The sequence below is a fragment of the Mustela erminea genome, chromosome X (genome assembly GCF_009829155.1).
Source record: "Mustela erminea isolate mMusErm1 chromosome X, mMusErm1.Pri, whole genome shotgun sequence".
NCBI classification, from domain to species: Eukaryota; Metazoa; Chordata; class Mammalia; order Carnivora; family Mustelidae; genus Mustela; species Mustela erminea.
Genome location: NC_045635.1, coordinates 97,049,612 through 97,121,700, shown reverse-complemented (window position 1 = coordinate 97,121,700; position 72,089 = coordinate 97,049,612). Strand labels below are relative to the sequence as shown.

The window sequence follows — 72,089 nt, the reverse complement described above, 5'->3', positions numbered from 1 at the left end:
GTATTCCCTTGTATCATCTCGTGTGTTCTCCCTCTCCACCCAGCCCATCTGGCGGGTTTCTGCAGACAGTACCCTGCACAGTTACTGTGAATGGAGCATGGCCTGTTGGGGAAGAAAATCAATAATCAGTTTCTTTTGCTCTTTCTATTGGAGGCAGGCATGCTCTGCTCCATTGAAGTAACCATCTCGTAGATTACATTGTAACTTTCATTACCTTAAGCTTTTTATAAGACTTAACCTATAATGCCTTGGTTTTCCTCCTTCAGTTCTGTCCTCATTCCCATTGCTCCTTTTTGTCTCTCTTGTATGCTCTCAGGCAATATCTCTTCACTATTTTAGGCACTTTCTTTATTTCTTTCGGTCTAGAAATGCTAAACCATGTGTTAACAGTTTACCACAAACCTCTTTTTCCTCCTTTTCAGTAATAACTACAAGAGAGTCTTCCCCACCCTGCTTGCACACACCAAGTTTTGTTGGTTTTTATGTGTATGGGTAGTAAAGTCTTAATGACCCAAAGTACATTCTGCCAGTGAAGTCTTATATCATGTTTTCAATGGTAATTCTCTTAGTTTAGGACAAGAATGGATGTCGAACCAACTTGGTTTATGAACTTCCAGCTCTCTGTCAGTCTGTGTCTACGGACTTCGATCAGGGGCTGGATTTAAAGAGATAGCGCCACCCTGAACATTTCAGCAGCAGGAAGAAATTGAATGACTGGGAAACTAGGAGATGGTCTTGATTATGTCTCAGTGGGAAGCTTTCTGTTTCACAGCTCAATGTTTCGATCCCAGACTGAACAGATGCTCTCTCACTTGACTTTCAAAAGAAGGAAATCTGTGCTTAATGGGTATGATTTTTCCTTTGAAGATGATGAAGTTCTAGAACTAGACAGTGGTGATACTTGTACAACACTATGAATGTACTAAATACTGTTGAATTGCACACTTTGAAATGGTGAATTTCATGCTCTGTGTATTTTGAGACAATAAAAAAAAAGGAAAAAATCTAGAGAAAAAAGAACAGGACCAAAATTACAAAGAAGATCAAGTCCCCCTTGGTAACCCCCAACTGCCCTTTTCCTACTCATCTGCAAATCTCTAGCCCTCCTTTCCCTAACTGTAGGATGATTTGTGCTCTGTCTGTCTATACAGAGACACTTTTTTCTGTTTCTTTCAGGTCTGCCCTTCTGACTCAGTGCTGTGTTGTCCAGGTCACATCTACATTGTCTCCTCAACCTTGCCAATAATCATATAAATTCTCAATCCATTTATAGTGTAAGAACATACCCACCCTTTGGATGCCAGTGTTTCTACTGAAATGGCTCTGTCTTTTCCAGAAAGTAAGTGATCAGTGTGGAACACACTAGTGGAAACCAGGAAGATTGTGACATAGCGTGTTATTGTTAAAGAAGCATAGGGTTTGGAATCAAAGGAATCCACCCTACGACTTAGTATATGCCATAGTGAAAGTGAATTATCATGAGCCTCAATTTTTATCTATAAAAATGAGAGAACACCTGTCTCAGAGGGGAGTTGTAACCTCTAAAGATGAATAAGTTTAAAATGATGTTACGTACAAGACACAGTCGATAAATATGAGCTCCATCTCCTGTGTCATCTAGCTCTGTCACTAATTAAATGTAGAGTCATCACCAAGTTCTTGAACCTTCTTAGCTTCCATTTCCTCTGAGTAAAATGAGGGAGAAGAACAATGGCTTAACAGTAAGACAGAAGATGGCTAGATCTTGAACAACACCAAAAAGCTACACCTTTCTAAAATTCCTCTGGGTTATTTTCATTTTAAGCCATGCAGGACTCAGTTGCATGCAGACCCCTATCCTTATCATTCAATGAAGAACAGGTCCATTAGGTAATTATGTTCTATTTTACAGAAATCCAACTGGCAATTTCCAAAACACACAGAATCAAATGTTATGATCTTGAATTATAAAAGCAAATCTACTGAGCACGTGTTTGTCTTACGGAGTAAACACTCAGAAAGATGGAGCTTCTTTTTATTTTTTATAGATTTTTAAAAAGATTTACGTATTTATTTGAGAGGGAAGAGAGCATGTGAGCATGTGTGAGTTGAGAGGGGCAGAGGAAGAGACTCTCAAGCAGACTCCCCACTAGCGCAGAGCTCAACTCCATGACCCCTAAGATCATGACTGAGTCAACTAGGAGTCAGACATTTAATCACCTGAGCCATGCAGGTGCCCCAGAAAGATAGAGCTTCTAAAATGTTTTGAATTTTTCTTGTTCAAGCCAGCCTAAATAGCCTCATCTTGGGGAGTCTTTCATCAAACTAGTTTACTCAACTTTTTTGTCCCACTAGGCTAACAGAAAATGCAGAATTTCATCATTAGATATTTTGAAGTTCTTGGAATAAAAATATATGCAAGTTAACAACAAATGTCTTTTATGCAAATATTTTTGTCCCAGTAATATATCCTGGTTGATTCTAAGTTACTTAAAAATTCCTTCTTTTGTCTACTTAACCACTCATGTGCAAAAATTGAACCAACAAAAAGTGTATGATTTGTCAAACATTGTGTTTCTCTGCCCTTGTGGATTTTGTGGTCTCATAGAGCACATTAATGTTAACACACCATACAAATTAATATAAAATCACACTCTAAGATATGCCACAAGTAAGGGTCCATGGAGTTATGAAACAGTATAATAAGAAGGTCAACCTAAAGCCATGGGTGTCAGGAAAGGGTTATTATTAGGTTATCTTTTCATAATGTCACACAGAAGCCTTCTCTTAACTTTTATATTCTAAGTTGGATAATGCTACCGCTGTTCATTCAGTCACCCATACTTGAATTTCACAATCATCATTGATCTTGCCTTCTTCCTAGACTTAGGCCACCTTCAATCAATCACTATAGCCTATCCTTCTGGACAATATCCCACACCTCTTAGCTTGTGTTTCCATTTCTAATATTGTTCCCCATAATTATTAGCTATTGCCCCTCTGTTGGACTATGAGCATAGTGGTCGTTTTAGTGGGCCTGCTTCTCCCTTTTCACTCTTCCAGTCCTTTCTAATCACTGAGGTCTGAGCAATCTTTATTAAATCGCTTCAGCGCCTACCCTAGCAGTCTGTCCCTAGCTCAGTGATTTTGATGTGTGGAGTGGTTAAAGCCACTGTCTCAACCCAGATTTTCACCCCTGTTTCCCTCTGCTTCCCTACACATACACAAAACTACAGCAATTTCTTACATACCCTCCGCATTTTCTATTTCTTCTAGACTCTACTGTTCCCTCTGCTTAGAGTGGCCTTTCCTCCTCACTTGTCTGCCAATGACAGTCAGTTTTTTAAATTTATTTATTTATTTATTTATTTGAAAGAGAGATTGAGAGAGGAAGAGCACAAGCACAGGCAGGATGAACAGATGGGGAGAGAGACCATACTCCATGCTGAGCAGGGAGCCCAATGTGGGACTCAATCCCAGGTCCCTGGGATCATGACCTGAGCTGAAGGCAGATGCTTAATCAACTGAACCACCCAGGTGCCCCTATAATCCTTGTTTTTGAAGGTTTCATTCCAGAGCCACTTCCTCTGCTGGGCTTTGGGACTTCTCCCAAGTTGGTATTGATTTCCCACTCTTCTTGAGAACTCCAGGAACGTTTTGTTTATAGCACTTATGTGTTCTATTAGAATGTCTTGTCTCCCTTTGTAGACCATAATCACATAAAGACTTTTTCTTAGATAATTTATATCCACTGTAATGGTTAGTTTAGTTCTTTGGGCAAAGTAGGTGGTATAAGATATCTTTGTTGAGAAAATGAAACAAGAGTAAAATTGCCTGCAACTGTACTGCTATCGGAACAACTCCCCCTTAACTATAAATGTTCTTGAAGTCTCCATTGGCCATCTCTGCTTTCCGTAAATATGAGCTTAGCTACATATATTAGATATACAGATATGCAAATCTACAAGGCTTCAATATACACTCTTTTTATGAATAGAAAATCTATACAATTTCTGTCATTCACTCACTTTTACTTTGCAGTCTGACTTTTAATCCACCCATTTTCCAATAGCAAAGGAGATGAAATGCTTTCTCCAGAGGCAATGCTGTTGATGCCCTGCTGTGAATCAATGAGAAAACAGCCTTGGAGCAGGAACTTTGCGGCATTTCTTCAAGTAGACTTTCCATAGGTCACTTCTAATGTTTGTGTATCTTTAACTCGTTTTCATCCAGTGAATTCATTTACATAGTGGACTAAAATTCAAAAAAGAAAAAAAAATGGTTCCGCTTTACAATTCATGGCATGATGCTTAAAACTTCAAAAATAGTTTGATTTATACAAAGACATAGGTCTCATTGGTTGGATGATGTCCAGTACCTTTTGACAAATAGGACCCAAAGCCAGTGAGTTTCCAAGAATAAAGGTAAAATGTCTCCCAAATTTATACAGAGATCACGGACTATATCTATATTACGATAGGTTTATCATGTCCTAGAAGTGATCAGGCATTTCATGTTTTGTAGGATGGATATGAACTAACATACAAATCTGCTCATCATTCTAGAGTTTGTAAGAAGTTTAACTAGCCTAGCTGAAGTTCTTTTTTTGAACTGAGAAAGATTTAAATAAAAATGAAAACTAGTCCTTATAACATTGAAGCTCTCTGTATTGAAGTTCTCTGCTTTTTGTTTTTTCTACGGATTACCAATAGTCTTTGTTATGAAGGATACATCCCTTTAGGAATTGCAAAATAGGTTGCATGTTTCCTCTGGAACCCTCCTTCTGGGGTGCCTTGGTGGCTCAGTTGGTTAAGCAACTGCCTTCAGTTCAGTTCATGATCCTGGAGTCCTGGGATCGAGTCTCGCCTCGGGCTGCCTGGTCAGTAGGGAATCTGCTTCTCCCTCTGACTCTCTCCCCACTTATGCTCTCTCTCTCTTACTCTCATTCTCTCTCAAATAAATAAATAAAATCTTTAAAAAAGAAAAAAAAAAAAGGTCTGTGGAACCCTCCTTCTGTCTCCCCTCCTTGGTGTCTTTCTCTTACTGCTGTTATATAAGGTCCTTCACTGTGATAATATTTTCCTTTCCAGCCCAGACTTAAACCACTTTCCCACATCAAAAATTATCCCATTTCTTAAGAAGTCACACAGATAAGTGCTTCTCAGCCTTTACTGTGCACGTGGGACTGGGTTGGAGCTCTTGATTCTACATTTCTAACCAGCTTCTTGGTTAGCAGATCCTCACATCTGCTAGTTTGGGGACAGCACTTTGAATAGCAGGGTTTTAGGTGGCAGAAAAATATTTTAATCAACTTCATTTTGATCATCTAATAATGGCTTCAAAAGCTTTACTCTGTTCAGAAAAGTGTACATTGTTAAATAAACTTTCAATAACTCATATGCAAATATGATATGGAATTTCAGAATACTACAGTAATATCCACGGGAGAAATATTAAGGGGACAATTGTCACTGAATGTCTCAAATCATGCAACAGAGTAGATGGATGCTTTGCTTACAAAAACAGCAGGGGGGACTCGGGCAGCAGATATTAATCACCCACTTTATGGATGAGGAAACTGAATTCTAGCAATATTAACTAACTGGTCTGAGGTCACGAAGATGGTAATTGAAACAGGTTTTGAATACTGATTTTTCTGACTAGAAAAATCTATGATCTTTCTAAAATGTAATTGCACCTACCTGATAACTAAAGAAATTTATCAGAGTCATAGGCTGATAAATCCTTCAAAGGATTTTAAGATTCTAAAAATTTAAGTATCAGGTAGATGCAACTGGATTCTGAGGGGAGAGAAAACAACACTTGTTAATTCATTTTCTAATGATACACACACATGCACACATGCATAATATTACTAAAAGCCAAAAGTAAAACTTAATATTCAAATAAATCTCTGAACTTTATATGCGGTGAAGTTGATTCAAAAAAGGTAAGAATGAACATTCAAAAGTCATAGCTGAATTTAAGTAAATAACTTGCTAAAATGTAGTTTTGTTACTATTTTTTAGAGTTGTATGAATTTTTGTTCAACCTTTTATTTCACCACATTTTCTTATCAGTTTGTAGACTTTCATTACTTATTTATTTAAAGCTTGACTCTTCTCTGAGTGTAATTTTAATATACTCTCTACTGAATTCTTACAATATAATTTGGAATAAAATTCAAGGAACAATAATGGCAGTAGGATTCTAAGTCCAATGTACAACAGGCTGATCTCAAAATAGAGTCCAGAATAATGGTTCCCATTATCAGCTTTAGGAATGAAAGAGACCAAGAAATAAATAAGATGTAATGGGAAGAAAAAAAAAAAGTCAAGTTCATTTTATTTATTTCCCTGTATTCAGTCAGCCACGGCCATTTCTTATAGCTGAATAAATAAAGCAAAACATAAGAGCTAGTATCTTAAAACATGTATAGAATGCAGTAATAATCATAGGCAGCAATATTCTTTCAATTGAAATGACTGCAATTTTGTCGACATAGTTTTTCTCCGAAGTCAAATGTACCCATATTTTAAACCATTTTTCACATCCAGTCTGTTCTTCAATAGTTACAGGGCTCCATTAACAGGGAGACGAGAGGACAACATTCCTTTCAAACTTATTATATGACTTGGGTCAAGGGTTCCACCGAATCCTCATTGGGTTCAACTTATTATCTCCTCTCCAGGCCAGGTTCTCATGCAAAAATACTGAACTATGTCCAATGTGTAGAACTTCACATGTCTCAAGCAGGATCTGTTATTTTGCTGAGACGATGCTTTCTAAACCATTGAAATGGTGGACTCACCCGCATCCTGGCCCCTGAAGATTGCGTGGAACAGTTTCATTTCCACCTCAGATATACTTTGCTATCTTTTTTTGATGAGCTCATCATCCATAATGCATCTCTTTTCTCTTCTGGTCGTGAATTACCCTGCCCATCGTGGCCGGTTTCTCATTGCATTTGCTCACTCCTTCGATTTCTCTAACTTGCAAGTGTCCTTGGTAATGCCCTACCAGTAATTTTAGATCACCCGGCCACTGAGTGGAAATGAACAATCTCAGCAATTACCAGGCATCATTTTAACTACGTGAGGTCCACACAGGGATAGTCAACAACCTAAACTCAAGAAATGATACAAAGCAAATCATAGGTTATTTCAATCAAAGATACACATGCTATGTGACGTTTGTTCATTATACCAACATGATGTGAGGAGTGTCGTCAAATGTGTCCTATACTAGTCTGAAAATAAGATCCTTAAAGGCCATAAAGTTTAGTTGCAGTCTTTGTAGTTAAGCATACAATTGTATGTTCTTTTTAAAAAATTTTTTAAGGATTTTATTTATTTATTTGACAGATAGAGACCACAAGTAGGCAGAGAGGCAAGCAGAGAGAGAGAGAGGAGGAAGCAGGTTCCCCGCTGAGCAGAAATCCTGATGTGGGGCTCAACCCTAGGACCCTGGGATCATGACCCAAGCCGAAGGCAGAGTCTTTAACCCACTGAGCCACCCAGGCACCCCCAATTGTATGTTCTTATGTTTGAGATTGAGTCAGAAAGTGCTCTTTTTCCATGCGAGAATGGTAAAATGAATACATCTCCTCATAAATGATCATGAAGGCAGGTAGAAAAGCCTACCAAACATACTCTCATACTGTTGAATGGAATCAGTGTTATTTGAAATATATTAGAACAGCGGCCTATTAAACTCTAAAAAGGAATGTATATAGTAGCTTCATCCAATGTGGCAAACTGACCTAACACCAAACTGGGCTCGAAGGACATATAAATACTGAATAAAATATAGCTATTCTTTAAAACATTTTTATTTATCTATTTGAGAGACAGAGAGAGAGAACAAGCAGAGGGAGGGTCAAAGGGAGAGGGAGAAGCCAGCTCCCCACTGAGTAGGGAGCCCAACAGAGGGCTCAAAACCAGGACCATGAGATCATGACCCAAGCCAAAGGCAGACACAACTAACTGAGCTACCCAGGCACCCCATAGCTATTTTAATAATCATGAAGCTTGAAAGAAAAATTCCCAGCAGACAGAAGTCTAAAAAGAACTCAAGTTCTCAGCTCCTCCCTGTTCAACAGACAGCCCCATTTTCGGATGCATTGTCAGCCATGGACCCGAGACACCATGGTGAAAGTCAGAGTAAACAGATTTGACTGTATTGGGCTTTTAACTCTGGCAAAATGTATATTGTCACCATCAATGACCCCTTCGTTGACCTCAACTACGTGGTCTACATATTCCAGTATGATTCCACCCATAGAAAATTCAATGGCATACTCAAAGCTGAGAATGGGAAACTTGTCATCAATGGAAAGCCCATGTCCATCTTCCAGGAGCGAGATCTCACCAACATCAAATGGAGTGATGTTGGTACTGAGTATGTTGTAGAATCCAGTAGGGTCTTTACCACCATGGAGAAGACTGGGGCTCCTTTGAATTGTGGGGCCAAGATGGTCATCATCTCTGCCCTTTTTGCCTATGCCCCCATGTTTATGAGGGATGGGAACCATGAGAAGTATGACAACTCCCTGGAAGATTGTCAGCAATGCCTCCTGCACCAACTGCTTGGCCCCTCTGACCAAGGTCATCCATAACAACTTTAGGATCATGGTCCACGGTCCACGTCTTCACTGTCATACAGAAGACCATGAATGGCCCCACTCGGAAGCTGTAGCATGATATCTGAGTGGCTGCCCATGACATCATCCCTGCTTCCACAGGTGCCACAAAGGCTGCAGGAAAGGTCATCGCTGAGCTGAATGCAAAGCTCACTGGCATGTCCTTGCATGTTCCCACCCCTAATGTGTCATTCATGGATCTGACCTGTTGCCTGGAGAAAGCTACCAAATAGGATTACATCAAGAAGGTGGTGAAGAAGCAGGCATCAGAGGGCCCCCTCATGGGCATCCTGGGCCATACTGAAGACCAGGTTGTCTCCTGCAACTTTAACAGTGACACCCATTCCCATTCTTCCACCTTTGATGCTGGGGCTGGCTTTGCCTTCCATGACCACTTTTTCGAGCTCATTTCCTGGCATGACAATGAATTTGGCTACAGCAACCAGATGGTCGACCTTTGGTCTACATGGCCTCCAAGGAGTAAGTACCACATGGACCAACCAGCTGTAGCAAGAGCAAGAGGAAGAGACAGGCCCTTGGCTGCTGGGGAGTCCTTGCTTCAACTCATCACCCAACACACACTGAGACTCTCCCAACCTTTATACAGTTTGCATCCCTGACTCCCTGAAGAAGGGGAGGGACTTGGGGAGCCTCTACCTTGTCATGTACCATCAACAAACATACTGTGTCCAGCCAAAAAAAAAAAAAAAGAAAAAAACACAAAGGACTCAAAACCAGGGGGATATAGATTAGCTAGTTATTATGGTGATGTAAGGGCTCTCTGAACGACATATCTAACAAGGATTCCACAAGTAGAAGGTAAGAAGTGGGGAAAAACCAGCAGTGAAAAGAGGGGAGAATTTAAGAAAGATATGAATACTCAGGTCGAAATGGATCCAATGGAGATGAATCAAACTAAAGTGACCTGTAGAAAAAAGGTAAGGAAACTGTAGAATAGCAAATGCAAAGGAAAAGATTACAAATAACCCAAAGAAGGATATTTTCCCCCAATAAAATGGCAATCATGTGGACCATAGATTTCGTTATCAACAACACACGCCAGGAGGCAGTGGACATCTATGATTCGACAGCTGAGGGAAAATAACTGCCCACCTAAGGCTGCTAAATATTCAAGAGTGAATATGAAAAAAGACATTTTCAGACAGCCACTGAATGAATTTACCACTCACAAATGCTTACTGAAAGCGTGTCCAAAGATTATTCTAAAATGAAAAAGAGGCTGACTCTTGAAAGAAGTAATGGAAATGCAAAAGGACAGTGGTGAACAAGAAGTGAGCACATATGTGAGGAAAGCTTATGAGGCATCACTTGTAAAACGTATACTACGAGGACTACTTTGGGCAAGTTTAAAAACAAGCTAGGACCTCCACTTCTGGGAAGACAGAGGTGGATTTTCCCTATCCCTCCTGCTAAGTACAACTAAAAATGCTAGACATTATATATAAAACAAACATATAAAGACTCTGAAAGGTGGAAAAGAAAGCAAGTCAGTTGTGGACTTTTGCAACCAAAGAATGGCACACTGCTGAGTTCTCAGATAGAAGGATAGATACTTGATAAAAAGACATAGAAATAGATACATCTCTATCCCATGAATATCAACAGGAGCAGACAAAAAAGCTTTAGCGAGACTTATTGTCTCTAGCCAAAGAACCAGGAAGGGGGGAGCTTAATAAGACAAAAACCTTTTAGACAACAACCAGTCTACTGCATTCAAACACCGCAGAAGAAATTGTAACCTGACTCCCACCCATGAAAGCAAAGGTGGAAGGGGGAAACTAGACACCCACTCTCACGAAGCTCTAACAAGGTTCTCCAACACCACTGATTAGATGGTTCAGAGAAAGCCATATTAAAAGCAGGGACTTTTATCCCAACAGCCTGTTAATCAATCCCACCCACCATGGTGTCAGAGGGTATGATGTGGGGAGCCTGAGCTTACACTCCACCCACTGTCCATGAGGCATTATGCTCCCTCCCTGCTGGAGTTGTCTAAGAGGAGGTCTAGTGGAGAGTCAGGACATTTACCATTTTGTAGAAGAAAGGAAGTGAACCCACCCTGTGGTGTCAGTGGGAACCACATGGCTGGAATTCCAATCCTATCCAACAGAAATGAGTGCACCCCACTCCAATGCCGGTGTTGGTGGAAACCAAGCTGGGAACCTTTACTTATACTCCCTTATGGTAATAAGGCAGCACTTACTCCTCCTCAAAGTAGTGTCAGAAAAAAGAGAAAGTCAGCAAAAGGCCCTTGGCTGATGGGAGTCTTCAGGAAAAAAAACAATGAAGATTTCAATAAGAAAATTAAAAATGAAGATTTCAGTAAGATCCAGGGCCTCATAAGATAATATGAAAATGCCCAGCTTTCAATAGAAAATCAATCATCACACTATGCACTAGAATGATCTCAAACAGAATGAGAAAAGACAATCAGTAAACACTAACATCGAGATGAAAGAGATGAAAGAGATGTTAGAATTATCTGAAGGAAAAAAATGGCACCCCCTTAAATATATACCCAGCAAAAGTACCCTTCAAGAATAAAGACATTCTCAGATGAAAGACAAACTAAGAGAATTCCTTGCCAAGAAACATGCTCTGAAAGAATGGCAAAAAGAAGCTCTTTAAACAAAAGGGAAATGATAAAAGAGAGAAGAACCCTGAAGCATCAAGAGAGAAGAAAGAACATGGCAAGCAAAAAGCTGGGTAAATACAATAGCCTTTTCTCTATCTGAGTTTTCTAAATTATATTTACTGGTTTTTTAAAAAGAAGTATAACACTGGTATCATTTTAAATGTAAACAGGAGAAATATTTAGGACAATTATGTTATAAAAGGGGAAGGGAAATGAGACACGAAAAAAGAACTATTCTAAAATTAAAAGTTTCCCTTAAAAAGTCGCTACACCATAAAAATATTTATGCTCAAGGATTAATTTCATTCAGACCATGTTCTCTGAATACAATGTGGTCATAGAACAATAGGAAAGAGACAATAAATATCTAAAATGATTATAGAGATTAGGGGTGCCTGGATGGCTCAGTGAGGCAAACATCCAATTCTTTTTTTCTCTTTTTCTTTTTTTTATTATTTGTTTAAATTTCTTTTCAGCGTAACAGTATTCATTGTTTTTGCACCACACCCAGTGCTCCATGCAATCTGTGCCCTCTCTAATACCCACCACCTGGTTCCCCCAACCTCCCACCCCCCGCCCCTTCAAACCAATTTCCCTCAACTCCCTTCTCCTCTCCATCTCCCCATGTCCTCTATGTTATTTGTTATGCTCCACAAATAAGTGAAACCATAAGATAATTGACTCTCTCTGCTTGACTTATTTCACTCAGCATAATCTCTTCCAGTCCTGTCCATGTTGCTACAAAAGTTGGGTATTCATCCTTTCTGATAGAGGCATAATACTCCATAGTGTATATGGACCACATCTTCCTTATCCATTCGTCCGTTGAAGGGCATCTTGGTTCTTTCCACAGTTTGGCGACCGTGGCCTTTGCTGCTATAAACATTGGGGTACAGATGGCCCTTCTTTTCACTACACCTGTATCTTTGGGGTAAATACCCAGGAGTGCAATTGCAGGGTCATAGGGAAGCTCTATTTTTAATTTCTTGAGGAATCTTCACACTGGTTTCCAAAGTGGCTGCACCAACTTGCATTCCCACCAACAGTGTAAGAGGGTTCCCCTTTCTCCACATCCTCTCCAACACATGTTGTTTCCTGTCTTGCTAATTTTGGACATTCTAACTGGTGTAAGGTGGTATCTTAATGTGGTTTTAATTTGAATCTCCCTGATGGCTAGTGATGAAGGCATCCAACTCTTGATTTCAGCTCAGATCACAGTCTTGGAGTCCTGGGATCAAATCCTGTGTCATGTTCTGTGCTCAGCAGGGAGTCTGCTTGAGGATTTTCTCCCTCGCACTCTGCCCCTCCCCTCACTCACACACTCTCTCTAAAATAAATACATCAATCTTTAAAAAATAAAACAATTATGGAGATTATAAAAATAAATATGAACCATGATGAAATCACAAAATAATATTTAAAAATCAGATTTGTAAAAATAAAAAAACAAATAGAATTTACTTTTTTCTAAATGAATGATTCAAACAAATCATAAAGGAAATGGTTATATAGTTGTAATTGAATAATCACAAAAATACTACATATAGGAATTTACTATACAGTTATAGTAATTAAAACAATGTGATATTGGCAAAATGAAGCAATTAGGCTAGTGAAATGGAACAAAGCCAAATGTATATGCACATATTTATATGTATATGAAAATCTAGCATATAACAGAGATGATATTTAGTTAGGAGAGCAAAAGTTTTTCAGTACATGGCATTGGATCAATTGTGTATATACGTATATGAAGAAAAATAAAATGGGATCCCTACATCACATAATAATAAAAACCAATTCCAGGTGGATTTAAAGACCTAATGTGAAAAAAAAAAAAACCTTCCAAACAAAATACAGGAGACTATCTTCATGATTTGGAAATGTCAATGGCTTTCTAACACAGGAACCCAAAGCTAAAACTACAAAGTAGCAGATCAAAGTTTGAGTTTGTAATAATTTAAATTATTTTGTATGACAAAAGACAAGGTTAAACTAGAAGATATGACTGGGAGAAGACATTTCTAATACATATAAACCAAGAATGCACTGGGCATCAAGAATCCATAAAGAACTCCTATAGATTAGTTTTTTTTAAGCAGTTAAAAGGTGGTCAAAGAATATGGGCAAGAAATTCGCAGGGGAGAAATATGAATAGTTAATAAACATACAAAAGATGCTCAATCTCAATAATGATCAAAGAAATACAAATTTAAATAAATATCTTTCATACCCAACAAACTGATGAAGCTTTAAATGTGATAGTGTAAATTTAAGCAAGGATATAGAAAAACGATTCTTTCAGATGCTGTGCAGTTGGAATGTAGTTATTACAACAATCTTGGAAAGAACTTTATTTATTTACTGGAATTCTACTCAACAGTAAAATAAATGAATAAGGCCAATATGGATATATCTCAAAATAAAATGAATGATAAAACAAGTTACAAAAGAATTCATATATAATAGTAAAATGCTTATAAACTTGAAAATTAAATACCCAGGTATTGAGACAGCAAAAATGAATTTATTTGGAAATAATGTAGGAATTGCTATCCTGGACATGCAAATTAAGGCAAACCATAGTCAAGTTCAAAGAACTAAGGAGTAGAGCATGCTTTTATAGAGAAAGGATGAAGTTGAGAAGGGTTATTTTGAACAAAATCTCACTAGAGAAAATGGAAAGTTCAGGGTAGTGGTGGTTTCTCATTTGCTAGGTTGTTAAGCAAGGAGAAAAATCACTTCCTGCTGGGTATAAAAAGAAAGCTGGGAGGAGTGGTACATGAGTGGGAAACCTTCCTTCATGGTTTCCCAACTCCATTTTGAATTAGGTTTCCTATATTAATTTTCACAACAGTAATATACTGTAAATGGTTTATGGAAACATTTTGCTGTATTAACATAAAATGAGACATGGAGGAAACTAACTTTAAAATGGTTATTTTAAAAATTTTTTTAAAATGGTGGTTATTGGGCGCCTGGGTTGCTCAGTGGGTTAAGCCACTGCCTTCGGCTCAGGTCATGATCTCAGGGTCCTGGGATCGAGTCCCACATCGGGCTCTCTGCTCAGCAGGGAGCCTGCTTCCTCCTCTCTCTCTCTCTGCCTGCCTCTCTGCCTACTTGTGATCTCTCTCTGTCAAATAAATAAATAAAATCTTTTAAAAAAATAAAATAAAATAAAATAAAATGGTGGTTATTCCAGGAAAGGAAGGCATATTGGGATAGGCTCAGGGTAGAAAGTGGGCCTCAGCTGTATCTATAAGTTTTATTCTTTAAAAACATCTCAAGCAGATATGGCAAAAATCTTAATATCAGTGAACGTGGATGGTGGATTCTTAGCATCCAGATTATTAGAAAGAACAGAAAACCTCTCCTAATACCACTACCCAGAGGTTACCATGGTTAAGCTTGTAACACATTTCTTAAGAGTTTCTGTGCATCTGCCTTGTGTTCTTATTCTCGTGTGTGTGTGTCTGTGTGTGTGTGTGTAGTAAATTGGGATCATGGAGTTGTACCTCCTAATTTCTTCATTTAACATCATATAGTAAGCATTTGAGCATTTGATATATAGCTATTTCGCTACCTTCCAGTTTTCCCCTACTTATATAAACAAGAAATGGCTGTTTCTGATGTGTGTCTCTGGCCCCATCATGGAATATATTGTTTCTTAGGATAGTTTTCTGATGTGGAATTCCTTGAATATTAATACTTTAAGGCTTTTGATACCTATTTTCTATATTGTCTTTGAGAATATTTGGCCTAATTTAATTCCTATAAGTAAAATCAGTATCCATGCTCATCACAGAGAATTAGTATCTTAAAAATATTGCTCAAACATATATATATATATATATATATATATATTTCATTTTAATTTTCATTTCTTTGATTGCTAATCAGGTTGGGGGTTTTTTGGTTAATTGTTTCTCTTCTTTTTTTTGTCTTTATCATTTTTTTATTAGAATGTTCATCTTTGTTTCAAGTTTTCTAATCTCTTTCCATTGTCTATATACTCCCGTTCTAACACCACATTGGGGTTAAATTGTTTCTTTTCTACATTTTTATATAAGCAAGCATCCTTTCTTTACTTTTGTTGTTCAAAAATTTCTTGGATGTCTCATGTTTTAAAACTTCCAGATGAGTGTTAAAATCATTTTCTCAAGTTTCAAAAATCCCATTGGGATTTTGCTCTGAATTACAATAAACTTACATCTGAATTTTGGAAAACTTGGCGTGTTTATATTGTTTAGTCTCCCTATCCAGGAACATGTTATTCTTCTACGTTTATGTAAATCTTGTATCTCTCCCAGTAAAGTTTTGTCATTTTCTTCAGCCAATTTTTAGTTGGTTGTTTCTGGGTATTTTGTATATTATGTTACCATTTTAAGTGGTCTTGTTTACCTTTATATTTTCTAACTAGTTATTATCAATATGTAAGAAAGCTATTTAGTCTGTTCATTTCCTTTGTATTCGGGCATTTGACTAAACTCTCCCATCAGTTCTAAGATTTTTAATGCAGAACCTCTTAGATTTTCTATGCAGAATTTTCTTGCTGCATTGGCTGGAATTTCTCTGTCATAATTGTAAGGATGAAGAATGCTTGTCTTAATTTTGATTATAATGTCTCCAGCATCTCACTATTTCAGATGATGTTGGTTATTGTTTTCATCTCAATTGAACCTTATTCTTTCATGCATAGGCTTTTAATAAATTAATGTTTAGCTTCATTAATCCAGACATGGGTGTTGAAATGTAGCAAATGCCTCTTTTGGCCATATATTGAGATAGTCCAGTAACTCAGTTTTCTTTTGACTTCTGGGTATGATATAGTAAGAGATTTCCTAATGTTGTCAGGCTGACATTCGGGAATAAACTATAATTGGTGATAATATTTTCTTTTCAATACTGGCCATATTTTATTGGTTTAATGTTTTATGTTAGTTTTTTTTTAATTTTAAGAGAATCAGTCATTAATTTCTATGTGGTATCTTTGGTAAGATTTTGTATCAGGGTCAGTTTAGCCTCAAAAAATATGTTCAGGAGCCTTCCTTCTTTCACCACGTGTGATTAAAAAAAAATTACTGGCTAATTATATATTCCATGAAAATCTGAAAAAAGAAGACCATAAATAATCAGTCTGGGAATTTGAATAGAGATTCTCAATAGAATAAAATCTGCAAGGAGGATTTTCGTCTCTTGCTCTCTACTATATTTCTACTATCTAGAACAATTTCTTACATGGAGTAGGTATTCAATAAATATTTGTTGAATAAAACTAATGGATAATATCACCAGACATCTGTTGTATAGTTCAGGTTTCTTTCTTTCTGAATTATTCAGTATTTTGCTCAATAAAGCTCTTTTAGTGTATCACTTAACACACACATGCACACACAACCCCCCCCCCCCAAAAATACTGGTTTATTTCAGACAACCAAAGTATAGGTGCTACTAGAAAGATCATGTATTGTACTTTAATTCCCCACTGATACTAAAAACAATTATCAACATTTTCTAAAGTTTTCCAATATTACAAGTTTTAACAAGGTTGTAAATTATATTTCAAGAAAATTTTCAAGCTAGCATTTTAAAGTTTCAGTGACAGACATAATGAATTGTTAGCTCCAATTTGAGCTCTCTTAATAAAAAAGCTAAAAGCAATTTCTTTTCCAAGTCCCTTAATACTTTCCAGGACACACTACAGATATAAAGGTCACTTAAAATAAGTTCTAAACATCACTTAAAGTAAAACCATGTCACTGAAAATAAAATATCAAATTTAAGCATGATAGCTCAGATTATATAATCATTTTCTTTTGCCTATATTACAACACCAGCGGTGATATGGGGGTAGAGGTAAAAAATGTCTCAGGTTGGGATTGATCATAATTGATCAATTGATCACAATTGATCATAATATATGGTTTTTAATCCCTTTCTTTTCAAACAAAGAGAACAAATGTGGTTTGATTTGATAATGTTAACATTAACTTAAAATTAATATGATTAATTTTAAAGAACATAACCTCATCAAAATACTATGGTAATTTTTATGTAGTGATTTCTGGATTATGGTGTCACATAGATCAATGATCTGTGGTATATTTCACAAATACAACTTACCACTTATTTATTTGACCCTGGGTAATATAATACAATTCCAAATGAAAGGAAACTATGGTTGAACAGTATAGAGCAACCAAAAAATGAAATAAACCTACAATGCCCTCTGTTGATGAAATGTGTGACTACAGAACGCATGATCAAAAAAGAAAAATTCAACATATGTTTCTTAATTCATTTTTGTATCAGTTTAAAGTAGTTTCTCTAAAATGTGTCTTAATTTCATAAAATGAATGTTCCGTTTTTATAGCAGTCAGCACAGAAGTATATAAATTAATAGGGGAAAATATCAAAATAAAAATGTTTAATGCAGTAGTTCTAGTCACATGGCCTTGAACAGTTATTGTCTAGTCTGACCTCTTTCCAGGAGAACAATAATAGGGAGGGAAGAACCATTTTAGAGATTTTCAGGTAGGGCAGAGTGGAAGAGGTAGATGGGCAGTCTTCTGAACAAGGCCGATGGCTACTCTCCCCCCTCATTTTACCTAGTCTTCAAATATCAGCTAAGTCCTTACAACTGCTGGAGTTCACCTGTGGCTTATGGGTGCAAGGATGGCTTGGTACCCGGGAACAAGATCTAAGGCCCCTCTTCCAGAAGGTGTTGAAGAGATAGGCATCCTCTGATAACTTCTCTCTCTCTGCTTTTTAGTAACATAATCATACATTTTGGTTGGGCATATTGGTACCCAGCATAAACACTCTATTTCTTAGCCTCCTTTGCACCTAGATTTGGCCATGTTTCTACATTCTGGCCAGAAAAATGAAAGGGGTAGTAACATATGTGACTTCCAGGAAATGTCTTGAAAAGAGAGGACACATGTCCTTCTTCACCTTTTCCACCAACCTGGTAAGCAAGGACAGTTGGCAATCATCTTGGACCATAAGGCAGAACATGTATGTTGCCATAAAGAAGAACATATATGTTGAAGATGACAAATCAACAGACTATATCACATTTGTGTTCCCAATACATTTATGAATCTCCTCTCCTCATGTTGGACTCCCTGTCTCTTAATCAACTATTTTTTTGTGTTAAGTTATTATTTTGCATCTTAGCTACCCCTGAATCTAAACCTAAATGAAAAAAAAAAATGGAGTATTGGGTAAAAACTTTCAGAGACTATGACACCATCAAGGATTATGACAAGTTGCTTTATAGTGATTATTCGCACAGCATTTACCACATTACTCAAATAGATTTGCATTAAATTTCCATTGAGTGTGTTAAAAAAGATACATTGTATAAACTTAAGGTAAATTTTATTGTTATAGAATGAAAAATATTATATTTTCTGGATACCAATTCCTTACTTCTGTGCTTATGTTGACTCTTTTGTTATGGAGAATTTCCTTGATGATTCACGTTGAAGATAGGGTGTCCTTTTACGTGCAAAGGATTATTCTGAGGAAACTCGGATTTCATTCTACACTCATTCTAATCTTCCTTCAAAATCAAATAGAAATGGGCTCACATCTTCCAGACACCAGGAACTACTATACTTTGAGCTTTAGATGGATGACATTGTTACAGAGGTGGTTAAATATGGTAGCATAACCCAAGAGAAGCTCCTAAGCAGTGGCAGGACCTCGATAGCACAACCAAAAGGGGTAAACATTTCAATTACAACAAGGTCTTAATATCATTTGATATCTTCTCTGTCAATTTCACAACTAGAGAGATGATTATAGGTTGCTTGTCAACGGACCTGAGCGTGAACACTAAAAGATTCAATGTGTATGGTAAACTGCCACCAAGATATCTCCATTTATTCATCTTTTAAAAAAAGATTTCATGCATTTATTTGACAGACAGAGATCACAAGTAGGCAGAGAGGCAGGCAGAGAGAGGAGGAAGCAGGCTCCGTGCTGAACAGAGAGCCTGATGTGGGGTTCGATCCCAGGACCCTGGGATCATGACCTGAGCCGAAGGCAGAGGCTTTAACCCACTGAGCCAACCAGGCACCCCTATTCATCTTTTCAACACGGGAACAGAAAATTAATACCATAGGCTATCTAACTTGTGATTCTTCTCTACTTGGGGATAAACATATTAAGGAAGTATGATGAGAGGACACAAAATCGAGAGGCCTGGTTCCGAGTTAACTAATTCTGAGAACTGGGGTTTTTTTTAAGAATTTTTTTCATTTGAGAGCGAGAAAGAGTGAGCTAGAGAGAGTATGAGTAGAGGAAGGGGCAGAAGGAGAGGAAAGCAGACTCCTGTGCTGAGAAGGGGCCCAACACGGGGCTCCATGCTGGAGCTCGATCCCAGAACCCCAGCATCACAACCTGAGCCCAAGGCAGATGCTTAACCAACCGAGCCACCCAGGCGCCCCTAATTCTGAGAACTTAAGCAAAGCAATTAAATCACACCAGCTTCCTCTGCCCTAAAATGGTAATTACATTTGTCACACCTATCACACAGGATTATTGGGAGGGATTAAATGAAATCATGTAAATAAAGATACTTTGGAAATCAAAGAAATGATCAACAATGATAAGAACGTTACCTTTCTATCCAGATTATTAGAGAGCAAACTCTTTCCATGAATAAACTGACCATGTAACAAAATACACTTACTAACTTCCATCACCATAGAAAGCACTGTTAGTGCTCCCACTGTAATGTAAAAATCACATTTATTCAAATAGCCTGGGAAACACTCCCCAAGTTGCCCACAAATATTTCATAATAATATCCAAATGGCTGAGGAATCTGGTATTTTCAAGTTTAATATTGTATGATGTATATATGTCAGAACTTGGGGAAAATTGTAGTAAAATTTATACATGATGTCCTCAGTATCCTTTTTTTTCCCCTTGATTCTATCCTACTCCCTACCCTCTCACTATTACAACTCTATTAAACCTATTTTTTCATTTTATCCCCTTCCACAAGCAGAACCCCAGCAAATAACTAAGGTAACCCTGGTATTTAAAAAATTGATGTCATGTACATCTTGGCATAAATTAAAATCTCACGGACTCCTCAGTGGCTCAGTCAGTTAAGCATCTGCCTTCTGCTCATGTCATGATCCCACGGTCATGGGATCGAGTCCCACACCGTGCATCGAGCCTGCTTCTCCCTCTCCCCCTTGTTCATGTCTTCTCTCTCAATCTCTGAAATAAATAAATAATATCTTTTTAAAAATAAATAAAATAAAAAATAAAGTCTCGGGAGGGAGAAGAATTAAGTTTTATCTCTAAAACGTGGAGTAAACTAAAGCTTTCATGATCTCCTCCCCTAAGAATTTCAGCTCATTAGTAGGGGAATAATCTTCTTCAGTGTAAAAACTGAAGTGGCAAAGGACCAGCCCATAGACTTTAAAAACACATTCTGTAAGCATATGAGATAAGCCTGATTCTGATGGGAAATCAAGGGCAAAACCTACTTTTTCTGTCATATCCCAACAATAGATGGGCCTCTGTAATTCCTGTCTGAACCATGTAATTTACAAAAGAACGCTTATAAAACTACCAGCTTAGCTTGTTAAGGACAATCCAATTAGAAGCAGGATATTGCTGGGGCACCTGGGTGGCTCAGTGGGTTAAGCCACTGCCTTCGGCTCAGGTCATGATCCCAGGGTCCTGGGATCGAGTCCCACATCGGGCTCTCTGCTCAGCGGGGAGCCTGCTTCCCTCTCTCACTCTCTGCCTGCCTCTCTGCCTACTTGTGATCTCTCTCTGTCAAATAAATAAATAAAATCTTAAAAAAAAAAAAAAGAAGCAGGATATTGCTGCTTGTTTCCTAGCTTTCCCTTATTCTGGGTAATTTGAGATGCCCACCCCCACAACACACACACACACACACACACACACACACACCTGTAACCTCTCACCTCTCAACCATCCTCCTCAACCCCACTTACACAGGTTCCCTCCTAAAGAGCTTAATTTCTCCTGTTGCACCAAGAAGCAGTTATCCAGTTCTTGAAACTCTGTCTGAACCCTGGATTTCCATCAATGCCTGTGTCTAATGCCTACCATCACATTTCATAGCAAACATAACTTTTCTGAGATATTTTAAAAATTAATAGTATAATGGGACACCTGGGTGGCTGATTTGGTGGGTGTCTGCCTTCAGCTCAGGCCGGGATCCAGCCCCACTTGGCTCCCCACTCAGTGGGGAGTCTGCTTCGTCCTCTGCCCCTCCCCCCTGCTCGTGCTCTAGCTCTCTCTCTCACTCCATCTCTGTCAAGTAAATAGTCTTTTAAAAAAAAATTAATAGTATGACTAAAACATCAGTAATCGTTCACATTTTGTAAAATTCAGCAAATCAATAATATTTCACATTCCCCAAAGTTTCTGAAAGTCATAATACTTAAGCAATAAGCAAAAGGATGAGACTTCATTGATTTATAAAGGAATAGGTACTTGGGAAAGCATGTGTTCTACACAGTGTCTTCAAGTTGAACTCTTGTTTTTAGAGGCCCAGAGAAGTAATAGTCATTAGTAGAGGGAAAGACCCGGAAGGCACCTTTCTCTCCTGCATATATAAATAGGAAAAAACACTTACAGGAAAATGCAAATTTTTCCTTTTATCTACAGCCATTCGCAAAGACAACAGATTTGTCAGAAACATCACTTCATAGCACAAACCAAGATTTTGGGGGAGAATTAGAGTGGATTTTTATTTGTGCTAACATAAAAGTAAAATCCTTACAAAGGGAGAGCAGAAGTAAAGAAATATAAATATATGATCATTAAAGTAAATAAATTTTCAGCAGAGACCATTGAAACAGTATTTTATAATTGAATAAATGCATTCTTGACCATAACCAAGATTACAAATTTTGAAACATTTGTAGCTAATATTTTGAAAGCACAACAATAAGCAACAATAATTATTAAGAACTTTTTCCCTGAAATAAAGAACTTTTTTAAAAAATGGTTTAATTATGGCCAGAAACACAGACAGTTTACAAAATATTTCAATAATAAAAAGTAACCTATTTTCTGTATACACATTAAGCTGGTCTTTGAAAAGAAAGAAACTCAAAATCTGATTTTATTTTCTGTGTATTTTAATGTAATTATTTTCCAGTAAAGGATTCATAAACCACCTTTATTTCTAATTCTAACATAGATTTATATGAATGTGTTCATACGTATATAAATATATAGTTATATAATAATGTGAATTTGTCCATCTTGTTTTTTTTAAATATAATTAACTTTATAGGCATATTAAATAAGACAATGTGTAGGGTATGTTATGATCTTAATAAGGCTAATAATTTTTCTGATAAATTACAATATAAATCATACACATTATCTCATATGTATTCATTTCTAACTACTGTACCTAGTCTAAACTCAACCATTTATCTCTACCAGAACCAACCATTAAAACATCCTTCTTTACAGAGAAAACTAGAAGCCAGGAAGTCAAGAACTGCCTGGCCCTTTTTTTCACCATCATACATTTCATATTACTTACAAAATTATCAAGTTACAATAAACATATATATTAAAACTATCCAAAGACTTTATTTATCCTATCAGCTATTAGCTATTATAGAAATAAGGGACAAGAGTAAATGAAAAATTCTGCGTAGGGACCAATGTGTTATATACTTTTCTTACCTAGAAATTGTCCAAATACCCAAAGAATATTTATTAATTAGCTCAATTCAATATGAATTTAAGGACATAAAGTTAACTAAGGACATGGAATGTAGAATCGAAGCCAACACATTAAGACTTTATGATTTTAACATTATAAAAATTCACAAGACTGAGATTTTTAATATACTTATTATTGCAAATTCATTTAGTTCACAAAATTTTACATTTTAGTAATTTAAAACTGTGAGAACAATAATGACTATTTGACTTATAAAAGTAAGAAATTTAAATGTTTTAAACCTCCATAAATTAAAGTCTTAAACTATCAAGAATATCATATCTCTATTATTTTTTTAAGATATTTATTTATTTATTTATTTATTTATTTATTTGACAGACAGAGATGACAAGTGGCCAGAGAGGCAGGGGAAGCAGGCTCCCTACTGAGCAGAGAGCCTGATCTGGGGCTCGATCCCAGGACCCTGAGACCATGACCTGAGCTGAAGGCAGAGGCTTTAATCCACTGAGCCACCCAGGCACCCCATATTTTATTATTTTTACATGATAGTGAAATCAGGGAGACAACAAAAAAATTGTCATTAAACTAAAGTTAAGTCAGTGTGATTTGTCCAAATTGTCTTCTTATTTAGAATATTACATGAATTATTTTCTGATACAATTCATAAAACTCTTTACTCTTGAAATCATCCCCAAAACAACTGAGTGTCTCATTTTTCTGCTTATTTCATTACCTAGCAACTTATGCCAATAGAAAATTTGGCATCTAATGAAGAGGAGATAACAAAATTAAAGGTTAATAATATGTGTAACATTCATTCCATAATTTATTTTTGTTTTTCTGTTAATTTTTCACAAGTGGAGAGACTCCATACTTTTTTTTTAAAAGAATTATTTATTTATTTATTTACTGACAGAGAGAGACAGTGGGTAGGGGAAGAGGGAGCGAATCTTTCAAGCAGACACCTTGCTGAGCACAGAGCCTGATGTGGGACTTGATCTCATGACCTAGGAGATCATGATCTGAGCTAAAACCAAGAGTTGGACTCCCAAACAATAGAGCCACTCATGTGCCCCAGGACTCTATAGTCCCAATTATTTATACCAGTTGTCATATTTTATTTATTTATTTATTTATTTATTTATTTATTTTTCCAGTTGCTGTATTTTATTTTTATTTTTTCAAGATTTTATTTATGTATTTGAGAGAGAGTGAGAGAGAGAGCACAGAGGGAGAGGGAGAAGCAGATTCTCCACCAAGCGGGGAGCCTGGGTTCAATCCAAGGACCCTGAGATCATAACCTGAGCTGAAGGCAGATGATTAACCCACTGAGCCACACACATACCCTTCCAGTTGTAGTGTTTTAAAAATCAGTTGTTAATGGGTGATATCAACGAGATGATGGAACAAGAAAGCCCCAGGGCACAGACCCTTTTTACCCCATGGAGATATCAAACAACTACCGATTGACTTAAATAACTTTATAGGAACTCTGTATACCAATGAAAGATCTATAGCAACCATGTGATTGCCCAATCAAGAAAAAACACATGAAAACTAGTGGGAAATTTTGCAGCCTTCTGCTCACTCTTGTCTTCCTCCCATGGGGGCATGCTTGAAAAATAGCAGCCCAATTCCTGGTTCCATCCATCCGGCAGAAGCAGAGGGAAACTTGTTTACAAGGATTTGGTGTGTCCTTGGGCTGTTGGAGTGACTGGTTTATGTCTTCCATGACTCGAAGTTCAGTTGAGGAACAGCAGAAACTTTTGGATCTCAGTCTGGAAGTCATGCGAGACAACAGAGAGTATCTTGGCATGCAAACATTACAGAGGGGTGCAGACCTGTGGATGTCTGTGAGCCAGAGAGTCTAAGTAGAGGAATACAATAGAAATTCTAAAGTCCCAAGATGCTCAAATGAGACTTTGGGGAAACTGAGACATTTAAAAGCAGCTGGGGAAAAAAATTAGAAATTTAAAAAGTACACACAGAGACTCACAAAAAAACACATCCCCATAGAAGCCCCAGGCTGATCCCAAGGCTCAGGGTCCCTCTAAATAGTGAAGGTCTTCCATGTCAGTCTTTAAAGACTAGAAGAGGTGGGCATTTTCCTAACTGCCCGATTTTCAGCAAGGTATCAAAAAGCATACAAAAAAAAAAAAAAAAAACAAGAAAATGTGGCCCATTCAAAGGAATACAATAAATCTCCAGTAGTCATTTCTAAAGAACATATGCATCAGACTTACTACACAAACATTTTAAAAGGTCTATCTTAAGTATGCTCAAAGTGCTAAAGGGAAGCATGGACAAAAACTACAGAAATTCAGGTAAAAGATATATAAACAAAATGAGAATATCAACAAAGATAGAAATAATAAAGTATCAGAGTCTGGAGCTGTAAAATACAATCACCGAACTGAAAAATGTACTAGAAAGATATTCAAAAGAAGACTCAAACAGGGAGAAAAAAAGGTCAGTGAATTAAAGACATTAGAAATAATTGAGTCTGAGGAGTAAAAAGAAAGAAGGACTGATGAAAAGTGAACAGAGACTAAAGGATTCATGATACAGTGGAGTGAAACAATGCACACATTAGGGAAATCCCAGAAGAGGAGGGATAGAGAACGGCGAAGACACATTATTTGAAGAAATAATGACATAAAATTTCTCAAATTTAAGGTAATATGTGAATATACAAACGCAAGAATCTTAACAATTCCACTTAAGGTTAACCCAAATAGTCCAACACTAATTAAACCTTTGAAAACCAAAGAAAAAAATAGTTAAAAAAGCAATAAAATTTTTTTAAAAGAAAAAAAAATAGTTAAAATAGCAAGAGAAAAGTGACTCATCATGTACAAGGAATCCCCAGTAAGAATATGGGTGGATTTCTCAGAAGAGACCTTGCAGGCCAGGAGGCAGTAATATGATGTATGTAAAGTGCAGAAAGAAATAAACTGCCGTGTAAGAATTCTACATCCAGTAAATACATCTGTCAATAATAAGGGAGAAACTAAAAAATTTCCAGAAAAAATCAGAAGGAGTTCATTATGAATAGAAATGCTACAGAGGGGCACCTGGGTGGCTCAGTCAGTTAAGTGTCCAACTCTTGACTCTTAATTTCCACTCAGGTCATGCTCTCAGGGTCATGGGATGGAGCCCTATGTCAGGCTCCACACTCAGTGTGGAGTCTGCTTGAGATTGTCTCTCTCCCTCTCTCTTTATTTTTTATTTTTTTTCTCTCCCTCTCTCTTTAAAAATAATATTAATAAGTAATGCTAAAAGAAATACTAAGAAGAATCCTTAAAATTGAAATAAAAGTCACTATATAGGGGCACTTGGGTGGCTCAGATGGTTAAGCATCTGTCTTCAGCTCAGGTCATGATCCCAGAGTCCCAGGATCAAGCTCCCTGCTCAGCAGAGAGTCTGCTTCTCCCTTTCTCTCTCCCTCTGCCTCTCCCTCCTGCTTGTGCTCGCATTCTCTCTCCCTCTCCCTCTCTCTTTCTCTCTCTCTCAGACAAATACATAAAATCTTAAGAAAAAGGATGCTAGATAGTAACTCGAAGTCATATGAAAATATAAAGCCTTCTAGTAAAAGCAAATGCCTGGGCAAATGTAAAAAAACAACAAAAAATACTGTATTATAGTGATTTTGGTTTGTAACTCCACTTAACTATTTTCTACAGGATTTAGAAAGACAAAATCATAAAAATAATCATAAATCTATGTAAGTGGGTATCCAATATATAAAAGATGTAATTTGTGACATCGATGCCATAAAGTGGAAGCAGGAAGCAGAGTTGTAAAAGAGTAAAGTTTATGTATGCAATTGAAGTTAATTTTGTGTCAATTAAGACAGATAATCATAACGTTAGGAGGTTATATGGAACCTCCATGGTAACCATAATAAAATATATATTGACTATACACGAAAGGAAATAGGAAGATAATCAAAATGCATTACTACAAAAAGCTGAACTCAAGATAAAGGAGGTAAGCAGTAATGGAGAAAAGGAGGGACAAAATTGATAAAATATGTAGAGAAAACAACAACAAAAAATAAAGTGATAAAAGTAAATGCTTCCCCACCAGTAATTACTTCACATCCAAACAGATGAAACACCCCATCAAAAAACATATATTGGCAGAATGGATTAAAAGCAGAATCAAAGTGTATTGTGTCTAAAACGGAGTACTTTTAGGTATAACATGCAGAGATTGATAGTAAAAAGATGAAAAAAGATATTTCATGCAGTAATCAAAAGGGAATATAAAGTTAAGTTGTTGATTCTTTAAAAAGATTACTATTTATTCATTTGAATGAGCTAGCACAGCAAGCAAGAACACAAGTTGGCAGGGAGGGCCAGAGGGAGAAGCAGGCTCCCCACTGATCACGGAGCCCAATGCGGGGCTCAGTCCCTGGACCCTGGGACCATGATCTGAGCCAAAGGCAGACGCTTAGCCAACTGAGCCACCCAGGTGCCCCTAAGTTGTTGATTTAAGTCCTTTTTCTAAAAAAAGAAAGCATTTAAACCTATCAATTTCCTGCCCTGCACTGATTTTGCTGCATTCCATAAGTATTAGTATATTGTATATTCATTTGCATTTGCATCAAGATAGTTTCTAATTTCCTTTCTAATTTCTTCTTTGACCCATTGGTTGTTTAATAGTGTGCTGTTTAATTGCCACAGATTTGTGAATTGACCAGTTTTCCTTCTGCTGTTGATTTCCAGTTTCATCCGTTGTGATTGGAAAAAAGTACTTTGTATGATTCAATATTTTTACATTTATTAAGACTTGTTTTGAGCGCCTGGGTGGCACAGTTGGTTAGGCGTCTGCCTTCAGCTCAGGTCATGCTCCTGTGATCCTGGGATCAAGTCCCACATTGGGCTCCCTGCTCTGAGGAAACCCTGCTTCTCCCTCTGCCTCTGCCTCTCTCTCTGTCTCTCATGAATAAATAAATAAAATCTTAAAAAAAAAGACTTATTTTGTGGCCTTTTGGTCTATCCTGAAGAATGTTTTCATGTGAACTTGAGAGAAACATGCATTCAGCTATTTTTAGAAAAATAACAGAACTATAAGAAAAGGTAGAAGCAACATAGTGTCCATCAATGGATAAATGAGTAAACAAAATGTAGCATATATATACTGAAATATGTTTTTTTAATTTTATTTATTTATTGACAGAAAAAGAGGTAACAAGAGAGGGAACACAAGCAGGGGGAGTGGGAGAGGGAGAGGCAGGCTTCCCACTTAGCAGGCAGTCCAACATGGGGCTGGATCCCAGGACCCTGGGATCATGACCAGAGCCAAAATCAGGTGCTTAATGACTGAGCCACCCAGGTGCCCTATACTGTAGAGTATTATCTGGCCTGAAAAAGGAATAAAATTCTGACACACGGTACAGTATGGATGAAACTTGAAGACATTATGTTAAGTGAAATAAGCCAGTCACAACATGACAAATATTGTGTCATTCTACTTCTATGAGGTAACTATTCTATCCAAATCTGTAAAAACAGAAAGAAAAATGGTAGTTTCTAGGGGCTGAGTGGAGGGAAGAATTGGCATTTAGTGTTTAAGCATATAGGTTTTCAGTTGGGAAAGATGAAAAAGTTTTGGACATGGGTGGTGGTGATGGGTTGCACAACCATGTGAATGTACTTACAGCCATAGAAGTGTGTCCTTAAAATTGTTTAAAATGTTAAATTCTATGTTTTGTATATTATACTACAATAAAAAATAAATGAAAACCTCAGTGGTTAGAAGAGTACTTTAATGTGCTTGATGAGAATATTTTTAAAGGTTTTTGAAGTGTTTTCTTAGATACCAGTAGGGTCAAAATTCAAAACGCTTTTGTTAGAGACAATGTTACTGGGCTGCACTCAATTTTATTTGATGAAACAAGAAAGTTAGATGTCAACATAGCCATAGTAACATACCAAAGGAAGTGTTGTTACCCAGCCATTAAATATTGAAATCCTTCCATGGTCTATTCTCTCTTTGTATGTCCTACACCGACATGAAGGAATTTCTTCCATATCTAGAGCTTCAATTATCATTTGTATGTAGATGCTTCAAAAATTTATGTCTTCAGGGGCGCCTGGTGGCTCAGTGGGTTGAGCTTCTGCCTTTGGCTCAGGTCATGATCTCGAGGTCCTGGGATCAAGCCCTGCATCAGGCTCTCTGCTCAACATTAGGCCTGCTTCCCCCTGCCCCGCTGCCTACTTGTGTGCTCTCTATCTCTCTCTGTCAAATAAACAAAATCTTTAAAAAAAAAATTATGTCTTCAGTTATCTCCCCAAGCTCAACTATTTCATGTCTCAGTGTCACCTCAAACTCAACATGTCCAACACCAAATTCATGATTAGTAATCCCATACATGGTTATCTCCCATCCATCTAATTGAATAAGCCCTAAAGCCAAGAGCATCATTCTCCTTTATATCCCATATCTTATTAGAAACTCCTGTGCCACCCACCATGTACTTCTTCCTACCACTTATCTCATTAGCACTTTTACATTCATTTCTGTGAGTGTTTGATTAATATCTGTCTCCCACACTACAGTGCACATTCCAGGTGAACAGAGACCTTATTTTTGCTCATAATCATATTATTAGGGTCCGTGATCAAAGGAACGAGACTGATAGAAAGCGAAGGTCAAACAAAGTTTTATTTCGCACCAAGCATCAAGAATCAAACTGACCGGTCAGGGCTGTCTCTTACAAAAAGGCGACGACGATGATCCCGACAAGGTCACTCCCAAGAAGGCCGCTCCAGAGGAGGCTGCTCCGCAGATGAGGCTGCTCCCCCCTCAGAGCCACTCCCAAGAAGAGGCCACTCCCAGGACGAGGCCGCTGCTGGATGAGGTCGCTCCCCAGATAGGGGCGCTCCCAGGAAGAGGCCACTCTGGAGGAGGCCGCTCCAGACAACGAAGAGGCAATGATGACAGCAATGATGACAAGGAGGACAACCTTGATGACACAGACTCTGCTCCCCATAACGCCACACTGAGAAGGCTGCCACCCAGAGGAGGCCACCGCTGCGGACAAGGCTGCTCATGGCTCAGGGTGGCGAGGCATTTTGCAGTGAGGCTGCTGGCGGCTAGGGGCCATTGGTGTTTCAGGACCACTGGCATCTCGGGGCTGCAGACGTGGGTACTGCTGACAGCTGGACCGCTGTGGTCTTAGGACCGCTGACGTCTAGGGGCTGCAGGTGCAGACAGCTGGACCGCTGATGTCCCCGGACCACCGGAGGTGGGACTGCAGGCGGCTGGAGGCCGCGGGCGGCTCGGGGCCGCAGGCAGCTGGAGGCTTCAGGCGGCTCGGGGTCCCTGGAGGCGGGACCGCAGGCGGCTGGAGGCTGCGGGTGGCTCGGGGCCCCCGGAGGCGGTACCGCAGACGGCTCAGGGCAGCGGGAGGCAGGACCGCAGGCTGTTTGAGGCCACAGGCGGCTCAGGGCCACCAGCGGCGGTACTGCCGGCAGTGGTTAGAGCTCTTACAAGAGCTGTTACAGCTCTTCCCCTCCCTCGGACTCTTCCTTCTGCTCCCACAGTGGACAACACTCCTCCTCTCCTGCTAGCCTCACACAACAACCTTTATGGGGTTGGTTGAGCCGGGCCCCTACACAGGTGGCCAATCGGATCTCCATTAACCCTAATGGATATATGCATGCCCCACCGATTGGACATCTCCACCTGGCCTGCCCCGCCCCCACACCCGGGGTCCACAAGCAAGTTCCTCTGGGAGGGGCAGGCCCTTACAATATCCCCAGAATTTATCACAGTGCCTGTCTTTACAGGAGTGTTTAATCCATACTTATTGAATAAATAAATCTTTAAGCTTTGAGCTCATAATTAGGAAATAAGTTTGATGTGAAAAATTTGTAAATAATTCCTTTCTTTCCTATCCATATGAAGATGTGAGTCTTTCCCCCAAGCAGTTAGGGGTTGTAGTTTGACATTCATCTTGAGATTACCCTGGTTATTGCTTTTAGTTCTGAGTTTTTAGTTCAGTGTCATCTATGCAGGTTTCTTGAAACATTTCCTGTTGAGTATAACGATTCTTATATCTGTTACTTCTCATTAATATTAATCTAAATTTACTGTTCAATTCCTTGAGTGGAAAATATTAAATACTCAATGCTTACAAGTCAGAAGGTACAGGTAGAGGTCCTGAGGATGGGGAAGAGGGCAAGGGAATGAGGGAGTTTACCTCAGGACCCAACTCTGTGATTTGGGGCTTGTTTTTGCTACTGGTCTCAAATGAGTTTACTTTAGTACCTGATTCTGTTTCTGCATACCTGAAAGTAGACACAGTATTAAAAAATACCTGTAGTACAAAATTATTGTGAGAATTATATGAGAGAATGTCTCTAGAATTACTTTTTAAACTTTACAGTGACACTAATGTACATAATTAGCCCAATGGCGAACAGGGTCAGAGTGAATCCTAAAATAGCAATGGGACTGTGGGAAAGGTTTTCCGCAAAGACTTACGCGGTTTGTGGGTAACTACTTTTCACAGTACATTTCCATCTCGTTTCTGACCTTGTTTTTGAAATGAATAATGGAGTGGTTGCAGCAAAGACAAAGATAATTTAAAAGAGAAAAAAAGGAGGGAGGAACAATTTCAAAATCTTGTATTTAACCAATGAATTTGGAGTCTGTATTTCTACCGTGTTTCAGCTTCCTGGACATCCCGACTGCCCCAGGTGTCTCTCAGTGCCCTCCCTGCCTACCGACCTGACAGCACAACCAAGTAGGCAGACATCATGCCACCTGCTTATGGGTTTTACGTCATCAAATTGTGACGCAGCGCCCTCACGTAGGTGCTCCACTGTGACATCACCTGCCCTTTGCAGTATATAAAGCCGGAAGCGGAAGCGTCCTCCAGCTGCACCAGGCAGTGTGGGATGCTTAGCATCGTTGCCCGCGGCTTCCCTAGTCCGGGCGACTAGTGTCCCCCTGCTTCCCAACTGCCAGCCGAGTGCCTCCATACCCGAGAAGAGAAAAAGAGGTGGAAGAGGAAACATGAATATGCTGTTGCTTCTACTGAGCGGCATTCTGTTTGCTTTTCTGTTTGTCTTCTTGAAAAACCGCTTTCAGGTAAAGCGTGTAGGAGAAGTTGGAATTAGATGAAGTTAGATGGTTCATGGATGGGAGGTGTGTGTCTGAGAGAGTAGAAAGGTACTAAAATAGTAAAATAAGGGTAAGGGAAGATCATTTCATTCCTCTTCTCTTGCAAGAGCCCCAGATGTTTACGCCCACTCTTTGTTCTTATTGACCAATGACTGGGTAGCTTTGGTCTGCTTTAAAAAGCATTGAGTGATGTGGTGTGCTTTTCACCCACTTGAAAAGTAGAGCTGAAAGTGCCCGTTTCCCACCACTTCTATTTTAGGAATCTATACCTTCTCTCTCTTCTCTAGCTTCTACTACAGGCTTTATGTTTGTTTGCCTCTTTTCCCCACGGTTTCAACCATCATTATGACAGGTATTTGGGCTTTCACAAATAATTCAGGTCAGAATGTGGGTTTCCTGGTGATATTGAAAGCTGCAAGTGACTTTGATCTTTAGTGATCCTTTTAGTTAAGGATTAGGGTCCACGTATAGACCTACTTTTCTGTCCAAGAAATGCAAACCAAAGATAGGACAATTTTGATATTTAAAGGTTACTTTCATATACATTTTTTTCAGTGTTTTGGAAGGGCATATTTCCAGATCAACATTGTTCAACAGATTTTCAATCTCTAATTCTTAGGGGAGGACAATCAGTTTATTTTTGTAACCAAGACTAAGCATGTTATTTAGTAGTACTGTAGACCCTTGAGCAACATAGGTTCGAACTCCATGGGTCTTTACTTTCTCTCTCTTTTTTTTTTTTGGATACAGTACTTCAAACGTATTTTCTCTTATGATTTTCTTAACATTTTCTTTCCTCTAGATTACTTTATTGTACAAATACAGTATATAACACATATACAAAATATGTGTTAATCAGCTATTATCTGTAAGGCTTCTGGTCAACACTAGGCTATTAGGGTTAACTTTTGGGAGAGGCAAAAGTTATACATAGGTTTTTATACAGAGAATCGATGTCTTTAACGCCCCCTCCTTGATCAAAGGTCAATTGTATTTGGAAATTGCTAAATTCAATAAACTACATATGTATAATTTTCTTCTCTTACAGAGCAGCGTTGGTGAAATGTCATCAAATTCGACTTCTCTTGCACTAGTAAGACCAACCTCTTCTACTGGGTCAACTAAGAGCAATACTGATAAGAGTCTTTCAGTCATCAGCCTCTCTCGGGATATCTTAATTAATTCCCCACACATGATAACCATGCAGAAGCGAATACTGGTAAACCTCAGGATCGTGGAATACAAGCTGGCTGAATTGGAACATTTCCTAGTTATCAAGGGCTTAAATGGTGCATTAGTTAACTGGAAATCTGACAGGCTTAGAGAATGTCATAACAGTGAAGGCAATCATTAAAGGCACTTTGAGTGAATTCATTTGATTATACGTGTTTATACCAAATGAATTGTTGAAAAGAGGGGAGGGGATGCCAAGTCAGGTACAAAATCCAGACATTTACCAATTTGCTTTTACTGACATTTAAAGAATCGATTACATATTTTATATACTTACACATTTATATATTTTATATATATATATATATACAAGTTTGACAAGTTTATAAACATGTATAAACATATATATGTGTGTGTGTATATATATATATATATATATATATATATATATATATATATATATATGTTTTACTGGGGAAGGAATGAAAGTACAGTAGAGAAAGAAACAGTTCCTAAGTTTTGCATTAAAAAATAAGCTACAGCAAAAAGAATATAGTTGAGATATGGTGATTTCCATTTCACTCACACGTGAAAAATAGTTTTGGTGTACAACACAATATTGCAGATGTCTTTTTGCATTCAAGTAAATGGGATTTGATGGAACTCTATTATACAGAATACTCTCTTACCACTGTCAAATCTGTAATAAGAGCTATCATTGAGCACCCTAAAATATGCCAGGCACTGTTAAGATCTGGCCTTAGACACTTACGAAGATAGTCACACAAACTCTTCACTCTTTGTAGTCAACTCTTGAAGGGGTTTTCTTCCCCATCACCCTCTCCTCTACCAATTTGATAGAAATGTGCCTAAATCTTCCCTGAATTACAAGAATCACCTATAGAAAAGGGCATACCTTTTTCTATTGGGTGGAAAATTGACACCCCAGATAGCACCAAAATAGAATGATAGAATGTGTGTAATGTAATATGGGTTAAAATGAAGAAAAAGTGTTTCTTAACTCTAGTCAGTCATCTATTTCAAATATTTTATAAAATCCAGTGTAACCGAGGAATTAACAATCTGTTGAAGTTCACTAATGGCATTTGACTTACCCTCAGAATCCTCAGAATATCTAACACACAGGTTCATTTTATATATGTGTACATAGCTCACTGAGGTGGTTCCATTATAGGCCCGTTTACCTACCTTCGTGCCCCTTCTCCCCAAAATAAATTACCAGTATAAATTAAATACATTAATCCCTTACTCCTTTAATCTTTGATCAAAGGGAAGAGGAAAAGAAATTTAAAAGGTATCAGAAATTAAGGTTTATTCCTCACTTGCTGAGGACAAAAAGCCAGAAGTAGTAGTATATGTGGTTCTTAAACATTTTTGAGTCACAGATCTCTTTGGTATTCTTATGAAAACTCAAGACTCTCTCCCTAGAAAAATGCATGTACACATTCACATGGAAAAATATTGTGTATAATGTTGGTTTCATATATTCTCTGAAGCCCAGGATAAGAGCCTTAAGAACAGCTGAGAAGTTTCTTACATATTTAGGAACTGTTCACTATCCTAGGCTCTGATGTTTAAACCAGTGGTCAATAATATCAACATATAAGCCTATTAATGACACGTTTTCATTATCTTTTTTAAATGAAACTGGGACATAGGATTTTGTAATTTGCCTTCTCTCGTACTTGACAAGTTTGACAAGTTTATCTCCTTTAAGTGTGTAAATAAATTATTACCTGTAAGTAGAAACTTACTCAAATAAGACAAAAATCATTTTACCTGATCTATTAATGATATATTACCATCGTAAGATCTTAGATTTGATTGAAAGTCATCTCCTCATTAGTATTTTGTCCCATGTTCTATTTGAAAATCTAGATTTCAGAGAGCACAATTAACAACTCTTAATTTTGTGAAACAGTAGAAATTAGGTGGGAGACATATTCTTCCAAGTATAACCTAAGGAAGACATTATTTGGGGCAAGAAGTACTCAAAGCTCCAGGATTCCATTTGCTAGATTTATCATTTACTGGCCATAGAATTCTTATTTTCCTGTCTTGTTTCACTATTTGTAAGTAAAGAACAATAACCACTAAGTTCACATAGAAAAAGCAAAATTTTAGATATATTTGGATCAAAAGTATTAAACTACAGTGCTCATATATACAGTACATCTTTTCATCTATGTATAGCATTTCTAGTTAAATGAGGCCTTCAATTTTAACACTTTTTTTTTAAATATACTGGTTTATTTTCCCCAGCTTTATGGAAAAGAAAGATTGTATACTAAGAAAATATAAGCAAATTGTATTTTAAAACTTGTATAATAGAAAATATAACAATTTTCTAAATAACTGGCTCAAAATAAAGTATTCGGTGTGTTAGAAAAATAAGGTAATATTTACAAAAGTGTTACTGTGACACAGAGACAGCTATATGTGTGTTATACAGATAGATAATCTAAAAAATATAATAATCACATTGTTAAATATTAGTAGATTCACATTATATTACATTCTTAATAAATGGGGGGAAAAGCTTACACTATCTTGAGCATAGTATATACATTTTTCTACTAAGTTAACATAAAAATAAATAAAATTTTCCTCTGTTCTAAAATAATCACATTGTATGACCACATATTTTTAAAAATTGGATTTCATTCTGGTTTTCTGCTGCCACTAACTGTAGGTATTTCATGGTCAGTCTCTTTTTTAGGATCTACCATATCTTTATATCTCTCCCCACGATGTCGTTCCAGGTATGGACCCCAGTTAGAAGCTGGTCTGCAGCAGTTTACAATGCGCTAAAAAGAAAAAAAAAAACTTGTTTCAGACCATAAGTGTTACAATCTGTAAACAAGCAAATACCAAACCATATTATTAAGTTTCTTTGCTAACCAAAATGAAATAGGAACCATAGAAACGTTAAAAAAAAAAAAGAAGTGTTCATCAGAATTCTTAATAGAGTATACTAAAAAAAAAGATACCCAAATTTAACCGTAACTAGAATTACATGAACTACGAAACCAGAATAACTGATGAATATGTAAATTATTTTAAAAGAAAGTGTATGAGCCTTTAAACAACGGAATCAATCCACGTATTTTCACTGAATTGTCTGACATTTCTGTCCTGCCCCTAGAGGGAGGGTTAGGTGAGGATTTAAACAAGTGTATACTTGGGAGGTTTCAAGAACCAAACAAAGGGAGCTCCAGGGTCAAACCATTGATCAGGGTGGGCTTGGGAAATTATCTAAAAATTTGACTCCTGAGAATTTATCCTCGTCATTGTCCTAGTGAGATGTCATAATCAACTCCATCTGCCTACACCTCCATGCAAGAAGGGTCACTCGGGGTCTAGACTGGGTTTGAAATAATTTACCAGTTTTTTTCCAGTCTAAACACACTATGAGGACATGTATCATAACCAGACAATGTATTTGAAGATTATAGATATAAAGCAAAATGTTCATTTGCTTTGCACCATCTTCAGGGACAACTCAGTACAAGTATAAATATAACTTCTACATGCTAAGCACTCTCATAGTGCCTGAGGATGTAGCAGCAAGCAACGTAAGACTCTCCCTGAAGGAGTTTAGAGGCTAGTATGAGACACGCAAATAGATACGTGGCATAAAGCTATGCTATGCACATGGTAATGAGATGATTATACCAGGTATAGAAGTTGCCTAAAGGTTCATAATCCCATATTACCACCATATGAGTAATCTTCATTTTGATAAGGGCTTTCTATAAAGTATAAATAATATAAATGTGCTTACTTGAAAGATATTTCCTTCAGCTTGAATTATTTTTATGACGGCCATAATTGGAATCCAAATAATGCAGAAAATAATCATACACCAGCCTAGAGCAACTCCCCAGTCAGGGTATAGAATTTTGGCATACTCGGGCCTATGAAATTTCACCAGTGACCAGATCAAAATTGCCTGTGAAAGTAAAATATGAAGAGACAATGCTGAAGATTAGACTTTGTTGCCCTAATGATTTCAATTGCACTAATGATTAAGAATTTAATCCCATTCCTTAGAAATAGTCTATCAAAAGCAATTAAAATGGAGATATAGTCAAGCAACTAAGATAATCCAGTAACTAGCCAGAAGATAATACTAAATGAACTGATCTAAATAACTTGCATTTGGCTTTGAATAGATTCTTCCAAAATGAGCACCTCCATATATTTATAAAAGATAGAAATACTGGTCCAACATGTTTTTCAATAAACTACTTTACCATGAAATATTTCAGATTGAAAATAAAATAATATCTGAACAATTTGCACAAATGAACTTTTAACTTTCACTTATAACAGTATGGTTTTATTCTATGCTATAAGCTAGCCAGCATATAAATTCAAGGAAAACATAAAGTACCCTTTAGTGAAAATGCTTTGCTCCTTGCTTAGCAGATGTTTCTATTATTTCCCACTGCACAGAGCACCCCTTACTCCACACCCAAAACACAGACACACTCACACGCTACTGGTGCATATTTGCTAAAGCACACTTCACTTCCAGCCTCTCTTTGAGAGAAAAACAAACTCAAGGTGTATTTGGGTAAAACAGTGAAATCTGTATCTTAACAAGGAAAAAATTTGTAAGCCAAGGCAAAAAACAAACAAACAAACAAAAAATCTCTTTAAAAAAACCTACTAGTTGGGCGCCTGGGTGGCTCAGTGGGTTAAAGCCTCTGCCTTAGGCTCAGGTCATGATCTCAGTCCTGGGATGGAGCCCCACATCAGGCGCTCTGCTCAGCAGGGAGCCTGCTCCCCCCTCCCCCCCACTCTGCCTGCCTCTCTGCCTACTTGTGATCTCTGTCTGTCAAATAAATAATAAAATCTTTTAAAAAGAAACCTACTAGACATGTTGCAGCATTAAAACTAATTATTTAGAAATCTGTAAAGCAAACAAAAGAAAGTAAACAAGAACCAGAGTCACCTAGTAGTTTCTCTAAATTACTTAACTGTCTAGGTTTTACTAAAAGTGAGGAAATGGAATGTAAGAATTTTTATCAAATAGATATTCGAGTTTAATTTTAAAATAGATTAATCCTACTTAATTACAGTAATTTAGATGTATTTCCCAGGTACCATAATTTTTTACATGGCTACAAGAGAATGGATGAGGGATGCTGGAGTACCTATGACTTCACATCCTTTTATACAAAATGGATGATAATGTATACCATTTAATATTTAACGCTTTTACATTTGAAATTAAATCCAGTTGTCAAAGCTATATAGTCAATAAAAACTAGCTGGCTAAAACGTCTAGTGAGAGCTTCTTAATTGATAAAGGGTTTATTTTATTATGGGGAATTGTCAGAAGAGGAAAACAATCTTTAATACCACTGTCTAAATCATTTAGTTAGAATATGGAGCATCCAAAATATTTTAATTCAGTACATCCAGTCCCAAACTGCTCTCTGCTTGAAGCTGACCTTAAAAAATATGAGAAAAAATAAACTTAACACCCTCTAAAACAACAATAATACTTCAGGTGTGAAGCAAATTCTGGATCAAATTATTTAATGTCCTTTCCTGGGAAAAGCTCTGAGGCATGGAGACAATGAGAACCAAAACACATCCTCTGTGAAGCTTTGTGACTCCCACACCTCCACCATTGCAGTAATTCTCCATCCTATTAAGTGTTTATTTTATTATTGACTGCCCTGAAGTGTTATTTAACGACATCATGTCTATATGCCGGGTCTCTCTTTCCCTCAGTTCCTAAATAGCACCAATTGTTGAATTTAACATAAACTATTGCCTCTGTTGACAGGGGTGAGTTTCTTTTAGTAATTTCAGATAGCAAATCCCTCCCATAAGGAAAAAAAAATAATGCATTAAAATGTGAGTGTTTCTTAGCAATTAGTATATTTATTTATTTATTAAGATTTATTTTATTTATTTATTTGACAGACAGAGATCACAAGTCAGCAAGGGGCAGGCAGAGAGAGAGGAGGAAGCAGGCTCCCCGCAGAGCAGAGAGCCCAATTCGAGGCTCGATCCCAGAACCCTGGGATCATGACCTGAGCTGAAGGCAGTGGCTTAATCCACTGAGCCACCCAGGTGCTCCGCAATCAGTATATTTAGATCACAGGCCCTGAAGATTTAGATCACTGGGCCTTAGCAGAGAACTTAGGAACATTGCAGATAACTCAGCATACTTTTTAGGGAACGGCAGACAAATGATTTATTTTTATTTATTCTACTGATAATTTTTATTTATTTATTTATTTATTTATTTAAAGATTTTATTTAATATTTGACAGAGAGAAATCACAAGTAGTCGGAGAGGCAGGCAGAGAGAGAGAGAGGGAAGCAGGCTCCCTGCGGAGCAGAGAGCCCGATGTGGGACTCGATCCCAGGACCCCGAGATCACGACCTGAGCCGAAGGCAGCGGCTTAACCCACTGAGCCACCCAGGCGCCCCTCTACTAATAATTTTTAAGTACGTAAGACCTTTAAGTCTATAGGAGCCTGTTCATTTTCTCAAATTGTAAGTGTTTAAACCTAGAGCCTCAAAGACAATACTGCAAAGGCGCTTTAACTGAGGCAACTTGCAGTCATAAAGCAAAAGTTGGAAGTCATTAATTTATGATACTAGTTTGCCTTATTGTCTTCAATTTGAATTATTCAAGTTTATCTTAGAAATGTTCAAATATATACATATCATTGGTACCAAATTCATGACATACTAATACTTACAATCAGAAGAAGAGGTGTAATGACAAACCAGCAGGCTCTCCACCATAGCCAGAATATCCACCTTTTTGCTCCAATCATCATTTCGATATCTTCAATAAATCTGTTCCCGCCTTAGACCAAAAAAAAAAAAAAAAAGTGTATTCAGTTCTTGCTCATGTTTTCCTCCATTAATCATTGTGGCCCCAAATTATCTTTTTATCTAAACATTTTCCTTTAACTACATTTTATTCCTAATCAATTTTTCCAGTAATATTCTACTTTATGACTTTAGTAAACATAATGAAAATAATCACACTAAATTATTTTAATAAGATGTGTAGATAATTCTGTAGTTACTATGTACCATAAATCCAGATGATCCCTATTATTTCCAGTATAGCCGCAATCAAAATGCCCCATCCAGCACAGAAGTGGTCAATCAGATGCACCCAGTAAATTCCAGCCTACAAAAAAAAAAAAAAATTACATCTAAGTATATTTTTAATTATTTTTATGACTGATGAAGTCTTTATATCAAATCTATTCATTTGACCTTAACATGTGCTTCTTGGTTTCACCTGTGCTAAGATGTGAAAAAGGAGTATTTTCAAACGTAAACACAAATGTGGCTTTAAATATCTCAAAAAGGATGCACCTTTCATCCTATACTGAGTCACTGGGGAAAAAAGCATTGAGAATAGTTGGTCAAAATGATATGCAGTGTCTGTGTGCTGTGTGCTAGTTGCCAAAAAATGCAGTATGTGTTTAAAGTCTATAACTTTATTGTAATTGGGGAATTGTCCATTATTGGGTCTCCTGCCCTCTTCATAGTATACTTAGCTATCGAAATGTACTGCAATGGGGAAAAACTCTGGGCTAAAACTCAGAAAATCCTGAGCGGAGTCAGACTTGGACTTGTCTCTAACATCCTGTTGAACGTTTTGTTTTCCTCATTTAGATTATTAAGTACGTTGCAACTAATGATTTGTCTATGAAAAAATACTGTAGTAATACCTGAGTTACACAGACGAGACCAAGGAGAAACAAAACCAAGCAGCAACCCAAAGTTATAGGAACTCTCATTTTCTTCATCACTTTGGGAAATAAATCTTGAATTGTTGTCGTAATTGTTTCTTCAGAAGGGGAAAAAAAAATGACATGTCATAGGTCAACTCATTTGCCAGTAATTTTAACCAAAGAATTCAACTTCTATTAATCAAATTTACAAATCTATGCTGAAAATATACTCTGGGTCCTATTCCGTTTGTTTGTTTGTTTGTTTTCCCCTAAATGAAGTGCTTTCTGTATTTATTTTTAAGTTTTATTTTATTTAAATTCAATTAACTAGTTTCAGAGTTAGAGTTCAGTGATTCATCAGTTGCCTATCACACCCAGTGCCTACCCCTTGCTTTTAAAAATCCATAGGGTTCTTTCTCTTGGCAGTCACCAGTTGTTGGTTCAGATAAAAACCAAATGCTGCTCTCTTTCTTTGTTGTTTTTAGTCTGTTTTACAAGGTTTTGATAATAACTACAAGGTAACAGATCCCTGAGGGCTGATGTAGTTTGAAAGAGGATTATGGGAAAGGAAGAATTCTAGGAGAACTTTTTAAAAAGGTGAATATTTGAATAAATGGCATGGAAACAGAAAGGCCTTCTAGGTTTAAGAAATAAATATGTTCATGAAACAGAGTACTGACTGAAAACAGAAGGATGCGGGGGTGAGAGGATTAAGATACAAGCTGAAATTTCCAAGGCTTTGAAAGTCAACTGGAGGAGCCCAGACTTTATACTGTATCTTAGTCAATTATTAAAGTGTGTTATGATAAATAATGTTTTGGAACGTCTAGGTGTGTACCATGGGGGAAATTCCCTATATGTACATAGAGCCACGTGCAAAAACAATCATTGCAGTAGCATGTTTCATTTGTCAGAATTGGAAATGACCCAAATGCCCATCATTATGGCAAAAGACTATGAATTAGCTCGATCTATATGAGTATTATATCAACACAGATTCACAATACATGTATAAAAGGGTCAGAATGATACATGTGTTATGAAACTTCACATTTATGTGACAACATTTATATGTTATTTATGGATACATATATAACAGATACGGACATGGACTGGATAACACACATAAGCCATGGTGACAGTTGCTTCTAGGAAGGAAGAAATGTGAATCGTATTAGGGAGAGAAACAGAGGGGACTTCAATTTCATTTCTGAGGCAAATATAAAATATTAATAAGTGTTTCTTTGGGGTATCTACTGCATGAGTGCTTTGTACTTTTCGGTATTTAAAATCGAGTTAAAAAGAATTTTCAGATTCTAAGAGTAAAAGCTAATGGGGACAACAAGGGTAAGAAAAGGATGTTTTTAAGTAGAGGAAACACGAGTAAAATAGAAGAGGGATATGGTAACACTGGGAGCATTACTTACCAATGGATGCAAACTGAGAGTCGAGACCCAAAGTCAAAAGCATGAAGAAAAATAATATGGACCAAAATGGCCCCCCTGGGAGTTGGGCTAGAGCTTCTGGATAAGCAATGAATGCCAAATCAAAACCTAAGAAAAATGTATGACACTTCACTTAAATTAGTTGCCAAAAAGCTCACACATTTGAACATTTTCAAAATAAGATACTAGAAAAATTACATTTTAATTTGGCGACACAATCCATGAGACACATTCTCGGCCAACTATTTCACTTGCACTTTTTAAAATATTTGACTTGATTGTTTAACGAAGTGATAATGTGAGCATGTGATGTGAATTAAGCTAGTGAGATGAATTTTGTAAATGGTACATTGCTCACATAAGAAATCTTAACTATTTCAATGATTTTGTTTCACCTATTTCATTTTTTTTAGAGACTCATAAAGAGTAACAACTGTCTTAAACTCCAGAAACCTAAATTAAGCCTAGAAATTTTAAGAGAATCACATTATCAAGAAAGCTCTGCTTACGGAACTACCTTTTTAGTCTTCAGCTGTCTCTCCAAATGTTCACCCAGAATCACTAGCCGTAGTGCCATTTTAATTCATATATGGACACTTGCAAAATGGTGTATAACAAAACTAGAGGTTGAATCTTATTTTCTATTTCATGCACATTATTGTTAGAGGTGTTTTAATTCTTTTTTCAATCATATTATGTGATACTTTGTTTTTTTAAGTATTTTAAGTTTCTCCAGACTCCCAGAGGACTGACCTAGGAGTCAGAAGAATGACCTTCAGTCTAGGCTCTGTCACTTCCAATGATTTAATCTGTAAGACATGCTGGACACGAACTTATCTAGTCCTAACATTCTGCCATCAAATGATCCTGCCCATGAAAAAAATTTAATGAGGGATTCCTACCACTAAGAGCACGAGAATTCTTTTCCTAAGAATCTTAGCCAGATAATTAAGCATCCCTAGCTAATGTCTTTAAAGTTAGGAAGTTCATTATTCAGATTCCTTTAAAGCTGAACACAGCTGGACATTCAAATTTACCTGGGTTTCTATCTATATGATATTAATGTGTTTTAAAAATTCAGACCCAAGGTTGCACTTGTACATGGGGGAATACACACACACACACTCACATATATGCTCTCGTGCTGTCATAGATATATGAATACACACACGTATATACATACATACATAAATTAAATGAAGGTAACACATGTAAATGGATCCATGATGCCTGACACTTGTACAGTAAGCAATTCATATTAAGGACTACACAAAATTCAGAAAATTATCTTCTTAAACAATTGTTCCCTAATAGAGCCCTGCTTTCTCCAACCATCTAAAAATTATTACATCATTAAAGTAATCAAATTATATAAGAGGACATGAGAAAGAAAATGCAACACCCTAAACCTTGCTTGAGTGCTTTAAGTAAATTGCCACAAGTTATATAAGTGTTTCTTAAATGAGCTACACGAAATTAATCAGTTATTAATGTATAGCACCACATACCTGATTTTACGACTTGAGAGACTTCCTTTCCAGATATATGAGCCATGTGTCCCAATATAGAAAAAATTGCAAATCCAGCGAACACACTAGTGAGGCAGTTTGTCAAACAAACTACAATAGCATCTGAGAAGCAGTTGTTATTGAACTTATTATAAGATGATAAAGCAACTAAGCCACCCCAAGCCACTGAAAGGGAGTAAAATATTTGAGTGGCAGCATCCTTCCAAACCTATAAGAGAAGATAATTTCGTCTTTAAAAACATACATTTTAAATTTTTTACTTCTACAAAAGACTTCCTATATACAAATGAATAAATACAAATAACAATGAAATAAGCACCAAAAAACCAAACCCACTGCTCAGCTTAAAAAATGACATGTTCCAAAAAAAAAAAAAAAAAAGACATGTTCCCAGTCTTTGGAAGCCCCCCAGCGCCCCCTTATGATCAGATAGATCACCCTTCCCCCTCCAGTGCTAACCGCTATCCTGACTCTTGGGTTTTTCATTTCCTCCTTTTCCTTTAGATTTTTACCCTAGAAACATGTAAACCCAAAACAATATGGTATTTCGCTTTTCACGATCTGGAGTTGATAGAAAAGTTTTCTTCATGCATGTAAACCTATACACCTTGCCTCTTTTCATTCAGTATTGTATGAGCGTTACTTGTTTTCAGTTTGAACCGTATGAAATTTCAAGTTTGTGTCAAAACTGAAAAATATAGACAAATTCACGTGGTTTAGCTAAATATATGTAGTTTGGGACATTTTTTTTTCACTGCCGTGTTGCCCCACTGTATATACCACAGATCATCCTCTATCCTGCTGAGGAACATTGAGGTGGCTCAATATTCTGCTATTAAAAATAATGTAACTGTAAGTATTCCCTTATGTGTCTCCTCATACCGAGCTGAGGAACTGTGATGATGTCGAAGAGTATACGCATCTTCTCTTTCATGAAATATTGCCACATTATTCTATTGCTTTGGACCCTCACCAGCTAGGTGTGAGAGCTCCCATTCCTTCACATGCTTGCCAATATTAGTCAGAATTAACATTCTCCAATCTGGTGGCTGTCAAATGAGAGTTTTCATTACCCTAATTACTTACAAGGTTTAGTACGTTTTAATGTCTTTCTATTCCACAGGTTGTTTTTTTTTTTTTTTTTCTTTGTAAAATTCCTGCTCACGTCTTTTGCCGATTTTTTGTTTGGGCTATTTGTCTTCTTTAATATCTAGAAATTCTTTACTTATGCTGGGTTCTAATCTTTTGTCTGTTATATATGTTATTGTTCCTCCTAATTTGTGGCTTACTCTTTTTGCCTCTTAACATTGTGACCTTTGAAGAGCCAAAGATTTTATCGTTGTTTTAATGTAACTAAAGGTGCCCATCTTTGCTTTAATGTATTGTCCTTGATTTCTCTGACTTAAAAAGACATCTTTAGCCAAAGATCATAGATACTTTCCTACATTTTCTTCTAAAAGATTTAAAGCTTTGTTCATATTATCCTCAATTAACCTGAAAAAATGACACAGTACATATTAAAGTGGAAAGCCCAATTCATTTTCTTTTCTAAATGGAGTATCAGTTGTCTAAGGATAATTGATACTACCAATTACATCACTTGGATGTCAGTTATCTGAAGTAGATAGTCCATCTTTTCCCCATTCATCTGCATTGCCACCTCTGCCACATAGCAAGTTCCAAATGTTCATGAATCTATTTCTGAGACTACTGTTCCACTGGCCTATAAGTCTATATGCTAACACCACATTATTTTAATTCCTATAGCATTATAATATTATTTCATATCTAGTAGGACAAGTCTTCCTTCGTCAGAAACCCCTTTTTTTTCCTTTTTCTCTTACACGTAAATTTTACAATCCATTCTCGAGATCTAAGGAAAACTGTGCTGTCAATCTGATTAAAATTCTATTGACTCTTCATACCAATTTAGAGATGAGAGATACATATTCATTCTTAACAAGGACAATACTAGGTAATTTTTGAAGAATGATGATATATTTAGATCACTAGTTCCCTCATCATGTTTGTCGGATTAGAGCCTCACGGAGCCAGGCCTCAACTCCTTAAGTGGCCTCTCCCTCACTCCATCTAATCTGAGCCTTTTACTAGTCAGCCTCTTACAGTTTACCCCTCCTGTATCTTTGCTAAAGGACAATAATCTTAGAAATGAATCTAAGCAAATCCATATTAACAGTGAAATTCTGTTAATATAACAATATGAAAGAGAAAACCTAATTGTGTAGATTTCTAATATATTGCCAAAGATTTGGGCAAAAGTGTTATTTTTTTGTTGTTTTTTAGTCCATTGAAAAACAGGACTGCTCAGTGAAAAGCAGGCAATATAACATGGCGACAAAGAGCTTAACTCTGGAGTCAAAAAGAATGACTTACTCTCCTTGACTTCAATTATCTAACATTTTTAAGCCTGTTTGTTCTTCTGTGAAATGGAGATGATGAAGATGATGATGGTGATGATAAAAGTGTACTAAGAATGATGTGATAATTGAATAAGATAGCATATGTAAAGCAATTAGCATGTTCAATGGTAGCTATTATTATGGAAAATGATCATAAAATGATACTCAATTTCTTTTATGGAAATTAAAAACTATAATTTCCCCCTGGAAAGGTATGTAATCTATTTCCAATTTCAATAGAAATATAAGTTGTGAGAGAGTAAAATTTACTAGGTCTTCAGAATACAGCTTGATATTAGATTATTATTACATTATAATTGCTTTATACTGGCAGGCAACCAGTAGAAAGCAAAGTGGATGGATGGATGGATGGACGGGAAGAAGAAATAGATAGATGTAATTTCACTTATAACAAAATCATTACAAAGAAAATGCTCTTGTTTCTTAGGCACATATTAAGAGATGAACAACATGCTTATGTTGATCTCTCAGCTGCTTTTACTTGATACATTTTGTATTCCTATGTGAGTTAGGGGGAGCTGGAAATTGATGTAGCAGGTCTGGGTTCTATCAAAATGCTGCTGCAGACCAAGATGTGTACCTAGGTAGCAAATAAAGTGAAGCAAAATTCCAAACATAGTTCTAATCTCCGTATCTATCAATCTCATAGCTATATACAAAATTACTAATTTAGAGATTAGAAAATCTTAATTCAAGATGCACAAACTGGATGTGTAAACTTAACTACACGTGAATCTTTCTGGGTGTCAGTGTCATCACTTAAAATGAAGGCATTAGTAAAATAATCACTGAAGACCAGAAGACACTTCTTACTATAAATTTGTATGATTCTCTGCTCTCCTAAAGATTGTAACAAAGTTCAGATAGCCAAAGAAAAGGAAAAAGTATATATTTATGATCCCATGCTCAGAATATGGATTGTGAGAAATTAAAAAAGATATAGGAAAAAATTCTCATTATCAGCAAACCCAAAGAAGGAATGGGGAAGTACTGTTTGTATCAGGGTGAAGAGGAGGGAGGATTAAATTGTATGTTTCCAAGGGAACTTTAGGTTTAGGTCTGATATTTTAAAGGTAACAGAGACATTGAAATAGACCAATTTAAAATAATCGTATAAAATTTTCAGGAACTACAAAGCTCAGGTGATCTGAGGCTTGGAATAGTCACTTAAAGACTATCAAAGGGGCATTTCACCTGTGCCCAAAGTTAAGAAGTTTAAATAAAATGGAGGTCCACTTCTGGGGAAAATGTTGCATTAATAATAGTAGGGCATAATATAATAGCAATAATTGAAATCACTGTGTGCTCATATTTATATAATAGTATATCATTTTGTAAGTGCATTAATTAATATTTTATCTTGTTTAACAACCTAACAGAGAGAAGATGATGAATCCCAGCTTCCATTTTATTTGTTTCTTATTCATCATGGAAAATGGTCTTCGAGTTGGGAAGATATTAACAAACAAGGTTAAAAGATGTGAGGCCCAAGATAAATGAAGAAATAAACAAATGGCCTGTGGACACATCAAACTACACTAATCTCCAAGACTAAAATAATAAAAGTTCATAGTCTAAAATAATTTAAGTCTGTTGTGGTTAATTACTGAGTGAAAATTATTTGGGTATAGGAAAATTTATTTGGGTAAAGAAAACTTCTTTTCAAAAAAAAAAAAAAAAAGTAAAGGCTGGATTGCCATGACTAAAAACTGATTACCAGAAAAATTCTACAACAAATAATTAAATATCAAGATTCTGGGGTGCCTGGGTAGCTTAGCGGGTTAAGCCTTGGACTCTTGATTTTGGTCAGGTCATGATCTCAGGGTCATAAGATCGAGCCCAGGGTCAGGCTTCATGCTGAATGTGGAATCAGCTTGAGATTCTCTTACTCCGCTCCTCCCCCTGCATGATCTCTCTCTAAATAAATAAAATCTTAAAAAAAAAAATATCCAGATTGTAAGTATTTAGAAAAAGGCAAATTGCTGGAAATTAGCACCAGTTCCTCAAAGAATCAATATCCATTTTGGATAGCACTGCTAGTTAGGAAAATAATAGTAACATACTGTTCCTTGACTTCAGCATAAGACCTGGTGTTTTAGTTGGCCAGAAGCATAATGTGTGCCAAGAATGTGATGTGATTACTGACAAAGTGAAACCATTATTGGGCTGTGCGAATAGAACCATCCTATATAGAGTACACTGAATCTATATGGTCTCTGCAGTCAAAAGTGTAAAAGATTTTATGTATCTCTAATACACACAGCCATTATCTGGTGATAGACTAAAGTTAAAAGAGGGTTACCCAATTCATATTCACGGCAAGTAACAGTTTCATTTATGGAATGCTTCATTCATTTCAAAGTTGTGGTTTAACTTCCTAACCCATTAAGGACACTTTGATCTTAACTTGGGGATATTAACTTTGGAAGACAATGAAAATATGTCTTAGACCATTAGGCTTTCACCTATAATCTTGAGATCTCTTGAGTTTATCCAAGAAGTCTCACCATACTAGTCATCAACTTGTAGGTCGGTGTCCCAACGTGAAAGGTGCTTTGTCAGATTAACACGCCTCAAATGCTTTTGGTCAAATAGAATCAGTTATATGAATAATACGACTTTTAAAACCTTACTGCTAAAAATGATTATCTCACTTCTAAAAGGAAAGCACTAGTGTCATGTTAAATAGCTCCACGGGACTTCCTGTGGACAGAAACACCAATACATTTCACTGCATTATTCCTTTGCCAACGACAACATGATGACACTCATATGCAACCAAAGATTTTCAGTGTTGGATTTTAAGGTTTACCTCCTCAGATCATTTGAAATCCAAATGAAGTCTTACCTCGGCTTCCCTAAGTTTTGTAAAATTTGACTGTGCTCCAATATAGTAAGAAATGCCTTTCGATGCACCCTCCAGAGTCGCCCCCCGGATTAGAAGGATGAGCAGGACAACATAAGGGAAAATGGCTGTGAAATATACCACCTACAAAGAAAAACAACCAGAGGTGAGTAAGTTAAACTTGTAAGGCCCATTATATAATTGTATATGAACAAAGTCATTAACCAGTTAACATTAGTAGAATAAAGTATTAAAGATTTCATAGGTTCTCGATAAACCTGGCGATACCATTACCCAAACTGGCATCATTTTCTCTTTCTCTTCTCCCCACTCTCTGATGATCCCTTTTCAAAACACTCTGATGTATGAAGCAGTATTTCCTGAGTTCACATTGTAAATACACAGTACATCAGCCGTGGTAACTGGGAATTGAGATAGAGTGCTTTCCTAAATGTGTCTTTATAAATGTCTGAAGGGACTGAATATCACTTCTTGGTAAATTACTGCATTGAGGTGGGAAGGGAAATGATTTTATACCTGCGATAGTTAGTATATATTCAGTCCCCAAGGAGGAGGAACATAATCTCCTAGTAGATGTCCAAATCCCATGAAAGTTGATTAAAGTGAATACCGAACACTTGATACTATTATCCTTAGAGCAACCATTAAGAGAGTTTGATAACACACATTGCAGTGTACTTGGATCCTGGATAACCCACGGTTCCAGATGAGCAGATTGCCCTTGAGGCCGGCTTTTCATTAATGTGGACAATTTCTTTGATCCATAGATGTCCTATGTTTGATAATATGCCCAAGGAGACAATTTAAAGTCATCCAGAGACCAATAAAAATTAATCACCTAGGCAAATGGCCTTTAATGGATTATTTCAATATTAACGTCAAAAAGGAACCACAGGTTTCAAAAATGTGCAACTGAAACATTATTTTGGAAAGTTTCCACTGACTTTGTGAGGCCCACTATATTTCTTTGATCTAAACAGAGTGTCTCCATAATTCAGCATTAACTGAACACACTAGATATTATATCCAGAATACAAAGATAGCAGCCACAGTTACTCCTGCCTTTCATCTTTAAGGGGATTTCAGTCTAGTAGTTACCCATAAATACTCATTTTCTGGGTAGCGTACAACTGTTCTCAGAGAAAATTTCATGTTGTTCCCTGAAATTGCCATGATGCTCTCAGGAAAGTTTAAAAAATAAAGCAATAAAGGGGGAAAACAGGTTTTCCAGAAGAGGACTTTTCACTGAAAAGAGGGTTCTGAGTCGATTCTGGCCAGCTTAAAGAGAATGACTGCATATTTGAATTTTTTTCCTCTCTCTCATTGAAGGAATCCTGACACTAAACCTATATAACGAGAATCTAGACTTCAAACCAAACACTGCAATATATAATTCCATCCAAGATGTTTATTTGTATAATAGGTGACACAATTTTAAACTAGGTACTCGAGCCTCTGAATGCTGTATTAGCTAGCGGGGACCAACTTACAGAAGTACAGCTGACTCCTGAACAACACAGGCTTGAACTGTGTGGGTCCACGTAGACGAGGATTTTTTTTTCTTCAGTAAATACAGTACTGTAAATGTGTGTTCTATGATTTTCTTCGTAACATTGCCTTTTCTCTAGCTTACTTTCTTATAAGAATAAGGCAGATTATTATATTATATATATACATATATACATATATATATAAACATACTAAAATATGTGTTAATTGACTTTAGGTTATCAGAAAGTCTTCTGGTCATTGTGGGGGAGTCAAAAGTTATAGCTGGATTTTCAACTGCGGGGGGCGGGTTGGCACCCCTCACCCCCACGTTGTTCAAGGGTCAGCTATAATTGCACCATCCTGGTACTAGTTTTTGCTTGTTTTGTTGTGTTTCTACCAGGAGCAGAGATCTTATGTATTTTCCTACAGCTAGGCTGCCTACTTAGAAAGCTTTTCACACATTCAAATGTTCCCATTATAGAAAAAAACATGCATTTGATTATGCTTGACATTGAACTGCAATGAAATTGGAAAAGAGCTACATCACTACCTAATGTGTTTTTCAAATTACCTTGCCAGAAGACTTGATTCCTTTAAATAGCGCTGCTCCAACTATGAGCCAAGCCAGAAGAAGACAAAGGGCTAAATACCACACAATTGTTCCAGTCTCATCCATTCCACTTGACCGCTGGAGCGCCACCTTACTGAAAACACACAAGCCCTTTTTATGAACACAGAATCGCTTGTCTTCATACATTGAAGTTTGTAATATCTATCAGGAGATGTTTCAGAAGTATTCTATCTTATTAATACATCAATTTCATGTGAATCTTTTATTTTTTTAAAGATTCTATTTATTTATTTGGGGGGGGGAGAGAGCATAAGAACAGGGAGGGGTCAGAGGGAGAAGCAGACTCCCCACTGAGCAGGGAGTCCAACGCAGGGCTCAATCCTGGGACTCCAGCTTCATGACCTGAGCCCAAAACAGTCACTTAACTGACTGAGCCACCCAGGTGCCCCCCATGTGAGCCTTTTATTTGATGCTATTGTAAGAGGGGCAAAAGCAGTTCAATGAAAAGCTAGGCTCTGAACTTTAGGGTTAACTGTAGCCAATCCAAAATTCCAAACCGTAGAATAGAAGATCTACTAATTCCTTTAGCTATGATTCGCCCCCTAGTATATCAAAGCTCTTTTATGTAAAAATAAAATAATAACCTTACATCAGATTATTTCTTTTATTTGTTACAGTATTTTTCTCAAGGTAAAAAGATGAAAAAAATATCTAAAATTAAATCATTCATCATTCTTGTAGTTAGCATCAAACCTAAATGATCCCAATTTTATGCCTTTTTCAAAGGCTTTCTGTAAAAATCAATGATTTCTATTAAGAACGTGCATGAATCTAGGATTTCAGTTCTTAGCTTAATGTTTGGGAACATTTTAAAATCCAGATTTCAGGGGCGCCTGGGTGGCTCAGGTCATGATCCCAGGGTCCTGGGATTGAGCCTCGCATCAGGCTCTCTGCTCAGCAGGGAGCCTGCTTCCCCCCGCTCCCACCTGCCTCTCTGTCTACTTGTAATCTCTGTCAAATAAATAAAATATTTTAAAATCCAAATTTTAAAACGGTCCCACAGAGCATGAACGTTTAGATGAGGAAAGTCTCGTTACAACAATAATCAAGGTAGTTTGCTAAGAGTAAGATGTAGGTATAAGTCAGGAGAGTAGAGAATGATCAACGGAAGTTAATGCAAATAAATATAAGCCCGAATGTCCACTTTTTCATGGAATGACAATCATTAACAAAATGGATAATGAAGAATTGAAGCTTTATTTTTTCTTTTTTTTAAAGATTTTATTTGACAGAGAAAGAGATCCCAAGTAGGCAGAGAGGCAGGCAGAGAAAGAGGGAGAAAGGAGGCTCCCCACTGAGCAGAGAGCCCAGTGCAGGACTTGATCCCAGGACCCTGAGATCATGACCTGAGCCAAAGGCAGAGGCTTAACCACTGAGCCACCCAGGTGCCCCAGATTGTAGCTTTAAATAACAATTTTGCCCCCAATATTACTCATTACCCAACAGTTTATTATTCAAATTTGCTCATTATATTCTAAAATTTGAGTATTCCTTTCTTCAGAGCAATGCCCTAACTTATGCATGATAAGCACCGAACAAATCATTTCTGACAGTATTGTGCTCATTTGATAAACAATTTATAAATGACAATTGGTTGACTAGAAACTGATCTTGCAAGTTACCACTACCCCCCACAGGCTAGGTAAGCATTTGAGTCCTATCAAGTGTAGTTTGCTCTGATTCTCCTTTTTTTCTACTTACATGAGGTAAGGAATGAGCTGATCCATATTTCATTGTTATTTCCAAAAACTTTTAAACAACACCTGTTTAAGAAGTAGATCATCTAGCATACTTACTTCCAATATTGTTCGCTGGGAAGCTGTCCTGGCTGATAAATTTCACTTCCATTGATGCATTTTAAATTGTGGATGTCTGCCCAGCTTTTATTCACTTGGATGATCTCCCCCAGAATTGTACTGACATTACAATGAGTAACTAAATATTATTAAAAAAAATACACACACAGACACATACTTAGTTTTAGACAAGTACTTTTCAGGGGAAAAAAGTGTTCATTTAAATATTTATTTATCATTTTAGAGAAAGAGAGAGCATGTGATCGGAGGGGCAGTGTCGAAGAAAGAGAGAGAAGCAGATGCCTCACTGAGTGTGTGGAGTCTGATGCAGGGCTGGATCCCAGGACCCTGAGATCACGATCTGAGCCCCAATCAAGAGTCAGTTGCTCAACAGACTGAGCCACCCAGGCACCCCTCCTGAATGAAAGTTCTAATGATAAAATTATTAAGCCATTTAGATTGTTACTTGGTGAGAGCAGAAGAGAAATCTTACAAGTGGAATAAGCCATGCACATTCAGCATCTTAAATCTCTGCTACTAAGCTGGAATGAATAAATATCTGCCCTTTTAAACTGTGGTTATATGTATAGTAATGATCGCTATAAAGTAACAATCATTTCAGACGGGACTTAGTGTTCTAAGGAATTTTTAGTATGTGGACTTATTTAACCTCTGTAGATAAATGACACCTTTAAATTCCTAAGAAGCCTTAAAACTTTATTACTTTGTTCTCTGGTATACATAGGCAATCCCAGTGGTAACAGTCTACAATATCAATACTATGTAATTCCAAAGATCAGCCATTTAAGATGTGGATGACACATCCTGAAACACAATAGCACTATCATGGATAGCGCTTATCTCTACCACATCCCCACTTTCTTCCTCCTCTCCTGACTACTCTTGAGAATGGCTTGGCTTTACCAGCGGCCCTCAGAAATAACATATTGCATTAATTGACTTTCAAAGTTATCCATGCTTTATCCTGCTTTCATCAACAACCCATGGCTCACTTTAAACTTTGATCTTTAAGTAATCCGTACACCCAACATGTGGCTCGAACTCACAATCCCAAGATCAAGAGTTGCATGTTCTCCCGACCGACTGAGCCAGCTAGGCGCCTCACCTGTGGCTCACTTAAAATTGCCCCTAAATTTTTTGGAAAATCATGTAACCCTTGAAAAGATAGAATGATTCTCCATTCACAACATTTTTAAATAAATAAATGACGTTTACCTATAGGCGACCTGCTACAGTTCTCGTCTGCCCAATATGAGCAATTTTTCCATGGTAGTTCACTTTGGAAAGAAGCAAACATGTAGTAAAGACTATAGGCAATTATGACATTGTAATAGATCGTCACAAAAATGGATATCAGGACCATCGTAATTCCCACACCTAGAAAAGAGAACAATTGAAATAAAAAACAAACAAGTGCAATTTATTTTGCTAATTCATAAAAAAGATGCATCTCAATTTCCACAAAATCTATTTTGAAAATGAGAAAGCAGGTTCAAGCAGCATCTTTTCTTTTTTTCGGCGGGGGGTAGGGAAGTGGGGAGGAAGGAAGTTTTTTCCCAAATTTAAAATTATTTTGATGACTGGCTTTCTGAAACCATTTTTTTAATTAACTAGAAAATGGTACTAAGATCAAGGGCAGAAGACCTGTAGGGATCCGTCAAATTCAAGTAATCACCCATGGCCATTACTCTCTTATTATGTCTGAAAGTTCTCGTCAGACTGGGTCCTGTTGTTAAAAAAAAAAATAAAAAAAAAGCAAACACTATTCAAAGCTTGTATCCTATTGACCCACTGACCACTAATTACATCCTCCTCTATAAACCAATATTGTGGCAAGTAGAAGACAAAGGCTCAGAGTTAATGTACAAGATTTCTACAAGCATATGTAAAGAAAAGTCAATAATTTAGTAACAATCTGAATTTAAGTTTGCCAAGTTTCTTGAATGTTGTGGTTTCAAGATGCAGTTTAGCATACTGAGTACAACCCATGTGCTCAAGGCTCACTTTTGAGGTGGCTTCCTTAACATTCCCGCACAATGTTCTATTCGCCTCACTCTCAATTTATTGTTGATGCTGTGTTGAAGACTTTACAAATAGTTGGCAGCCACTAGCTCACACCAAAATGATATTGAATCTTCAGACAGGAAGGCTGTTTGATGTTTAATAACAATCGAGGCACTTTGAAAAACTTCGCCAGTATCCTCTTCTATTAGGGAATAGCCCAGAAAACATGGTGACCTGCCCTTTAACTTTTCTGAATGAGGCATTTTAAAAGATACACAAAAGCAAGAAGACAAAAGACTGCACATGGAGGAGGAAAAAAAGCCAGAGCCACAAAGTGAACACACAACTGGACTATAACTGTGTGCCACGGGACCGTAAAAGGTGAATGTAGGACAGTAACGACACCCTTACAACCCCCCGTGGTATCCTTCCTAACACCTTCTGGATCTTCAGCCCGAGAGAAACAGAAATACGGATTAGCATTTGGTCTTTCATTTCTCCAGCAAACATTCAGAGAAACGACATCTGCTACTTTGCCTTTACCAGGTCCAAATACGAAACCTTTTCCCACCCCTCAGTGAGGACAGTTATAGACACCAAGAGATCGATAGGCACAATAAGAAAAACATTTGAATACCAACCTTGAAATAATGGGAGAATCCTCCAAACTGAAACTGGACCTAAGCTAGCAAATTGTCCCAGTGAACACTCGAGGAAGAACAGAGGTAAACCAGCCAGGGCCAGCATGATTGCATAAGGTATCAAGAAGGCACCTAAAAAATGCAAAACAGAACCAAAGGGCTATTAGGTCCCCAAACGTCGACGGCACATTGATAACCAGCCTAACATTTTGAAAGCGTTCTGATATAGTGGAGTCAGAGGCCTAGGTTTAGGCCCCAGATTTACTAGTTTCTGTGAGAAAGTAGTTGTTTCTTGACATCTGGTTTTCTCATCTGTGAAATGAGATTCTAGCATTACCTAGAGAGGTTGCTGTGGTTATTAAAAACAATAGCCTGTAAAATAGGAATCCATAGGCGGTGAATGATCACAGACTTTAGAGTCAGATATACCTAGGTTTCTATCCTGACTCCACCATTTACTAGTTATGTGACCTGGGGCAATTTACTTAACCTCTCTGGACCTTGGGTTCCTCCTAAATGGGGAGAGCAAGGCCAACTCTTCAGTCTGTGGTAAGGTTTCAGCTCTAGAGCCTCTGTGAAAACACTTGGCAAAATGACAGGCACAGAGTATGTGTTCAAAGTTTATTTCCCTCCTTTCTCCTCTCCAAATAATAGTGTGTTTTTGTAAGACTTTGGGTGCAAATGCTAAATGTGATGATTCAGAGCGAAAGTTATTGCTGTGGCTAAGTGGAATCTTCTCCAAATAGTCATCGTAAGGGTCTTTCCTCAATGTTAGTAAGAAATTTCCTGGCTTCGTTAAAAGATTCTGAAGTTTGGAGAAGCATTCAAAGTTAACTTTCTGGGGCGCCTGGGTGGCTCAGTTGGTTAGGTGTCTGACTCTTGATTTCAGCTCAGGTCATGATCTTGGGGTCGTGGGATCAGCGTCAGGATGCACCTTCCGTGTGGAGTCTGCTCGCGATTCTGTCACTCTCTCTCCCTCTGCCCCTCCCCTGCATCAGCACGTGCACACTTGCAAGCTCTCTCTCTCTTTCTCTCTCTTAAGAAGTTAACTTTTGTTTTAAAAGCAAGGACCAATGCTACTGCATTTAGATTATCCAGATCCCTTTTTGATGTTTTTAAAATTTTATTACTTTACTTTTTTTTCCACCCACTTTTGAGATATAATAAATTGCTCATTCGAACTTTGGCCAGATTGTAGGTAGAAGCAGAGACAGAATATTAAACTTATTGATCAAGTACTCGACAAGTCTTAACAAAGTTTAATAAGAAAAGGGGATCAATGGATTAAAAATGGGCTTTTGGATTACATATATGTCATTTACCTATATGGCACTGTTGTCCTCATGTATTTTTCATATTATGATATCGTAACATCATACTTGGGAATTACATTTTTCCCAACCCTCAATATATATTCCATTAAAAATAATGAGACAATAAAATACTTGTTATGTACAAGTCCCTAGTCACTAGAATGTAAAGACAAATATGTCTTCATGGATGTTGCAATGTACATACCATCATTGCTATGACTAATAGAAGTTTTAGTCTTAGCAATGATAAATATGAAGAAAAGTAATACAGACTATCCCTGTCTACAGCAGTAAGGGAAATGTTTCTAGCCCATTATAAATAGTTGTGTGTGTGTGTTTTTTTTTAAAAAAGGATTATTTTCCTGAATGGTACTTTTTACCCATTATATTATTGTTTTTATTATCAGCCATAATTGGTAAACTGTGACATAATACCCTGGTCCCAAATTGTTGATACTGCTGTCTCAGACCCTGTGGTTGTATGAAGCTTCTCTTTCATAAACTAATAAAAGAATCTACAGATAAAAATGATTCCAGATTTTAGCCATAGTTATCAAAACCTAAGCAAATTTAAAAATCTGATCTATTGACATGTGGCAAATCTGAATTTCATGTTCCTCTCCTCCATTTGGACAGCAGAGAAAGAAGCAATCAAAAGAGCCTAGATTATGCATTGCCCAAATGATACGATCTTTAAAAAAACTGAGAATTGATGTGAGATATTAATTTTTAGAGGAAAAAGTGAGAAAGATAATAGCATACAATAGATAATAGCATTTGGGGAAAGGGGGCTACATTTCAATTTCTCTATTAAACCTAGTTTAATATAGTTACCAGAAGTTTATGGCCACCACTGGGCTGATGTATGATGACAAGTCACAGGAAATTTCTGAACCTGAATACTAGAGTCTACTCCTTTTCAGAGTCCATAGTGAGAAACTATGGACTCTGAAAATGAGTCTGAATGCTCTTCACTACAGGAGACCTTAGGACTTAGACACCTACAGGCCTGGGATTCCTAACTCATTTTTCCAGTTCAAACTTAGACTCAACCCATGACTAAACAATGTAGGCTCCGGAGAGGGGAATTTATTGCCACCAACACTTAAAGTGTTTGATAAACAGAGCTTCTTTCTTAAGTCTCCACGGGCCAATATGAATGTTCTAAGGCAACCAATTAACAAGGACTACAAGATTGAAACATCACCACAGAAAATCCTATTATACCAAGGAAAATAATTATAGTGGCACAGTTTCACTGGTTCCCAATTATGAAATCTAAGGGCATGTCACCTCTACACTTCTAATAGAACCTGTAATTACAAGTAAATAAAATATGGTGTAAGTGAAAAGTTGTTTCGACACTACTAGAGAATTGGGCAATTCATTTTGTTTCCCTTTGTGTGTCACCTCAGAGTTATTTTTTTTTCTCCTTGTTCTAATTGAGTCTTCCTTAATGATCTCTGAGGTATAAACAGTATCATTTTGCAGAAATTAACCACCTAGTCTTGAACTAAAGTCTGTTGCACATTCTAGAAGGATCCTTTATATACATGGTCAATCCAATTTGGAATACATGTAACTGAATATTGCAGCTTAAAATACTAAACCTTTACTTTTTTATCATCTTCTTCCACATTTGTATTTCCAAAATGCAATGCCTTACTCTACTTAAACCACCACTTGTACTTGAGCTTCAAATTAGAATGAAAATCCCCAGCCTCTTGCTTAGATTCAGTCTTAAATTAAGCCAAACACAACTTGAGTCTGAAAAGATTATCACAGGAACATGTATAAATGAAGAAGAGCAAGTCATAATGGAAGACTACATTGGATCCTAAACCAGAGATGCAGAAGTGTTAAAAATACAACTTTTACCAAGTTTATGCCTGAAGATTTTTGCAAAGCCAGCTTCCTAACTTGACCTAGCAACACATAGTCTAATGACCCAAACTCTCATGCACCTTCCTTCAGTTCTTAAACAGCCTCAGAAGCCACACAGCACATCATTTTAACTGGAAGGGAAAGAAGTTGGGGGTGGGGAATACCTCCGCCATTGTTGTAGGTCAGATAGGGGAATCTCCACACATTCCCCAATCCCACTGCATATCCAACCATAGATAGAAGATAATCCGATTTTTTGGACCAGTTACCACGGTCCTGATTCTCATCATTTTCACCAACATGGAAATTCTCAGAGGAAGCCGTCACTTTCTAGGAAAGAGAAAATATCAAGAGTTTGTCTGTCTGCTATTAAAAATCCACAGAAGTGTAATTTTACACACACATGTGGGTGTGCACACAAACACAGATGGGGGGAGAATGAACCCAAAAGCCTTAGCTGAAAGAGACACTTTCCAAAGGTTGAGGAGATTTCTGCTAATGGCTGTTTTTACTTTACAACATTTACCCCTTGAAATGAAAAACAAGACAAAACAAAACCAAAACTGAAAACCTCTTTAGGTGGCTATAATTACTACTTCTTTGGGTGAGATCATCCAAATTTTGGACAGTTACATGTGGTACCCAGCATGAAGGACAAACGAAGGTGGACAAATAAGGCTTCAGATAAAGAAGACTTAAAAATGAATTAGGTAAAATCAACACTGTTGAGCTTGCAGGAGATCTTAGAGAAAAAGGCACCTTTGAAAAAAAGGCTTCTACTAAAACAAACAAAGATTTTATAGGCTCCTTTTCCTATAGGCTGATAGTTTGGGATGTACCGAGTTAAGGTAAATTTCACTTCTCTCCCTATCCCTGGCTGGAAGCCACAGAATAATATTCAGAGACAAATTCCCCTGTCCCACCAGGTGGAGTAGCTCTCTCTCCACCTCAGAGGGAAGGGGTTCCCTCCCAACCTGTTAGCTGCTCTGGGGTATGGATGTTTCCTCAGGTCAAATAAGGACAATGCATTTTCTCATTTCCCTCCAGCATATGGACACAGTCTGGTGAGGGACAAAAACCAGGATCGTGTGGGCATACCCAAGGCAGAGGTTGAGATGACTGATCCTAAGTCTTCTAGTTACCTCGGTAAGAGTTGTTCTCTTTTCCCTCTACCCTATAGGGACGTCTCAGGCACACTTGAAGGCAATTGAAGAGAAAGGTGGAGAACCGGGAACAGCCACAGAAGGCAAAACCTGAGACGGCCTCCCCTGAAGTGTTCCCTTCCCAGGCCTCCCACCCTTCCCACAGTTTCCAGACCCCTACCTCCTTCCCTCTGCACTTGAAGAAGCTCGGGCACTTCAACTTGTCCATGGTTGACTCACTCCCTCAGCTTGCTCCGCCTCAGCTGGCAGTCTGGCTTAGCTCCACTGGTGGCAGGTGCACACTCCCCAGTCGCTACCTGCCTGAGTGAGCCACCTTGCCCAGGGGTGGGACCATTTATGGAGGGAGCTCTCCCCTCCCCCTTCAGGGCGCCCTGTCGTGTCAATTACCGGAAGGGACCAAAGTGAGGCTCTGGTTTTTCCCCAGGTAAGCTGGCATGTAGCAATCCCCTGTCCCGGCCCCGGGAAAGGGCTGGGCTGTTCAGGAGCTGAGCAGCCTGAGCCCAAGTGACTGACAGCCCTTGACTCAGAGCCCTGCAGGTGCCTTCGCAATCTCGCCTGCCTCCTTTCCCGGGTTCCCTGCTTCCTCCTAACCTTCTCTCTTAATCTGGTCTCTGTCCTGATGCTAAGTGCTGATCTCCACTGGCGCTGGGTGAGGGGCGGGGGGAGGCTGGGGCTGGGGGGGGGGTGTTGTGAAGGGCATGGTCTGTTGGGTGCGTTCTGTTCCCCCAGATACTCCTGAACAGACCCTATCGTCCTGGGCCCTGGGATTTTCCCAGTTTTGCCCCTCACTCCAAAGCACGTGATCCCCTGGGACAAACGCAGCTCCCAGAGGGAAAGCTCCCGAATTGGGCACCTTGAAAAGCAGCCACCTGAGATAAGGTTACTCAGCTGGCTCTGCCTGAAAAGAGCAACTTTGAGACGCTGTCCCAGGGACCTTTCTCAGCCTTCAGGGACAGCGTTGCCCTTTACAGAGATTGCTTTGTGTAGTATTTCAAAGAGGGCAAACAAAAACAAATTATCCAGCGGGTTTATGGGAAATTCTAACCCTAACAAAGGACTCCACTTTGCAAGAGTAAGGCCTAGAAAGTAAACTATGAGGAAACCTCTCGGCTTGGCCAGGGAGGAGCGAATTACTCTAATGCTGTTTACCAGGGCAGCACCTTTTTCTCAGAAAGCTCAAAGGATTTCATCTGATTCAGGTCAGAGAGGGTGGAATCGGGGCACACAGACGAACCAGCTTAGAGTCAAAACCTGTAGGCTGTGTGCAGCTCCTTTGTTCTCCATCTGCCGACGTGAATTTCCCACTTGCAACAGAAATACACCCTGAGAAGTCTGGGCAGGTAAAGCAGAGGAAAGCTCATGAGGAAAGTGGAAAGGTGGTCATGAGAAAGCATTAATGAATTTCACCTGGCTTTGTGTTGAACATAGCACAGGATGGAATGTGTGTGTGCGTGTGTGCGCTTGCGCACGCGCGCATGTGCGCACGCATGCGCATGCGCATCCATTAGTATTAGATACACACAATTAGGTGTGACCTAAAGGTTAAAATGAAGGAATTATTGGCCTGTCTCAGACCTAGAAGAGAGGAGAGGCGAAGGGACATATAACCCTCTTTGTAAAAGGATGAGCTGAAAAGCGAATCTAATGGCATGTGCCCAATTATCAAACAGAAATTAAAGGGACGCGCCAAGGGGTGCCGCAAACAAACGGTGACCGTGGGACTAGAAAGAAAATAGCAGTCTTAGGGATAAATAGATTATGGGGATATCAAGACAGAGGTAGGGGGGTGTAGAGGAAACAACTAACAATTCTCCCTGCCTGTTACACAGTCGAGAAACGTCTGGCAACTTGGAGAGCTTAGAGCATCAGGGGCATAACATTTAAAATAGAAGATATTTGAGAGAAAATATTGTTTTTTATTTGTTTGAGGGATATTTTCCCATTGTCGTGCATCTCTTGCCATTCTTTGCCTCAAACTCTTAAGCTTGCATGCCGTTTTTCACCTCTGGGCCTTTGCTCATGCTATTTCTTCTGGAAATTCCCACTCTACTCATTTGAGTAACTACTTAGTCTTAGGTGTCACCTCCTCCAGGTCTTTCCACATGGTTGCACCCCAATTACGACACACTGGGTTTGGATGCCTGTCCTCTATAGTCCTATGAGCCCCACACTCACTCATGTTACATCGTGTGAAATTATTTGCTTATGATCCTCTAGACTGCCGGTTCTCCAAGGGAGGGCAGGGAAATGGTCCTAATCATTTCTGTATTCCCAACACCCCGAACAAAACCTGACCCACACAGGCACTCAGTAAATGCTTATTAGGAAATTTGACCCAGAGAGGCCATCTAACAACTCTGTGGTCCAGAAAGGGAAAGGACAACTGGTTTACCATCCACCCCCAAGAGATCATAAAATACCAGGACTGCATTTCCTTCTCTTTGGGTTCTGACTTATTAACTAACAAATTATATAATGGATTTTTTTTAATTTATATAAGACTCAAAAGAAATATAGAAGTTGATTGTTTAGGGGCGTCTGGGTATCTCTGCTGGTTAAGTGTCTACCTTCTGCTCAGGTCATGGTCTCAGAGTCCTGGGATCGACCCCTTCATGGGACTCCCTGCTCAGTGAAGATCCTGCTTCTTCTCCCCCGCTCCCTCTGCTTGTGCTCACTCTCTGTCAAATAAATCAATAAAATCTTGAAAAAAAAAAACAAAAAAAAAAGTTGGGTGGGCATAAGAGAGAGGGAATGACATAAATCCAGTCACAAGGGTATGAATGAGCAGGATGTGGGAGAATATGAGAAGAGTCTGCTAATTGATAGGCTAATAAGAAATAAGGTTGGAGAGACAAAGTGTGGCCATTTATGTGCCTCGAAATCTAGGCCTTGGTCTAGCAGGCAATAGTGAAATGATTGTTAACTTGGGAATGACACATAGTACACTCTACTTCAGTTGTGCAAAAACACCTCAAAATTATAATTAACGATCTCCATGCACTGAGTTGTGCAATGCTGGACTTTTAACTCTGGGTCAGCTCTTCCAGGACACCCACACCACAGCCATGAATCTGCTTAGCTGTAAAAAAGAAAAAGAAACACGGACGGTAATTTAAAAATTTATTTAGTATGTGGCCAGCAACTAAAGATCATCTTATAACTGTGATTTGGCCAGGAAAAAAGTTAAGAACCGATCCAATAGTTATCTCCCACATTCTTTGCCCTTAGTACTAAGAATCCATTTATGTTATTATTTGTGGAAGTCCCTCCGATATTTTTAGTCACAAAAATAAAGGAGACTCATTACCTAAAGCTTTCTTCCAGCTATTTGGATATGAAAAGTTTGCACTAATCAGAAGTCCTTTGAACAATCTCACAAACCCAGTGAAGGCTCTGTAGCCTTCTCCCAGAAGAACCCCATTAAATTTCACCAGCTGAACGACTTAAGAAATGCAACCCTACTAGTCTATCAACAGGAAAAAGAAATAAATATGTATTTTTAAAATCCTATCATAGTAAATGTGTGTATGTGAATTATCCTTTCCAGGCCTATCATTTCAGGGGCTCCTGGGTGGAACAGCTGGTTAAGCGTATGACTCTTGGTTTCAGCTCATGGGGTCATCTCAGGGTTGTGACATCGAGCCCCACATTGGGCTCTGTGCAGTCTACTTAACACTCTCTCTCCCTCTGACCGTCCCAACCATGCTTTCACTCTTTTTCTAAAATAAATAAATAAATAAATAAATAAATCTTTAAAAAAACATTTAAAGTCTATCATTTCAGACATTGAACACTTGATTAAAAAATTAGACTCTCGGGGCACCTGGGTGGCTCAGTCAGTTGAGTGTCTGCCTTTGGTTCAAGTCATGATCCCAGGGTCCTGGGATTGAGTCCTGCATCGGTCTCCTTGCTCAGTCTGCGTCTCCCTCTCCCTCTGCCCTGCTCATGCTTTCACTCTTTCTCTCTCATACTCTCTCAAATAAATAAATCTTTAAAAAATTTTAAAAATTAGACTCTACCCATAGTCAAAACAAATTAATAAGTAATTAACAAATTATTTCTTTAAAAAAAAAGATTCTTTCAATTCTAGGAAACAAGACTTGGGAAAGACGGATTTTATAGATGTCCTTGCTGACAGCTGTGGAGGTAATGATTCTCTAGTTGGAACAACTAGTGAAGGGGCAGAAAATACACACTTCTTCTTACAGAATACTGGAGGGTGCCATGCCAGAGAAACTTGAAAGAAAAAGATAGCTCTTGGTGAATAATTTCATGTGGGTGCTTTCTAAACAGGAAAAGTTCATCTGTCAAATTTCATAATTTTTTTTAAGTAGACTCCACATTCAACATGGAGCCCGACTCGGGGCTCAAACTCAAAAACCCTGAGATTAAGACCTGAACTGAGGTCAAGAGTTAGTCATCCTACTGACTGAGCCACCAGGCACCCCAAATTTCATAATTTCTATATTCACTATGGCATACCATACACCTTTTCTTAAGTATTAAGTGTACAAATCATAGGTGTAGAGCTTGATGAATTTTCACAAACATGGCACTCCCAGGCATCTAGTTCAAGTTCAAGAAACAATAGTACCAGAACCTCAGAAGACTCCTCCTTAACCTCCTCAAGGTTACCCACGATCTTGAATATTTAACCCCATCAATTTGTTCGGACAGTTTTTGAACTTCATATAAATGGATATTATTGCACATACCCTTTTATGTCCCATTTCTTTGGGCTCAACAATATGTTCTGGAGCTCTAACCGTAGTGTAGCCTAGACCCATAGTTCATCAATAGATGAACTATGGTCATTCTGCATGGTATTCCAATATATGACTGTACCACAATTTATTGATCTATTTTGCTGATGGACATTTGGGCTGCTTTCAGATGGAGGCCATTTTGAAGAGCGTGGCTCTGAACTTTCCTGTAACAGGGTCTTCTGTGTGTATTTCTGTTAGGTGTAGACCTAGTGTGGATATTCTGGGTCACAGGATATAGCTTATTTGTCCTTAGCAGATGTTGCCAAACACTATTCCAAAGTGATTTTCCAATCTGCATTCCCTCTAGCACTACCATATCGACTTTAAAGGCCACATAGAATAGAATGGTTTTGTGGAAGAAGGAGAAGGAAGATGGAAGGAAGTGGGCACGTGATGGGAAAAGAGGAGAAATACGTCCTGGGCCAGGTACTGTGTTAAGTGAGCAACATTTCAGATCTCATCTGATTCTCAGAGAACCACTTTGAGGTAGAAACACCCATTTTACAATCACAGAAACAGAGGCCCCGAGAAGCTAAATGACTTAAAACGACTATTAACTGACAGGTCTGATATTTGAACCCAGACTATCTGACTCTCCAGTTGATTATCCCAAACCACCTTATTGTAAGGACATGAACACAAAATGTCGGAAAATGCTTTATCTGTGGAATTCCTGCCACAGAGGACTTGGCACTCCATCAGCAGAAAGGATGAATTGGAACAATTAGGCATCATTTGATCCTCTGTCCGTTAGAACAGTCCACCGAAACAAAACCTTTAAATCTCATCTTTGGGAAGATTGAAGAAGCTTTTCCATATCGCCTCCCTGAAGGAGAAGTCATGATGTAGATATTATGATTCCCAGCTGAGTCTCACACTATCAGTTTGCAAGGGTCACCATCGAGAGATTCGGATTCAGCTGATTCATAGTAAGGCTGCTGTGTAGTGTTCAGTGTTCAGGGTGAGGGCTGGATTTCAGTAGCTAGAGCTTAGAAGCAAAGAAAGATGTGCAATGTTCTTTCTCTAACAACAAACACAGAAGACTTGGAGCCTGTGGGACCAAACCCCATGCAATGCAGCTTTATTTTTTTTTTAAAACATCTTTAACCAAACGAGTACTTTTTAAAAAGATATTTATTTGAGAGAGAGTGAGTGAGCACGTGAGAGAGAGAGAGAGGCCATGAGTAGGGGGAGGGCAGAGGGAGATGGAGTAGCAGTCCCCCCCCGCCATGAGCAGGGGGCCTGATGCAGGGCTGGATCTCAGGACAGTGGGATCATGACCAAGCCTGAAGGCAGATGATTAACCTACTGAGCCACCCAGAAGCCCCTAACCAAACCAATCCTTAATACAAGAGATACCTGAATCAAACCAGGCAATAGAGCTAGTGTGACTTTTTTAGGTATTTATTTATTTATTTATTGCATGTAAATAAACAAATCAAGAATTTTCTCTCCTAGTATATACAAGACCTTTCTTCACTACATCAGCATCATTCTTTCCAGCACCCTGAATCCATTGGCCATGTAGCCACTAGAGGTTCTCTTTAAACTGTTAGCAACAATGAATAAACATTTTAATTTGACCTACTTATCTGATACTATTGTAATGATGCATTAAAGGAAAAAAATTTAGGCTTCACTCTTGATACATTGGTATTTCTCCTTTGGAAAGCATTGCTGTAAGGCATGCTAACTCTCAGTTTGCATTTATAATAATAAACTCTATCAAAACTATATCAGAACTAGCTCTTAGGCATTCAGGCCCTTTAGAGATCCAGGTGCCCAGTCTTTTGCTTTCCCACCTAAGGAAATCAATCATTCACTTCGTATGAGCCACAGAATCATTGCTTTTGTTAACTTGATAAATAAAAGTAAGCACTAAAAAAACATGTCATTGTGGGACCTATCTGAACTTTACGTACTAAAATCCTTTAAGAAGATATACAATCAATTAAAAAATAGTTATGTTAATACTATCTCTCTTCATGTGCAGGATTTTTCAATATTTTATTCTAATTAAGAAAGATCAAATTGGGACTTGTTACATCTTCTAAGGAATGGGAAGAGGAAGTACCATGAGCAGCACAGGTCATGTGTATAAAATACAGCATTCATTTTTATCTTGCCTGGCTGAGGTCCTCTAATGTGAAAGTGATGTGTGGTTGGATGTCTAATATATGAGCCATAGAATGCAATTCTTTTCCTCCTTCACCAATACAGTGATGTTCTAGCTTCTTTTGCTAAAAATTGACATCCAGAGGGCTTGCTGAGACTGTCTTCATCTATGGACTTTCTTTTATTGATGAATGTCATAGCAATTAATTTGTCTTTTATGACCATCAAACAACACCATCACTAACAACAATAACGTTACCACCTCCAAGAATAATAATAACCACAACAGTAATAATATCAGCTACCCTTTGTTTGAGTAGCTGCCATATGCCATGTACTTCATGTACATTCTCTTCAATCCTTCCAACAACCCTACCAAATAGCTACTATTATTATCCCCATTTTTAGAGATTAATAAACAGGCATAGAGGGGCAAAATAACTTGTCCAGGGGTCATAAGGTTGGAAAATCTAGGCGCAGACATCCAAACCCAGTTCTAATAACAAAATCTCCATCTTACCTCAGCCTTTCTGGATTATTCTACAACTTCTTTCCCTCTTCCCAACATTCCACCCTTCTGCTGTTTACTTTTATTATTCCTTCCTTTACCCCTTATCATGGCTAACCCAATTCTTCATACAAATTATATTCCCATTCTTGGTCGCTTCCCTCTTTTGGTTCCTCCCCTCTCAATCAGTCTCTCTCTAAAACACAAACATGGGTTAATAAGTATTCATCATCAGTCTGAACAAATAACACCTTAACACCTGCCAGATATCTCACTTCTCCAAGCTGGGGATCTCTTTTGGGAGACTGCCGAAGAGAGAAGGGGTGACTCAGTGTATAAGTCAATTGGATCAGTTCCATAGGTTTCCTACAATCAGAGATCAGTTCTTAAGACCAAGACCAAGATCTCTGCCATTACCCGTGGGAGGAAAGGCTTATAAATTATAAAATAGAGTCCAGCACTATAATCTTTTTTCTTATAGTTAGGGGAGTACAGCCACCAGTCACTGGTGGTCAGGATTTCAGGCTCCCCAAGACCCAGTGTTATTGGGATACTGTTGTTTTCAGGGTAAAGAGTGGTGACACACCTGTTTTGAAATTACACAACATCAGCTAATTCTTTAGTGGGTTACAACTGACTCATTTGTTTAGATCTTTTGTGTCTAGAAAAGAAGAGAGCTATATGATTAAAACTTAGTGGGAAATATTATTGAAAAGTGCAGAAAAAATGAAAACACTACTTCTTACATACTACCTTTCTGTAAAGTCATTCTACCAATGGGAGTGGCTCATTCCAATGCGGCATACCAAGTGAACTAGGTGCAATGAGTTTTAGTCTTATTTTCCTAAATAGTTAACAGAAAAAACACTTAGGTTGCTGTTGCATAACTTCATGATGCAAAAAAAAAAAAAAAATCTGTGGGGCTAGAAAAATGGCGACAATTCCTGATGATATAGGTACTAAATCCTATTACCTATTCTTTTTTTTTTTCTTTTCCTATTACCTATTCTGACTAGCATGTCCTTTAGGAAATAGAAAAAATAATCCTACAGATATCCAGTTTATTGAACAGTGTTGTGTACACATGTAATTTTTTTTTATGATTACTGATTTTAATGACGGTGTGTTGAGTCTCCATTTCCTGAACCTTAAAAATACCTCAGGAGTAAAACTGTCACTATAGACAACATGATATTATGTATTTAAAAAAAAGACAACCCTAGAGACTCTCCCACCCCGAGAATTGTTGAAACTAAAATAATAATAATAATAATTCAATAAAGGTGCAGGATAAAAAAAATCAAGATACAAAAATCTGTTACTTTTCTATATAATCATGACAAACTATCAGAAAGAGAAATTAAGAAAAAATTCCTAGCTACAATTGCATCAAAAAGAATAAAATAGGGGCGCCTGGATGGCTCAGTGGGTTAAAGCCTCTGCCTTCGGCTCAGTTCATGATCCCAGAGTCCTGGGATCGAGCCCCACATCAGGCTCTCCACTCGGCAAGGAGACTGCTTCCCTTCCTCTCTCTCTGCCTGCCTCTCTGCCTACTTGTGTTCTCTGTCTGTCAAATAAATAAAATTTTAAAAAATCTTAAAAATTTTTTAAAAAGAATAAAATACCAAGGGATAAATTTAATCAGGGATATAAAAATTCTGTATATTGAACACTATAAGATGTTGATAAAATAAATTGAAGAAGACACACATAAATGAAAAGATATTTCATGTTTATGGATTGGAAGAATGGACATTGTCAAAATGTCCATGCTACCCAAAGCAATCTACAGATTCAATGCAAATCCTATCAAATTTCCCATGGCATATTTTCACAGAAATAGAACAAACAGTCCTAAAATTTGAAGGGAAGCACATAAGACCCTGAACTGCCAAAGTTTCCCTGAGAATGAAAAACAAAGCCAGAGGCACCATAATCCCTGATTTCAAACCATATTACAAAGCTATAGTAATCAAAATAGTGTGGTATTGGTATAAAAAAATGCAAAGATCAAAAGAACAGAATACAAAGTCCAGGAATAAACCCATGCATAAATGGTCAATTGATTTACAACGAAGGAGGCAAGAATATACAATGGGGAAAGGACAGTCCTTTCCATAAATGGTGTTGAGAAAACTGAACAACCACATGCAAAAGAATGAAACTCTTACATCATACACAAAAATTTATTCAAAATAGATTGAAGGCTTGAATGTAAGATCCGCAACCAGAAAACTCTGAGAAGAAAATATAAGTAGTAAGCTCCTTGATGTCAGTCTTGGTGATGATATTTTAAATATCAAATAACATCAAGAAGCAAAAGAAACAAAAGTAAAAATAAACAAGTAGGATTACATCAGACTATAAAGCTCATGCACAAGGGCGCCTGGGTGGCTCAGTCCATTAAGGGTCTGTCTTCAGTGCAGGTCGTGATCCCAGGTCTTGGGATCGAGTCCCACCTCTCTGAGCAGAGAGCCTGCTTCTTCCTCTCCCTCCGCCTCCTACTCCTCCTGCTTATGCTCTCTCTCCTTCTCTCTGTGTCAAACAAATAAATAAAATCTTTAAAAATGAAATAAAATAAAATAATAAAAAGCTCATGCACAGCAAAGGAAACCATCAACAAAACCAAAAGGGAATGTACCGACTGGAAGAAGATATTTGCAAATTGTACATGTGTTAAGGAGTTAAAATCCAAAATATATAAAGAACTGATACAACTCAATAACCAACCAACCAACTGACAATCCAATTTAAAAGTGGGCAGAATATCTAAATAGACATTTTTCCATAGAAGACCTACAGATGGCCAACAGACACATGATTAGATGCTAAGCATGACTAATCAGGAAAATGCAAATCAAAATCACAAGATACCGCCTCACACCTGTTAGAATGGCTATCCTCAAAAAGATAAGAAGTAAGTGTTGGAGAGGATGTGGAGAAAAGTGAACTCTGTGTACTATTGGTGGAAATGTAAATTTGTGCCTCTTTGGAAAACAGTATGGAGTTTACTCAAAAAATAAAAATAAAAACAGAACTACCATATGATCCAGCAATTTCACTCCTGGATATTTATCCAAAGAGATGGAAAACACTAACTCAAAAAGATCTGTACCCCCAGGTTCATTGTGGCATTACTAATAATAGCCAAGCTTTGGAATCAATGTGAGTGTTCATTGACAGATAAATGGATAAAGAAAATGTAGTATTGGAGGGCCTGGGTGGGCCAGTCATTTAAGTTTCTGACCCTTGTTCTCAGCTCAGGCCATCATCTCAGGGTTGTGAGATCGAGCCCCGTGTCAGGTTCCGTACTCAGCACAGAGTCTGCTTGAGATTCTTTCTCCCTGTATAAGACCTCATGAACTCATTTATACGTGGGATCTGAAAAGCTCACAGATACAGAGAATAGATCGGTGGCTGCTAGAAGTGGAGGATAGAGAGGTTAGGCAAAAGGGGTGAAGGGGATCAAGAGGTACAAATGTCCAGTTACACAATTAATAATTCATGAGGACATAATACATAAAACAGTGAATATAGTTAATCATACTGCATTGCATATTTGAACATTGCTAAAGGAATAAATCTTAAAAGTTCTTATTACAGGAAAAAAATCTATTTAAACTATGTATGTTGACATACTAACTAGCCTTAGTGTTGTCATCACTTGGTAATATATACAAATATCGAGTTGTTCAACTGTACGCCTGAAACTCATATCTTATATGCTAATTATACCTCAAAGAAAAAAAAAAAAAACAGGGGCACCTGGGTAGCTCAATTGGTTAAGCTGCTGATTTCAGCTCAGGTCATGATCTCAGGGTCCTGGGACCGAACCCTGCATTGGGCTCCCTGCTCCACGAGGAGCCTGCTTCTCCCACTCCCTCTGCCTGCCACTCCCCTTGCTTGTGCGTTCCCTCTCTGTGTCAAATAAATTTTTTAAAAATCTTAACAACAACAACAAAAAAAAACAAGTGAAGGACATATGAGGAAAAGCTCTCCAACACCTCAGGTATATAGCATTGCTTTCTGATCACCTTCAGGTATGAAAAAGTCCAAAGTGTTCCAACCCATTTTCAAACCCCAATTCACTGCCTGTTTCCTCTTCACCTTCTTTCTCTCCTTAGTAACAGCCAGACTTCGGTTTAAGGGACTTGGAGCGGTAAGAAAATACGAGTGGCTCTTATTCCTCCCCTCTCTTTGCAGAGTCCCTTTCTCCTCTGCAGCACTGGAGGTGGGAAGAGCTTCTGGGATAATCTGCATTCAGCCGTCATCGCTTCCTTGACGATGAATGTCTGGCCATCCCTGCCCTCTTCCAGGGGGTATCCAAACCCCAGGTGCGTATGACATCTTCTGGAACCGTATGGATGTGGGGTTGCTCCTTGCACTCTCCTCTGACCTCCAGTTGCCACCTCTTCTAAGGCAACATCTGCAGT

General features: G+C 37.8%; 2 protein-coding genes and 1 pseudogene across 2 annotated transcripts; 2 read left to right on the top strand and 1 right to left on the bottom strand.

The window, feature by feature from the left end:
* Window positions 1-8,182: 8,182 nt before the first annotated feature.
* On the top strand, window positions 8,183-9,104 carry LOC116583291 (annotated as a pseudogene).
* A 22,765-nt stretch (window positions 9,105-31,869) lies between these two features.
* CT83 (cancer/testis antigen 83) lies at window positions 31,870-33,503 on the top strand. Its single transcript, XM_032331357.1, has 2 exons — window positions 31,870-32,088; window positions 33,170-33,503. Exons 1-2 carry the CDS (start codon window positions 32,014-32,016, stop codon window positions 33,473-33,475), a joined length of 381 nt encoding a protein of 126 aa, XP_032187248.1. The 5' UTR covers window positions 31,870-32,013; the 3' UTR covers window positions 33,476-33,503.
* A 2,082-nt stretch (window positions 33,504-35,585) lies between these two features.
* On the bottom strand, window positions 35,586-60,678 carry SLC6A14 (solute carrier family 6 member 14). Its single transcript, XM_032331356.1, has 14 exons — window positions 60,428-60,678; window positions 59,269-59,434; window positions 55,908-56,039; window positions 54,478-54,639; window positions 53,242-53,380; window positions 51,386-51,518; window positions 49,306-49,446; window positions 43,996-44,224; window positions 42,470-42,595; window positions 41,040-41,158; window positions 40,390-40,489; window positions 40,047-40,156; window positions 37,100-37,267; window positions 35,586-36,122 (listed from the first exon to the last, which is right to left on the bottom strand). The coding sequence occupies exons 1-14, from the start codon at window positions 60,473-60,475 to the stop codon at window positions 35,976-35,978; spliced, it is 1,920 nt and encodes a 639-aa protein (XP_032187247.1). The 5' UTR covers window positions 60,476-60,678; the 3' UTR covers window positions 35,586-35,975.
* Between the last annotated feature and the right edge of the window lie 11,411 nt (window positions 60,679-72,089).

What these genes read in the sequence shown, in the direction of transcription:
- SLC6A14 (XM_032331356.1), bottom strand. Translation starts at nt 60,475, where the DNA reads ATGGACAAGTTGAAGTGCCCGAGCTTCTTCAAGTGCAGAGGGAAGGAG. An exon ending in CTCTCAAGTCGTAAAATCAG is followed by an intron (nt 42,596 to 43,995) that starts GTATGTGGTGCT and finishes CATTTTTCTTAG; the next exon opens with GTTTTGATTTGGCATTCATT. An exon ending in AGGGATCATCTGGATTTATG is followed by an intron (nt 40,157 to 40,389) that starts GTACATAGTAAC and finishes TTTTGGTCTAAG; the next exon opens with GCGGGAACAGATTTATTGAA.
- CT83 (XM_032331357.1), top strand. Translation starts at nt 32,014, where the DNA reads ATGAATATGCTGTTGCTTCTACTGAGCGGCATTCTGTTTGCTTTTCTG. An exon ending in TCTTGAAAAACCGCTTTCAG is followed by an intron (nt 32,089 to 33,169) that starts GTAAAGCGTGTA and finishes CTTCTCTTACAG; the next exon opens with AGCAGCGTTGGTGAAATGTC.